The following is a 72,089-nucleotide window of genomic DNA, read 5'->3' as shown; positions in this document are numbered from 1 at the left end:
TCAACTGAAGTGTTGCTTTACATAAAGCCTGTCCTGAACCTATCAACTGCTAGAACTCTCCCTTTCTCTCTACCCCCAAATATCCAATATTTGTTCTATATCTTTCATATATTCTTATAGGCGTACATGATTTCTCCCCTCAACAGAATGTAAATTCCTCGATTGAAGAGACAGGCACTTTTTTTTTTGTCTTAGGGTCCCTAACACCTAGAGCAGTGCTTAGCACATAATAATCATTTAATAAATGCTTGTTGGTGGACTGATTGATTACACTAATCTTTGCATAACCTAGTGAGGACTTGAGCAAATAATTTCCTGTTCCTGAGTTTCAATTTGTTCATCATAAATTAGAGAAAGACAGACACAGGCTGACAAATGAGGTGATTGAAAGGAAGAGGTTTGAAATGAGCACCAGAAGAAAAGTGCCATTTTTAAGAACAGCTCGAGGCTGAAGGCTGATTTTAACAGATTGTGTGTGTGTGTGTGTGTGTGTGTGTGTGTGTGTGTGTGTGTTTGAAGTGATCAGGATTCTCTATGGAGATGACAAGGAAAGTTCACTCTACATGGTTCTATGAGGATTGTGGAACCAGTGATACCTATTTTCTCTGGAAGCCAAGGAAGCAGAAAACAAATAAATTAGTGAACAAGTATTTAAGTGACTACTTCAAACCTTGTGCTAGGTCCTGGCCATAATAAAAGAGTTTCCACAAGTACAAAGAATGAATTTGAGGGAAACTTGGTTTAGATCAGTGATAATAGAAGCAAGTCATGATTACAAAGAATAAAAAGGTTTAAAGGGAGCTGATTGGGCTAATTAAATAAAAGTTATCTCTGGAATAACCCTAAAGAGAAGCTAATTGATTTGCTCAAACTCACACAGGAAGTGAATGGCAGCTCTGAGATTTGTACATAGTGCTAATTTCTCTCCCATTAGATTGTGGACTCTTTGAGAGCAGGGACTGATTTTTTCCTTTCTTTGTATCCTGAGCACTTAGCACAGTGTCTGGCACATAGTAGGTATTTAATAACATAGTGTCTGACACACAGTAGGTGCTTAAAATGATTATTGACTGAGATAAAACTTGGAAGTGGGACATGATAAATTGTCTTCAAATATCCGGAGGACTGTCATATAGAAAATGGATTAGAAATTATGGTGCTTGACCCCAGCTTGAACCAGTGGGTAGATGGTAGAGGGAAACAAAGTTCAGATCAATATAACAAAGAATGTCTAGCTTCCTTCAAGGCTCAGCTCAAGAATCAACTTCTATGTGACATCTTTCCTGATTCCTCTAGGTGTTAGTCCCCCCCCTCAATATTTTGTATATAGCCATTGAGGATCATTTGAGCCCCCCAAAGAGGGCCAAAAACCTGGGCTAAACAGTTAGAAGAAGTATCCTGGTTGGCGTAACAGACATGCCTTATGTGCTCTCTGAATGAACCCAAAGCTCTCCTGCTGGATTTAACTGACTGGGAACATTCTTCTGACAAGGACCAGGTGCCACTGGACATTTCCCTTATCTTATTATTTTATGACTCTCTCTTGTTAAAGACGTTATCTTGAATAATGGTATTTCTCCTATGGACACTGTTATGTTATATATGGTATTCATGTTTTATGACATATTTGTTTATGGTAGAAAATCCAGACATCCTGGGCACCCTCTTGGAACTATAATATCAATTGACAAAGGATTCTATCACACTTCTTTTATCTTATTGCTTTATGGACCCTATCCAATTATGGCATTCCTATTTTAAGTCATTTCTGTGTTTATGGTTGACACATATGGAGACTATAATTTTGGCTGACACAGGCATCCTGAGTCAGGAGAGGCAGGGAGGAGGGAAAGGGGGAGGGAGTTGTTCCGAAGGTATTAAAGTCCCCTTTAAATGTACCATCTTTGAGCTCAGAATTATTCCTGACTCCCATACTTATGTTTCTCTAGCTTAAAGAGAATAAACAGCACATATACAACCTAATTCCATTTGTTTCTTCATAGACCAAACTTCTTTTTAAGGTCAACACTATCTAGGGATGGATGGATGTCTTTTGATAGATTGTAAGCTCCCCAACAGGACAGCTAGGCAGAGTGCTGAGCCTGGAGTCAAGAAGACACTTAGTACCTGTGTGATCCTACTGGCCTCAGTTCCTCATCTGTCAAATGAGCTGGAGAAGGAAATGGCCAACCGCTCTAGTATCTTTGCCAAGAAAACCCCAAATAGGGCCAAGAAGAGTCAGACATGACTGAAATAACTGAACAACAAAAGCTCCTCGATGACAGGGACTATTTCACTTAGTATTCTTGATGCCCAGCACAATGCCTAGAATATATTGGGGACTTAACAAATGCTTGTTCATTAATTGATTATAATGACTGGCATGAAATTATGCAGGGAGAAGAAATCAGAATCCAAAGTAGAGTATATAATGGCAATAATGATTTAAATATGCAAAGGCAAAAAGATGCTAAACAAATACAATGCCAATGAGGAAAGAGGAAGAGCTATGCTTAGAAATGCAAACAATGTAAAAGCAAAAGAAATCAATTTTAAAAAAAGGAAAAAACAGAAACACAAATGTAATAGTCAATATTAAAACACTAGAAAAGTTGAAGGGAAACTGCCTTACTTTCCGTTAATGATTGATAAAAAGAAGTGTTTATAGAAACTATATTTTATAAGGGGGGTGACTTTTAGCTGTAGATTAAACAATAATTGTTGTTTATTCATTTTAGTCATGTCTGACTCTTTGTGACCCCATTTGCGGTTTTCTTGGCTAAGATATAGGAGTGGTTTGCCATTTCCTTCTCCATCATTTTACAGATGAGGAAACTGAAGCAAACAGAGTTAAGTGACTTGCCCAGTTTCATACAGCTAATAAGTGCCTTAGGCCAGATTTGAACTCAGGTCCTCCTAACTCCAGGACTGGTGCTCTATCCACTGGGCCATTTAGCTGATCCCCTTCTCCAGCTCATTTTGCAGATGAGGAAACTGAGGCAAACAGGGTTAAGAGATTTGCCCAGGCTCACATAAATGTCTGAGGCCAGATTTGAAGTCAGAAAGATGAGTCTTCCTGACTCCAGGCCCAAAACCGCTACTGCACCATTTAACTGCCCTGATATTTGATTAAAAAAATCTGAACCCCACTATATTTGATAACAAAATAGTATCTGGTAACAAAATAGTTTCAATAAACTTAAAGTAAAATAAAATAGCTTACTAAGTAAATAGAAATTAGTAACACTTTTAACACAATTCAAGGATTTGCTCTCCTGGGCATATCAAAATCCTTTTCTTAATTGATCACCCTCACATGGCACAATGTAGTTTGTCTATAAAGATAAACCAAAGGTCAGTCAGGTGCCTAGACTCTTCTAATCCTGCCATTCAGACCAGCTTCAGTCTCTGGAGGACTACTCTCTAATAATTCCCTCATGGCATCTATTTGAACTTACCCAGATTCTCTCTTTTTCTGCCTCTCTCATAGGTTCGTAGAGCTAGATGGAATTTCAGAGGAAATCTAGTTCAACCCCCTTTACTTAAAAAATAAGAAAACTAAGGGCAACTAGGTGACAGAGTAGATAGAGCACCAGCCCTAGAGTCAGGAGGACCTGAGTTCAAATCTGACCTCAAACACTTAACAGCTATGTGATCCTGGGCAAATCATTTAACCCCAATTGCCTCCAAGAAAGAAAGAAAGAAAACTGAGGCCAACCGAGATTAAGTGACTTGCCCAAATTCAGACAGTAAATATCAGAGTCAGGATTTGAATTCAAAGTCCTGTGATTCTTGAGTCTGTGTTCTTTCTAATGTAATAAACTCCCTCCTAAATATACCCCTATAAACAATATTCTCCTAGTAAGTATTTGAATATAATATACATTTATTATAAGATGTTAGCAAAAGAATAAGACCATCTTCCTTTCCCTGCCCAATTCTCCGCAAGGAAATTCACAACAGCAATAGTGGGTGTCCCAGAAACATGGACAGAGTCAGCTTTTGGATGCCGTCTGCATTTGTTTCCAGTCTACTCCTGTGTGAAATGGGCACCATAGGGCTCAAAGTAATGAAAACAGTAATTGATAATAATAGCTAACATTTATATAATGCTTACTATGAGCCAGGATGGCCAAAGATCATAGCTTCCACACTCTTGGCTTAGCAACAATTTGGCAATTATCCTACAGCCCGGCTGCTGAACTCTGGACTGCTGTCCAAGCTCCTGGATCTCTCACACTAAATTCCTAATTCAAATAATGCAAGGACTGTGGTAGCCTCCCCAAACCACTAATGAAGAAGATCCATGAAAGCTCCAAAAGACCCTGACAGGAAAGCTGAGTCACCCTATCAGAATAAGATTGGTAGTAATGACCCAAAGCCCCTTCTCCTGATCTTAGGGAGTTTGAATACCAATTAGCCTCCAATCCCCCAGAAGTGTCCCCTCCATCACCCTCCAATCCCTGCCCCCAACTAGTATGAATTAGCACCGGTCTCCAGAGCCAACCTCTTCCATTCCTTCCCTCAATGCCTGGTCCTGCTAGACCCTGATAAGGAAGGACCCCATTTCCTCCAGGGTCCCAGTGGGGGGTCCAATTCCATCAAGAATCCCAAAGAATCTATTTGTATAATTCTCCCTGACTATCCTTCATTTTGTGAGTATCTTCCCTCAACAAACCTTGCTTACTTAGCTGTCTTCTTGTGAGTTCCACATTTCCTTGCAATGGACTATTGGTATTCTGTACCTCCCCACATCTGGGCTGATAGACATTCCTTCTATAACACCGGCACCTTAAGTTCTCTCGATCCACCCCTGTGATGGATAGTCCGGTGTTTCTTTGGTACTCTAAGTCAGCACAGTCCTTTACCCTCTTAGAAGTCTCTTTACAAGGGCAGAAATTATCACGCAGAGGCTGCAGGTCCCTTACCCCTGGGCCCTAGACTTCCCTGCTATGCTCTTTTTGTAAAGCTCCAAAAGTGTGAAGCCTAACCCAAACTCCTTTTCTCTCTAGGACTGGGGTTCATATTCTGGAGTCCACAGATCCCTAAAGAGTCTATGGATAGATTTCAAAGGATCCGTGAACTTAGATGGGCGGGGGGGGGGGACGTGGAGAGGTGGAAATTAGATCTTTATACCAACACAGTTGGTTTCCTTTTTAATTCTATGTGCTTTTGTGAGTTAGTGAAATCTAATTTACCTGAATCGGCCCCAGGCCCCAGGATGTATATATTTTTGTTGAGTAGTCATTTCAGTTGTGTCTAATTCTTTGTGACCCGTTTGGGGTTTTCTTGTCAGAGATATTAGAGTGGTTTGCCATTTCCTTCTCCAGCTCATTTTATAGGTGAGGAAACTGAGGCAAACAGGTCTTAAGTGATTTGCCCAGGGTCACACAGATAGTAAATGTCTGAGGCTGGATTTGAACTAAGAAAAATGAGTTTTCCTGACTCCAGCTTGGCACTCTATCCACTGTGCCACCTAGCTTGCCCAGATACATGTATGCTAAGACTTAGCTGACCCAGAAATTTGGCATCTCCCCACCCCAGCCCCCTTTTTTTTTTTTTACTGTAGCACAGTTGGAGTTAAGTTTCTTGGCTCCCAGACTTTCATTCCTCATTCCTTATTAGGCAATTTAGAGAATACCCTCATTTCAGTGGTCCAGACTACGTCACTGCCCTATCTCATTAGTCTTGTAGATCAGTCTTTTTATTAGCACTACATCAGTTCTTTGTTTAAAAATTTTATGTTAGATTGAGCCTTGAGTAGCTTTGGACCTGAGATCAGAGTGAACATCCTGCTGCTGTTTGAGCCACCAGCCTGCACACAGAGCTAGGGACAATGGGGCTACACACCCCTGATGTTCACTATAGGCATCTCTTCTCCCATAACTGCCTTCCCTGAGTGGCAATGCTGCTCTTTGGAAACAACTCCCTTCTCTTTTGCCCTGCAACTTCATCTTAAGCATTTAAAAACATTCCTCTGAGAAGGGGTCCACTGTCTTCACTAGGCTGCCCAAGGGGTTCATGACAGAAAAACAGTAAAGGAGACCTGCTCCAGGAGGAGTGACTCAGCATGAAAGTCCCATCCCCCACCCCCACCCCCACCCCCACCCCCACCCTAGAATACTTTGGCCAATCCTATGTATTTCATATACTCCACAGTCACTGATGATTACTCACTATAATTGTCTCTCCAACCTTAGAAAAAAGCTAAAGAGCTTCTCTCCCTGCTCTTGAGAGATAGTTAAGAACTTTATATAGCTATTGGTGTCACAGAATTATCTATTTATTCAAAATGTATAGACTGTCTAAGGGAGGCTTCTCTAGGAATCAACTGGTAGTTAACATTTGTATAGCATTTGAAGCATTTTACATAGTATCTCATTAGATCCTTACAACAACCCTACCAGAGAGATGCTATTGTTATGCTCCATTTTTATGTACGAGAAAAGTGAGGTTGAGAGGCTTTAAGTGGCTTGCCCAGGATCACATAGCCAGTAAATGTCTGAGTCAGGATTTGAATTCAGGTCTTCTTGATTCTAAATCCAGCACTATGGTTGCTATACTATCTAATCTGTCTCTGTCTTCTACCACTACTGTATCACATTTGTGGCACATTCCAGCCAAAGTATAGAGACATATAGATACAACCCCCTGAAAGTGAGCATTAATTGTCCAGAGTAGGTATTCTCTGGCTGTACTGCTTCATTGCTGATAGCCTATTCCATGGGCCAAGCCCATGCCAGATACTAGCTGAAAAGGATGGTATCTCATTCTTCAGCAGTCAGCTTGCATATTCTGCAGTCCATCCTGCCTTCTTTACAATGGACTTCATGAATCTGTGATTTCTAGTCAAAAGTAAAAGGTTTCATAAGTAATTTCCAAGTACCACCTCTCCTCTTTCCAGGTATCTCTAGGGTGACTTGGTAAGGCTCCAGGGTTTCAAGCAGAACCCAAAAATCATCAATTTCATTCTTCTTTCCAAAAACGTTCTCTAGGGCTTTGCATTCCTAAAAGAGTCCCCAGAATTGTGATAAGTTCTTTCAATAGTGCCTTCATCACAGTACATAGGGACTTCTAAAATCAATAGCCCTTAGTGAGACTCCATACCCATCATAGTACATTAATTAGACTCCTAATAATTAGGAAGCCATGGGAGCCATTTACTTCGACATCTCTCTATGATCACGCCTGTCTAGTTTAAAAGGGGAGAGATAGAATTATAAATTAAGAGCTAGAAGGGAGCTTAGAGGCCACCTAGTCCAATATTCTCAATTTATAGATGACAAAATTAAGTCTCAGAGAAGCTATGTGAATCGTTCATAGTTACATAGCTAGTAAGTATCAGAGGCAGGATTTGAATTCAGGTCTTCCTGACGTCAAATCCAGCACTCAATCCACTATCCCACGCTGACTCCCTCAAAAGGCATTCTCTGACTAGAATGCTACTACATACTAGTGCTTCTATGCAGTCTACTCCCCAGAAGAAGAAAGACAAACTAAAGAAGAAAAACAAACTAAAAAATGTAGCCTAGACCCCAATCCCCATTCCCTTGAAATTAGTATATTCTGGACCCCCCCAAAAAAATCCTAAATCCAGTCCTAGATAAAGCACTTCCTACAACTGAGAGAACATCGTTGATGGAGGGCTGCAGCCATTGGCACAGAGCCTACGCACCCTTCAAACTCCTTTAAAAATACCGGAGAACCTTGGAGGAGGGGTGAAATGTCACATATTTGGCCTTCAGGCAGTGGGGGCAAAGGTAATCAGTATTACACAATATAATTGTTTTCCTTTGTAATACTATTTTATGCATTTAAAAAAGGCTGAATCAGTCAGTCAACGAGCATTTGTTAAGTGCCTACTTAGGAATAGAAAAAAAAAAAACAGTCCCCAATTTCAAGGAGCTCACAGTCTAATTGATGAGGAAAAGACATGCGGGTCATAGTGTCCAGAAAGAATTGACTTGGACAGTCTCCAAGTTTAAAAAAAAAGGCATTTATTGGGATGACACACCCAAGAGGACCTGCTCCCCGTGAGAGAAATAGAGCAATTAGTCAGGTTAGGGGGTCTTGATTTAAAAACAGTTTGGGAGGATAGAGAATACCTGGAAAAATCATGTAATACAGATAAGCAACAGAAGAGGAGGAATACTCCAGGATGTCACATTGTCCATACAGATAAGCCAAAAGAATAGGAAAGAGGAGGGGGGAGAGTTGTCAGGTTAATTGATGGTGCTTTGTGAAATCACACAGATGAGTTCAAGGTGGGGGACCATCAATGCATAGCCTTCTCGGATCGCTTTTCTGGCTGGTCACATTCTGCATCTTATCTCATATCCTGCATCCTGCTTGCTCCATCTGCCTAAAACACTCCTGTCTGCCTCACCTTATCATAATGAAGGAAGTGACATGCAAAAAACTATGTACAAACAAGCTTTAGATGGGATAAATTGGAAATAATCAGCAAAGAGAAGGCACTAGAATTAAGAGAAATTGAGTAAGTCTTTCTTTCGTTGGGACTTGAAGGAAGCAGGCAAGTGAGGAAGCAGAGATGAGAAGGGAGAGTATTCCAAACATGGGGGACAGCCAGAGAAGGAATGCATATGCTTCACCAGACTGCCCAAGTACCATCACCCGAAAAAAGGTTAAGAATATCTGCTCTTAACCATAAAAAAATTATTCCATAAATAGCAAATATAGTAACCTGAGACTACACAGATCCCTCTTGAATTCTGATGTTTCTAATCCTACCCACCGAGATCTCAGGTAAAAATCCTACAGAAACATTCCCTTCTCTATTTCTAATAACTAGGATATTTTATATCAAGAGGTTGTAATTTGGCTGCTCCCCAAGATCTGTAACTCTGAATCACAGCACAAGTTGTCCTGTTAGTTTTGTTTTTTTTTTGTTTTTTTTTTTTTTTTGTAACGTAGTCTTGCTCCCAGGTATACAAAAGCTAAGAGTTCTTGGATGGGCTGAGAGATGGCAAATGAGAGAAAATGCCATAGAAGTGAGACCAGTCAATCAACCAGTCAATTATTATTTGTTAAACACCTATATACCCCATATATTGTGCTAAGTGCTGGACACACAAAGAAAGGCAAGAGACAGTTCCTGCTCTCAAGGTGCTCATGGTCCAGAGTAAATGAGTGTGAAGGTCTCCATAGGGAATTAGGCAAACAATGAGATGCCAATACTGACTTTTAACAAGCTGATCAACTACATTCATACTGCCAGGACTTCTTTTGGTGATATAAGCTTTGGCCTTTTTTTATGAGGACAGCAAATGATCTTAGGTGATCGTAGAGGAGAGGAAGAAGAAGGAACCTTTCTGAAGATGGGTTTTAACTATTGCTGAGCTAGCAGTATCAGCAGCGAGGTGGTACAGTGGATAGAGCACTGGACTGGGAGTCAGGAAGAACTGAGTTCAAATCTAGTCTCAGATACTAGCTGTTTGACCTTAGGTTAGTTACTCAACCACTGTCTGCCTCAGTTTCCTCACCTGTAAACTGGAATAATTGTACTCACCTCACTGAGTTGTGGGGAGGATCAAATCAATTAACATGTATATTGCTTTGCAGAAGTTAAAGTAAATATAAATACTAATGGCAGCAGAGGGTAGTCAATAGATCAACAAACTTGGAGGCGAGAAAAGTCAAGTCTGAATCTCTCCTCAAGCAATTTACTAGCTCTGTGACTCTGGGCAAATCACTTAACCCCCAACTTTAATTCCCTCATCTATAAAATGGAGGTAATAACAGATCCTTCTTCACAGGGTTTTTGTGTGTATCAAATGAGATAAAATGTTTAAAGAACTTTGTAAACTTCAAAGTGCCACAAAATTAATTTTTTAATTTATTATTTATTTTTTTACATTCTTTTCTTTTTAAATTTTGAGCTCAAAATTCTCTCCCTCTTTTGTCTTCTTCCTTCACTCACTGAGAAGGCAAGCAATATGACATATTATACATGTAAATCATGCAAAACATTTTCATTTTAGTAATTTTTTTTAAAAAACAAGAAAAATAAAGTGAAAAAATTATACTTCAGTTTGCACTCAGAGTTCATCAGTTATCTCTCTGGAGCTGGGTAGCATTTTTTCATCATGAGTCTTTGGAATTGTCTTGAATTGTTGCATTGATCAGAGTAGCCAAGTCTTTTACAGTTGGTCATCATTACAATACTGATTTTACCGTGCATAATAACCTCCCAGTTCTTCTCACCTCACTTTGTATAAGTTCATATAGATCTTGTCATGTTTTTCTGAAACCACAACCCTCATCATTTCTTACATTACAATAGTATTCTATCACAATCATGTTCTACAACTTGTTCAGCCATTCCCCAATTGATAGGCATCCCCCCAATTTCCAATTCTTTTCCACCACAAGAAGTGCTGCTACAAATATTTTTGGACGGATAGGTCTTTTTCCCTTCTGATTTCTTTGGGATACAAACATAGTTGTGGTATTTCTGGGTCAAAGGGTATGCAAGTTTTATAGCCCTTTGGTCATTCCAAAATGTTCTCCAGAATGTTGGACCATTTTGCTATTGCACCAGTAGTTCATTAGTAAACCTATTTTTTCCTTATTCTCTCCAGCATTTGTCATTTCTGATAGGTATGAGGTGGTACCTCAGAGTTGTTTTCATTTGCATTTCTCTAATCAATAGTGAAGGGCAGCTAGGTGACTTAATGGATAGAGTATCATGCCTGGAGTCAGGAAGGCCTGAGTTCAAATCCAGCCTCAGATACTTACTAACTGTGTGACCCTGGGCAAGTCACTACATTCTGTTTGCCTCAGTTTCCTCATCTGTAAAATGAGTTGGAGAAAGAGATGGCACATCACTCTAATATTTTTGCCAAGAAAACTTCAAATGGAGTCAGAAAGAGTTGGACACAACTGAACACAATAGAATCAATAGTGGTTTAGAGTATTTTTCATATGACTATAGATAGTTTTGATTTCCTCTTCTAAAAACTGCCTGTTTATATCCTTTGACTATTTATAAATTGGATAATAGCTCTTGTTTTTAGAAATTTAATTCAGTTCTACACTCAGCATATATTAGAGAAATGAGGCCTTTATCAGATAAACTTGCTTTAAATTTTTCATATATTGCTTCATTGTCTATGGTACCTTTTAGCAAGATGTAGTTTCCTTGATTATCACTTTTAATTAGGTCTATTTTTGCTTTTGCTTTGTCTGACATCATGATTGCTACCCCTGACTTTTTTTTTTAGTTTAGCTAAAGGATATTAGATTCTGCTCTAACCCTTTATATTAACTCTGTGTGTGTCTTTCTGTTTCAAGTGTGCCTTTTGTAAACAATATATTGTAGGATTCTGGTTTCTAATCCATTATGCTATTCACTTCCCTCTTATGGGTTATGGGTGCTGTTGATTGAACTTAGTGAATGTGAACTCAGTTTCATTTCTAAGTTCCAGTTTCTATTTAGCAAGCTGTCCAATATTTAACAAGGGAAAGAAGGTAGAGTCTGCATATTATATGTCAGTTAGCTTGTTGACATACATCCCTAATAAAATTCTAGGACGGATTTTTAATTGTAATGGGGATAATTGTATATTTAATTGTATTAGATATGGGCAGGGATTATAATTATGCTTTCATTAATATAGGGATCTCCCAGATGAGGAAACTTCCTCTACCAGTACAGGCCAGCATCTTCTCCAGAACTTACAATATTAAAGCATTGCCTAGAGGGTTAAGTGACTTACCAAGGGTCATACAACCAGTACTTGTCAGAGGAAAGAATGAAACCCGAATCTTCTTGGATCCAAGACTATCTACTATACTATGTTGCATATAGTAAGTCAAGAAATGATCACTACAGGGGCAGCTAGATGCTGCAGTGAATTGAGCACCAGCCTTGGAGTCAGGAGGACCTGAGTTCAAATCTAGCCTTAGACCAAACACATGACACATACTAGCTGTGTGACCCTGGGCATGTCACTTAAGGCCAATTGCCTAAAAAAAATGATCACTACAAGCCAGCAAAAGTTCAATAAGAAGATGTCATGGCAGACTAATTTTATTTCCTTTCTTGACAGAAAAAAATGTCTAGAAGATCAGAGTATTCAATGAACTTAGTCCATATAGATATCAGCAAGGCATTTGATAAAATCATGAGGTCCTTGTGGACAAGATAGAGAGATATAGACCCAATAGTTATGAGTTTGTAACTGATTGACCAATAAGACATAAAGAATTTTGACTAGTAGATCAATCAATGTTAATGTGAGAGGAGATTTCTAGTGAAATACTCCAGCTAGGGCTTTGTCCTGGGGCTAATTCTGTTCAAATTTATTATCAATGACTTAAATCAGGAATGGAATTAGCATCATATACGTGAATGACATAAGTCTGGGAAGGATGACTGATATATTATAAATGAAAAGATCAGCTGTCTAGAAAAAAAAAGCAAGTCTAATAAGATGAAATTTAAGAGACAAATGTAAACTTGGGCTCAAAATTCAGCTAAACAAGCATAGCATAAAGGACTATCTTGATAGCAGCTCATATGAAAAACCATGAGAGCTTCAGTGGAAGATGGAGTCAATATATCAATAGTGTGATATGGATGCCAAAGTATATAAAGTGTTTTAGCCTACATTAATTGAAATATGATAACCAGAGTGAAATATTTTATTCAGAACATTAACAAAATGGAACATGTTCGGAAGAGGGTGAAGGGATGGTGAGGGAAATTGAAAATATTATATAAGGATCCATTCATAAATTTAAAGTCAGGAGGGAGCTTAGAGTTCACCTATGTACATGGATCATAGATTTACAGATCAAGAGGTAGAAGGACCTGAAAAGCCATCTAGCCTAAACCTCTCATTTTACAGATGAGGAAATTGAGGCCCAAGGAAATTAAGTGATTTTCTCCAAGTTTACACAGGTAATAATAAGAAGAATGAGAGCTGAACCCAGATCCTCCGACTCCAGATTCCAGAATGTTGAGACCAGCAACAAAAAGACTTGGGGACAGGGGAGATGGAGGATATGATCACTGTCTTCAAATATCAGAGGGACTTTCATGGAAAATCGATGAGAAATTATCCAACTTGTCCCCAAAGAATTGAACTCTGACTAGGAGATGGAAGTTATATAGGGAAACAAAATTAAGCTTAGTATAATGAAGAACTTTCTAATTGAAGGTGTCAAAAATTGCAATGGGTTGCCTCAATAGGCCAGATGACCAGCAATCAAAGATTTTGTCTAAGGGATTCATGCTTCAGGTAGTACTTGGAGTTTGTTATCTCTGAGGTCTCTTATGACATTATGATTCTATAAGTTTGCACTTCTGTAGGATGGATTTTCTTAAAACAAGACTCACTTGTAAAGGTATAGACAAATCAACATAAATCAACAAAAATATCTTAGAAAGCTTCTAGTCCAATCCACTCATTTTCATATGTGAGGAAACTAAGGCCAAGACATGTCAAATGATTTAACTGAAGTTATATAGATGATAAATAAAAGAACAGAGATTTGAACCTGGATCACCTGACTCGAAATCCAATGATCTCTTTACTGACTCTGGCACAATGGAGTTACTTTCCACATCTTTTAAGCAATTAGAATAATCTCTGCCCAGTCCACTTCATAGGGCTGGTGGCAAGGTTCAATGTTATAAAGAATGTGAAAATGCTTTGAAAAGTGAAATTTCTGTACAAACCTAAGTGATCATCATTGTTACCCTCCCAGTCAGAACTGCTACCTCATCCACTTGCTTTCTCCCTTCTTTATTTTTTCACCACTTCTCTGATTCTTACTGTGTGCTCCTGTCCCCACTTCCCCACCCCTATATACCAACTTCATTGAACAGGATGAGGTGAAGACCATGAAAGTCAGATAGGCAAAGTCAGGATAAACTTAAAGCAACGTAAGGGCAACTTAAAGCATAACAAGAAAATAAATCATAAATGTATGCCTAATAACAAACATGAGGAAGCTGGTAGAGATAGAAAATTTGTCTGGAACTTTCTCCCAGTTCTTAGAAAAGGATAATCACTTTTTAGGGTGATTTTTAAATTTTTATTATTTATTTTTTATTAAGATTCTTTTTTTAAATTTTGAATTCCAAATTGTTGCCCTTCTTTCAGCCCTTCCTCTACCCACTGAGTAGGCAAGCAATATGATATCAACTATGCATGAAGGATAGTCACTTTCCAGTAACAGACAGCCAGGGTTTCATTTTTCTTCTAAAGCCCCATAGCTGAGGCTTTTCTCTCACTACAGCTCAACTCCCTTGGTTCAGTCCCTCCAGTTCCATTGAAAAGCTTCCTGTGGCCAATATAACCCTGCCCAGACCAGTCCAAATTGCGCAATGCCTGACTAAGAGGAATGCTTTGTAAGCTAACATGCAAATACCTCTCCCTTCACATGCTAAAGAGTCAACCAACTCTTTCTGAAGATGGACTTATGAATACATGTAGAGTGATTTCAAGGGTTGTAAGAGTACTATATTGATAACTCATGCAGTAAGTTAGGGAGGCAATGAAGAAAGAGTAATAATGGCTTTGGAGCCAAAGGATGTGAGTTCAAATCCTCTCTCTTATACATCTCACCTGGGAGACCTTGGACCAATCACTTAATCTCTCAGGGCCGTAATCTCAAATATAAAATGAGGCACTTGGATCTGCCCTGAGGTCCTTTCTAGTTTTAGGTCCTATGATCTGATAGCTTCTTTGACCTAAAAGGAAACCAGAGGGAAAGAAGAGGAAAAACATGCAGGGAAATCAGGCTGAATTGTCAGACTAAATTATGCTGTTCTACCTCATCTGCATCCTATCCTTGTAATGGACTATTTTTTAAACTAGAATTTCTTTGATTTTTTTGTACTTTGGCACTCCTTTTTATTTAATAGTTAACTAACAATACATGAGCCAATTCTCCTATCCCTTCCTCCACTTTTTCTTCCCCAAATAAAAGTTCTATTTGCCAGGTATTTCCACAGAATCCTGCCGGATGATAACCCGTCACAGTCCCATCTACCCCTAGGGTTTCCGTGCTCTCCTGGGTTTGCTAGGAACCTCCTGGAATCTTCTGAGGTATTCTCCACTACTGACCAAAGGTACTTTTTTTTCTTTAGGGTCTTTGCAAGTGAGACAGCCAGGTGGGCAGTATCAGCAATTTGGGAGCAAAGGAGCAACCTAACACCAATATTTCCATTTCTTGTCCTACTATCAAGAAAGACCATTAAGCAGGGTTAACTCTTGCACAGGTTGAATGGGGAATAAATGAGATTGTTATAAGAAAGGGCATTTGAATTAACCAAAGTTTTTGATTTGTATGCTGAAACAGATTTGCTCCTGTTTGTGGGACTACTAATAGATTGAGAGAGATCTTAGAGAACATCTAATCCAACCCTCCCCCTCCAATGTTACATCTGAAGAAACTGAGGCCCAGGATCACACAGCCAATAAGTGTCAGCAGCAGAATTTGAACCAGGACTTCCTGACTCCAGGTTCAAGAGTCAAGCCACTATGCCAGACTGCCTCCTCTAAATCATTTCCTCTTTGCTATAGCCTTCTCTAACTATTTCTTTATGCAGAAACCTGGTATGGATATCAGATGGGAAAGGAATAGTAGGAAATGGGAAACAAGGATCACTAATGTCTGGGACATTCATTCATATGTACATGTAGTAGGGTTTTGGGCCATACTTCTGTTACCCTGAGTAAGGCCAATTCAACTCAACAAACATTGAGCACCTGCTAAATACAACACACTATGTAGCCTTGGGAGTATAAAACAAAAATTTAATAGTCCCTGACCTCAAGGACCTTCCATTCCACAAGAAGGATACAGCATGTACAAATAAGTATAGAAAAAGGAAACTTTATGAGGAGAGTGCACCAAGAGTAGAGGGAGAAGGACACACCTAAGCCGAGCTTTGCAAGGAAGATAAGGATTCAGAAGGGCAAAGATGAGCACAGGGGTAGGGACCAGGCTTCTGCAAATGCCTAAAGGAGAGAGATGAAGTGTTGGATTGAAGACAGCTAATAGTACAGGTTAGCTAGAATGTAGAGTAAGAGACAGAGTAGAAAATAATACTGGGAAAGTAGGTGGGAATTAGATGGGGGTGGGCTTTAAATGCAAAGTTCATTAATTTATATTTCATCTTATCATTAATGAGGGCCCTGTGCATCTATTACATACATCTATAGATGAAAATATTGACAGAATCTGGAATTCTATCTGGCAAATTAAGACTTACCTGAGAAAAACCCAATACATTTTCTCTTTGTAAGAGGCACAGATGTCTGGAATGGAGGCAAAAGACTCATTTCATGCAAATGATTGAAGTTGACAACAGATGTATGAATTACACTGTCAAAATTTTGAAATCTTCAGCAGAAGATGATACTGTCTTTACGCGTAGGAAGTTAGCAGAATATTAACTAGTAGTATCATTGTAATTTTATAAACTGAGGACTCCTAGGTTGGACATGGGGATAAAGTGATCATAATTATACGTAAGAAGCAATGGGGTGTAGAAGATAGGAAGTTGCCCTCAAGATTCAGAAAAAACAAAGTTCAGGTCCTGCATGTGGCACACGCTGGCCATTTGACTAAAACCAAACAAATAAGTAGAAGTATATGCACTGTGTTCTTCTCTGGTGTCATAGTCGAACCATTATTTTTATTAAATGGTAATTCCCAGAAAGTCATTCTATGTGGCCTAAACTAACAAATGATTATAATTCACAACAGAAACCATAAATACGATGCTCGTTCAGTGGGGGTATTTAGACCAAGATCAATGAAATGTAGGAAGGGCACAGTCTACATGATACCTAGAGCCTTTGGGGATTCCTCCAGCAATCTGAGATTCTGTCTGCCATCCCAAAAAACAAAAGCACTGTTAACAATGTCCCATGCTGTTTTCTAGACTCAAACTCTCCCAATCTACCTTAGACAAAATTGGGAAGCTAGTGAAATTTGTAATGTGTCGCTGATGACTTAACCTTGAACTGTTACATATAGGTTAAGGTCAGTCAGAAGGAAAGAACATCTTGCTACTAGGATGGGTTTCTAAAGGAACTTACTGGACTTCTTCTAGAGGGCTTGAAAAGATGGACAACCATTATTGGTTTGCCTAAGATAGATGAAGAATAGAGTAGGTCTGTTCAAATGTCAAGAGACAGTATAAATCAGTTCTCTCCAAAGTAGGGACCCAGCTTTGGACCTGGAAGAGGGGGTAAGGGGATGCCAGGACCTGATCTGAGGAGACGTGTGATCAACCAATTGGAAGGTGGGAAGATTGGTCACATCACACTCCCTCTAAGTCAATTATGGAACTTGTTTCCAACACAACCACACATCCCTATTTCCCAACATTCCCTTACTCCTGTTTGTAAAATCCTAGGATCCCCCAGCCCCTTTCAGCCCAGTGTCAGCCTCTCATCTTCAGCAATTGTGCAGGTGCCATTGAGAAAATTCCCCTTCCTAGTAGGCAATGAGTGTACCAGGTCATGCTATGGCCCTGGCCCCAGCCCTTCATAGAGCTAGTGATTCTGGGCAGTGACCAGTGAAAAGCCCCACCTCCCTCCTTTTGGTTTTAAGTGGGATAATGAAAGACACAGGATGAACAGGCATAAGTGAGCTTCAAGAGACTATTACATCTCATTACATTATCTTTCCCCTCAAACACAACCCTCTTCTGAATTTCTCTTGTTTCTGTCAAGGGCAACACACCCTCCTTCTTCTGCTCACCAATGTTTGCAATCTCAGTGTTATCCTCAATTTCTCATTCTGACTCAAACCATGTATCTAATGTTCAAACCACATATCCAATGAGTTGTTCAATCTCATCTTACCTCAGCAACATACTTCACAACCGTGCCCTTCTCTCCTCTCACACAGACACCACCCAAATTCAAACCCTCATCCCTCTCTTCTGTATCATTGCAGTGGATTCCTAATTGGTCGCACTGCCTCAACCCCACCCCTACATCCAACCCATCCTCCAAACAACTGCCAAAATGATTTTCCAAAAGTGTAAGTCACTCCATGTCACTCCCCTATTCCATGAACTCCCATGGTTCCAAATTGATTCTAGGATCAAACATTATTTCATTTTTATCTCATCTTTTTTAATTTCTCTTTTGGGTATTATAAATACCCATATTTATGCACATAAATGCACATAAATAATTTATAGAAGATAAACTTGAGGGGCAGCTAGGTGGCAGTGGATTGAGCACCAGCCCTGAAGTGAGGAGGACCTGAGTTCAAATCTGGCCTCAGAACAAATACTTGACACTTAGTAGCTGTGTGACCCTGGGCAAGTCACTTAACCCAAATTGCCTAAAAAAAAAAAAAGAAAGAAAGAAACTTGGACCTATGATTACATTGATAGAAAAATTCCCAGATGAGGAAATTCCCTCTACCAACACATGTCAGCATAGTTCCCTACAACTTGTAGTGAGAGAGTTACTGAGTCACACAGCCAGTATGTGTCAAAGATGAGACTTGAGCCCAGGTGTTGTTCATTCCAAGGTGAGCTCTCCATCCACTACATCATGCTACTTCATTATAATTTGTAAATAAGTAATGTACATAAATTGGAGGCTCATTTAAAATTTTTAAAAATTATTTTTACTGATTAAGGTGTGTGATCACAAGTTTGGAGACCACTGATCTAAACAACCTATTCTAGAGCTAGGGCCTTAAAATTCAATGAAAGTAATATATAATAATACCCTTGTAGAGGCTCCCCATTTGGAATAAGCAGAGTCAACTTTCCTGACAGGTGTCATAAGTCAAGGACTTGTGTTTTATGAGTAACTCAGATTCACTCTTGCTTGAACCAGTACTTTTGTGTTTCTAAGAAATAATTAACCTGATGGCTGTTTCCTTCTTTGGCAGATAAAGTGGACCTACCTCAAAGAGTGAGCACTTCCTTTGACTCTTTATCTCTGGAACCCTCCTGGTCATGCAGTTGCTAATGAGATCCCAGGTGCTCCGAGGCCTTTGGGTTTCCTGGCCAATCTATGGTTCCCTTCACCCTCATCCTAGGCATCTCCTTGCCCGGCCTTTCTCAAGGACAGAGACACCACAATGGGGAGACTATGAAATCCCCAAAGAATTTAATTTTGCCAGTGATGTGATGGATCACTGGGCACGTATGGAGAAGGTGATGGGGAACTTCTCTGGGGGGGGTGAAGGGAAGGAATTTGAGCTAAAGGGAAATCAGACTGAGCCTAGTCCTTACCATCCACCTATAGTGTACCTATATATCTTCATATACCCTAGCTTCTGGCCTAGGAAGACTATGTCCAGTTTGGTGGTAAATGGCATAAGAAATGGCTATGTGCCTGAAATGCTCTGCCTACAGCCCTGTGTCCTAAGACTAATATAGGGATGCTAAGCCTATCCACAGATAGGTGGGTTGAACAAGAAAGGTCTCTAGAGATGCAGTTGGTACCAAAGTTTTCACATTCCCACTATGTTCTGGAATGGTGAGTCTGATTGGCATTCATTGTATGACTTTTTCCATCCATTCCATTAAGCATCTACTAGATACTGATTGTAGCATTGGATGCAACTGAACAACTAAACAACAACAGGTACTGATTATATTGAACAAATAGAACAGGCATGGTAGCAGCCCACCACGGACCACCAGTCTAATGCAAAAAATGCAGAGGACGAAAGTAGACAATTTTTCACAGATGGAAAGCCAATGTGATAACATTTTTCCTGGTCTACAAAATATTTTATTATTAAAGGTCCTTACTTTTTAAAGCCAATGAACTTAATAAATTGATTGTTCTTTCAATCAATCAAAAATCATTTGTTAAACATTTACTATGTGCTTAGCATTAGTGGCATAGTGATTAGGGAGCCGGGCCTAAAGTCAGGAAGACTCATCTCCCTGAGTTCAGAACTGGCCTTAGCTGTGTGACCCTGTTAGCCTCAGTTTTCTCATCTACTAAAATGAGCTGGAGAAGGAAATGGCACACTACTCCAGTATCTCTGCCAAGAAAACCGCAAATGGGGTCACAAAGAGTCAGACACTACTGAAGTGACTGAACAACAAAGCATTGTATCCAAGACTGGTAACACAGAGAAAAAGGTAAAAACAGTTTCTGCTTTCAAAGAACTCATATTCTCAAGTCAACAACAAGGAACATTTAAGAAATATAAAGAGTAGATAACAACAACAATTATATGATGATAGTAATAATAACTAGCATTTATATAGTGCCCACTATATGCCAGGCACTGTGCTAATCACTTTCCAATTATTATCTCATTTAATCCTCACAACAATCCTGAGATGCTATTACGATTCCTATTTTACAGACAAGGAAACTGGGGCAGACAGAGGTTAAACCCAGGGTCACACAGCTAGTGTCTGAGGCCAGATTTTAACTCAGGCCTTCCTGACTCGAGGCCCAGTGTTCTATCCACTGTGCTACCTAGTTGAATTTACCGGGGCATTCTATAAAACTTTTAAAGAACAATTAATAACAATATTATGCAAATTATTCATAAGATTAAGAAATAAATCACTCTAGCAAAATCCATTTGTGAGAGAAATAGAGTCCTAATATCTAAACCGGGATGGCTAAACCAAAGAAAGAGAGCTAAAAACCAATATAATTAATGACTATTGATTCAAAAATTCTAAATAAAATTCTGACAGAGTAGATGGGAAGTCATCTTGGAGGAGAAGGCACAAACAGCTGCAAGAGAAAAAGTCTCCTACAAAAGGTGAACTTGAAGCAGGGACTTAGAAGGAAGCCAAGGAAACTAAGAGGCAGAGGTGAGGAGAAAGAGAGGGCATTCTAAGCATGGGGTACTACCAAAACAAAAGCACAGAGATGGGAAATGAGGTGTCATGTATCAAGAACATCATAGCTGAATTGTAGAGTGAATAAAGAGGAATAATGAATAAGAAGACTGGAAAGGTAGGAAGGAGTCAGGTTATGAAGTGCTTTAACTACAAAAAGACCTAATATTTTATCCTGAAAGTAATCGGGAGACACTGGCATTTTTAAGCAAAGGAATAACATGGTTGGACCTATATTTGCTTTAGGAGAATCACTTTGGCAATTGAGTAGAGGCTGGATTGAAGGCAGGGAAACCAAATGCAAGGCTATTGCAATAGACTAGATGAGAGGCAATGGGCATCTGGGTCTGTAAACACCTGTTTTAACCATGTGGTTTTGACCACAGGAGGGCAAAAGAGACCCACTCCCTGCCCTGTGGTGGGTGAATGACAAAGGGGATGAAGTGAAATGGAACTTCCAGGAACTGGGTGACTTGACCCGACAGGCAGCCAACGTTTTAACGGAGACCTGCGGCCTGCAGAGGGGAGACCGAGTAGTGGTAATCCTGCCCCGGATTCCTGACTTGTGGCTGGTGACAGTGGGCTGTATGCGGGCAGGTCAGTGATCAAGTTTTCCCCAGGAAACAAATCTCATCAGTTATAGGCAAGGGTTTCATGATGCTCTTTGTCACAAGCACCCTCAGCCCCAGCTCATCCAACAATGTATTTCCAATCACTGTAGGAAAATAATTTTTTTTTTTGGCTAGGCAGTGGGGTTAAATGACTTGCCCAGGGTCACACAGCTAATAAGGGTTATGTGTCTGAGACCAGATTTGAACTCAGGTACTCCTGAATCCAGGGCCAGTGCTCTACCCACTGTGCCACCTAGCTGCCCCCTGGAAAAGCATTTTTAAAAATATAAACTTTAACCAAATGAAGGGAAATAATATATGAAATTGAGTAGTTCCTAAAATATGATGAGAGAAAAGTAAAAGAACCTCAAGTCATTGAAAATCTTGACTTAGTAATACTCCAGAAATTATACCTAATAAAGAGATCATCAAAAATGCACTGAAGTCTCAAATGATTTTTTTAAACGGATATGCTAACCTCAGAATAATGAAGAAAAAGAGACCTCTTTTAGAGTTTGACAACATGAATCCAACCAGTAAACCAATACTCTATACCAAAGGAAAGGAATTTAAAAATTTTTTTCAGTCGACAAAAATCTGTCTTTTCTCCCTTTCACCTCCCCACCAGAGTGAAAGAAAAACAAAAGCCATGTTACAAACAAATGTTGTTGATCAAGAAAAACAAATTTCATATTGCCCATGTCCAAAATGAAAGAGAGAGAAAGAAAGACAGAGATAAGATCATTATATACTCTGACTCTTTTACCTCAAGGAGACTAATTTTTAAAAGCTAGTATCAGTTATAGCCATCATGAGTGAATGCATTGTGCCTTAGTATTTGACAGAAAGTGTGAAAACATTTCAAGACCAGAATACAACAATATGTATTATCACAGTAAAAGCCATTGGACGAGAGGGGAAGCCACTAAATGCAGGCATCAAACCCCATCATGGCAGAAGATCATTGACTTGAGAAGATCATTGACACCCAATTAAAAACTCGAACACCATTTTGCCCAATTAAAGTAATTTGAAAAGTAACATGAAGAAAAGTATCTAGAGAGTAAAGGCATTTTAGAAATTCTAGCTTCCCTTAATCAGCAACTGGAAATAAAAGTCAAGAGGTTAAAGCCATGTAAGGAGTCAAAGCAGAGGAGGCTAGAATTATACATCAGAAGTTCCCTCTCTTTCATAGACTCAGAGGTGACAAAGCCCTGTACAAGTTGTTGTTGCTGCTGTTCAGTCGTGTCTGACTCTTCATGACCCTATTTGGGGTTTTGGTTTTTTTTTTTGGCAAAGATACCAGGGTGATTTGCCATTTTCTTCTCCAGATCATTTTTGTAGATGAAGAAACTGAGGCAAACGGTTAAATGACTTGATCAGGGTCACACAGCTAATAAGTATCAGGTGCAATTTGAACTCAGTTCTTCCTGACTCTAGGCCTGGCACTCTATCAACTACATCATCTAACTGTCTGTACTAGCACAGACTTCAAAATAACTTGGAGAATTCAATCAATAAACTATATTGGAACCAGATCATTATCTCAATGTGAACTCTTGCCTATAATCACTGAGATATAACAATGATATACAGAAATTTAAGTGCTACATTTTGATAGATTATCACCATTCCAAATACTCATAATCAAGCTACATGGAGCGAAAAGATTTTAAAGTATGGAGGTCTAAGAAGATCAAAACATTTGGGAATAGGGTGAGATATATATCATCCCCATCATCTATCTGCTGCCAGAGTTATATCAAGGATGTTTTCAGTGTGCCTACAGAGGGGAAACTAGCGTCCTAATGCTTTTATTCAACTGCAAAAGGCAGTTATTTTCCCACCTGTGCAATAGTCTGTAGAATATTAAATATAAGGGAATAAGAGCCAGATAGCAATTGTCAGAGACTTACTAGCTGTGGAACCTGGGGCAAGTCACTTAACCCTTTTTGCCACTCCAGTATCTTTGACCCCAAATGGGGGTATGAAGAGATAGACACAACTGAACAAGTTCACATAGGGCAGCTAGGTGGCACAGTGGATAGAGTGCCAGGCCTGGAGTCAGGAATACTTCTCTTCCTAAGTTCAAATCCATATAACTATATAATAACTAGCATTTATATAACACTTACTATGTATCAGGCAATGGTGTTAAACAACAATCCAGGGAGGTAGGTGTTTTTATTATTTTCACTTTACAGAAACTATGGCAAAAAGGCATTAAGTGACTTGCCCAGCGTCACACAGTTAAGTGTCTGAGGCCATATTTGAACTCAGGTCTTCCTGACTCCAGGCATGCACTCTATCCACTGTACCACCATCATCTATAAAATAGGAAGAGTGATACTTGGCATAGGATTGTTATAAGGATCAAATAAGGTATTAATTGGAAAGTGCTTAACACCATCACCTGGCACATTCTAAGTGTTATATAAAAGTTAGCTACTATTAATTGGGCATCTAGGTAACGCAGTGGCTAGAATGGTTGGCCTGGAATCAGGAAGGCTCATCGTCCTGAGCTCAAATCCAGCCTCAGACACTTACTAGCTGTGTGACCCTGGGCAAATCATTTAACCCTGTTTGCCTCAGTTTCCTCATCTGTAAAATGAACTGGAGAAGGATATGGTAAACCACTCTAGTATCTTTGCCAAGAAAACACCAAATGGGGCCGTGAAGTGTCATATACAACTGAATAACAGCAAATTATTAATTATGAAGAGCCTGGAGCAGAGGGCAGTGAAATGATTTGACCAAGTTCACATAGTCTGTGAACAATCAGGATTTTAACCAGGCCTCTGACTCCACATCCAATACTCTTCACCGTACCACAAACTCTTTAGCCTAGTATTCAATGCTCTTCATGATTTATCTCAATCTACCTTTCCAAATTTATCTCTTACTAATCTCCTGCATGACCTTTTTCTCCAAACAAATTGGGCTCCTCATAATCTCAAACATATCCAGTTCATTCCCTCTTCTGCCTATCAGAATCCTATTCACGTTTCAACACCCAACTCATGGTTACCTCCTCTGAGAAGTACTTCTTGACTGCTCCAAATCACTGTGGTTTCTCTCTCTCTCTTCTGAACCTTATAGTCCTTCTTGTCTATAGCATTCATTAGATATTTTGGATCATTGAATCTTAGGATTAAAGGCTGGAAGGAACTGTTTAATTAAACCCCCTCCTTAAAAAGATGAGAAAACTGAGATCTAGGGATGTGAGGTGACTTGTTCAAGGTCACACAGGAAGTAAGGGGTGTAGCCAAGATTTGAAACCAGGTCTTTGGACTCCAAATCCAGTATTCTTTTCATTATGCCTCCCTTTGAGTTTGGTTTTCAAAATGTTCCTGTTTTATAAAACAAGGCACAATTCAATCAACAAACATTTTACTAAGGACATACTGTATGCCAAGCGCTGTTCTGCATGCTCTGAATAGGAAGACAAAAACAAATCCAGAAGATCCCAGAAGCCTGAGAAACTTGCTAGCAAGCAAGCAAGCTTGCGTTTATCTGGTGTCTATGACTATTATCAATGAGCTTTTAACCAGGAAGCATGGCCTGAGGGAAGTGGGATATGAAAAACTTAAGGGAAAGTGTGCTGGGCTAGGTTGGATAGATTTGGATTAATAATACCTGACATTTGTATGGTACTTTACATGCATTATCTCATTGGAAGCTCACAAAGAATCTTGTGAGGTAGATACTATGAGCATTATTATCCCCATTTTGCAGATGAGAAAATTAAGGCTTAGAGAGGTTAAGAGGTCACATATTTTCACAAGTGTCAGAGATGATCAAACCCTGATCTTCCTGAAACCAAGTTCAGTATTTTATCCACTATATTCTAAACTTTCCTCTGTCACAAACTCATTGGGTTGATCATTTCCCTCCTCTGGGTCTACTGGAAAATGAGAGTGTTAGTTAAGTTCTCTTACAGATCTAAAAATCCTATGATGTTTATTTTGCTCAGGTCTTGTCTTCCTACCTGGAACGATCCAGTTGACAGCCAGAGACATCCTCTACCGGCTGCAGTCATCAAAAGCCGAATGCGTTGTGACCAATGAAACCTTGGCCCCGGCCGTGGATTCTGTGGCATCTGACTGCCCCCGGCTGAAAATCAAGCTTCTAGTATCCGAGAATAACCACGATGGGTGGCTGGACTTTAAGACACTGCTTAAGTGAGTCTATGATCCTCCTATCATGATTGTGGGAGCTCTGGGAAACTTGAAGGTCTCTTCCCAAGTGCTAAGAAGCAGTATGGTGTCATTGAAAAAATCCTGGACTAAGTGTCAAAAGGCTTAAATTAAAGTACCAAATTTTCTATGACTAACTGTATGACACTAGGCACACCACTTCCTCTCTGTTTCCTCATGAGGGGTCTATATTCTACTCCAAGGTCCCTTTAAACTCTAAATTTCCTAATTCTTTAAACCTGCAGTGTCTAACAATGTAGAGTTGTATCTAGGGCAGGTAACTGGGGCTTTGCCTCTGGGCATGAAAATTTAAAGGGTGCTGACAACATTTACAATCCTACAATTAGCAAGAATACTTATTTAACATGCAAAGCTACTAGACATCATGTTTTCCACCAGGCCTCCAACTGGTGCAAGGAAGGGGAGTCCTCCCTGGATTGACCCCACCCTTCCCTCTCTCCCTGCAGAAGGCCCCTCAGTAGCAGCCTAGGTTCCAAGGGTTCTATCTCCCTATCAGAAGGCAGTGGGCCAGGGTCTCTCCCTCCAGGGTCCCTTTCAAAGATCTGATGTTATTCTCCTTAGTCTCTCTTCCCCTACCAACCGACTTTGTCTTAAAAAATTTATTTGGGGGCCTTTTTATGCTCCTTGCCCAGGGTACCCTAGAATTGCTAGTTACTGCATTGAACATTTTGGAGATTCTTAGCAAAAGAAGAAAAAAATGTTTAACTTGATTCACTAGTACACATCAACTTGTAAGCTACTAGGGCATGACCCCTAACCTGCTAATATTTGTACACTGTGTGAGTGATTGTTACCAGGTGTCATCCTAGGAGGTTTTTATTAATTAGTCATTATAATTGAAGGTAAATGTAATGAGGTGGTATAATGGATAGAGTGCCTGGCCCGGGGTCAGGAAGACTCATCTTCCTGAGTTCAAATGTGGTCTCAGACATTTAGTCTCTGTGTGACCCTGGGCAAGTCATTTAATCCTATTTGCCTCAGTTTCCTCATCTATAAAACAAGCTGCAGTAGGAAATGTCAAACCACTCCAGTTTCATTGCCAAGAAAACCCCAAATGGGATCACAAAGTTGTACATGACTAAAACAACTAAACAACAGCAAAAAATGTAATAAATAACCCATATGATTAAATTCACAGAGCCTGCATGCCTATGAATTTCTATTCATGTGCTTATCTTGGAAAAATGTGGGTATCTATCCTCTAAATCATAGGATCATAGAATCAGAACTGAAAAGTAGGTAGCAAAGCCAAGACTTGAAATCAGGTCCTCTGACTGCAAATCCAGCCTTCTTTCCACAATACCACATTTCCCCTCAATCTTTTGGGATTTTTCAGTTTACCCATTTGTTCAAGTACAGGACTCCCTGGCACAAGAGCCAGTGGACATTTTTTAAAAAAAAACTTTTTGATAAGTATTTAATTATAATTGGGCTCCTCTGTGATCCTATGTATTTTATTCTATGTATTTAAAACCATTATTTTTGAGAATTCTATTCAATAAACACTTATTAAGCAACTACTGTGTTTCAGGAATTATGTTAAGCACACTGGGGATTTTGTTGTTGTTCAGTCTTTTTCCATCATGTCTGGCTCTTTGGGACCCCATTTGGGGTTTTCTTGACAAAGATACTGGAGTGGTTTGACATTTCCTTCTCCAGATCTTTTTACAGATGAAGACACTGAGGCAAACAAGGTTAACTGACTTGCCCAGGGTCACATAGCTAGTAAGTGTCAGAGGTTAGATTTGAACTCAGGAAGATGAATCTTCCTGACTCCAGGCCTGGCATTCTATCCACTGCACAATCTAGCTGCCCATATCCATGCTCTAGTACCCATTTTATTCCTCTCAAGATGATGCAGAACAATGAAGCTAATGACTGTCATTTCATCTCAAATGCCTTACAGAGCCGCATCTGTGGACCACGCTTGTGTAAAGACAAAAATGCAAGAGCCTATGACTATCTTCTTCTCCAGTGGAACCACAGGCCCTCCCAAGATGGTCATGCATACCCCTGAGCTTGCACTGAGATCATGCCTCCCATCCACGTAAGGGAAAGTTAGGGGGCAGTGAAGGGGACAGCAAGGAGACCCTCTTAGAGCCCAGGCCATGGACCCTAGGCTTAAACCAAGGCAGGCCTAATGAAAATCATATCTAAAACAATATGAATTAATTATGCTTCTCCCCTGGTTCCCTTCAGCTGCATTTTTCCTAGTGTTTTTGTGCCTAGAAGTGAATGTTTAATCTTTGCTGAAGCTAGAACCTATAAGAGCTTGGAGCCCAAGGTTGGAGGAAAAGTCTGGGAAGAGAAAGTTGAGATGTAGCAACATGGGTGAGGTTGGAATGAATTTTACAAGCCAGGTACAGTGTTTTCAAACTGGATAATATTGATTAAAACAGTCTATAAAACTTCACCTGTTCCCTGATTAAAGGCCATTCCCTGGTATTTTGATGAGTTTATTTTCCAGTGATTGAACCAAAGCCTCAAAAAAAGTATCAGACCTGAATTTCCATTTCATTCATGTCCCTGTCCCACCTTCAGCAGGCATTCCACCATTCCTCATTGTTTCACGGAAGGAACCAAAGAAAGACATTTGACTATACCTCACAACTCCTTCTTTATTCCCTATTATTGGGGCAAAAGCCTTATCTTCATGAGTCAAAGACAACCCATTAGTATAAAGCAAGACCCTCAGAAAAGGTTTGATGATGGTACCAGCAAGTTAGAGAGAAGGTAAAACTCATTCTGGTTCTTCAACACCACCACCCCTATCTCCCCCAGTGATGTCTCTGTGCTCCTTGTCACTATTTGGACAAAGGCAATACAGAGCACCATTCCCCCTGTCACCCAGGATCAAAAGTTCTGTGTTATCTTTGACTTTTGTCTCTACCTACCATCCCCATGACCAAACAGTCACCGTGTCCTCGTTGAGTTAGCCACCATAGTATCTCTCACATCTATCACTTCCTCTGCATTCCCACTGCCATTAATACAGCATGGTACTAATTTCCTCTTCCTTGGACTACTGAAATAGGCTCCTAAACAGCCTTCCTCAAACACTAACATTTGTATTTTGGAGTTAGCAGGCAAGTCAAGAAACTTACAAGTTCTGATGTCTCATGGTGCGTGTCAGACCCTGGCTGGATTCTTTCACTTCTGGAATCAGCACTAGAACCTTGGAACATAGGAGCCTGCAGCTTCATCCATCACATGCCCCAGTTCAACCCTGAGACCATTTTAAAGGTAAGAAGAATAAAACTTCACCCTAACTGACCCACTACCACCCCATGTAGTTCAGTGAACTAACACATCCCTTGGAGCCAGAGATAGTTGTTCTATCATTTTTCAGTTGTGTCTGACTCTACATGACCCCTTTTGGGGTTTTCTTGGCAAAGATACTGGAGTGGTTTGCCCTTTATTTCTCCAGCTCTTTTTACATATGGGGAAACTGAGGCAAACAGGGTAAAGTGACTTGCCCAGGGTCACACAGCTAGTAAGTGTCTGAGGCCAGATTTGAACTCATGAAGATGTGTCTTCCTGACTCCAAATCGAGTGTTTTATCCACCATGCCACCTAGCTGTGCTGGAAGCCAGAGGACATGGGTTCAAATCCCAGTTCTGCCACTGGGTCTCACTTCCTCATCTAGAAAATGAAGACAATAGACTAGATGGCCTCTAAGTTCCTTTCTAGCTTTTCATCTACTACCCTGTTATCTTACCATTAGCATACAGGGACTTGAATTTGAATCTTTGCTGCCCTTACGACATTAAGCAAGTCATTTCACTTATGTGTAATTCAGTAACCAGGATGAATGGGTGTTCAGAGAAGACTAGCACCTCTGGTGTGAGGGCCTTTTTCAAGGACGCTTTCCACCTTTGGTGTTCCTCTGATTTACTCAACTCCTACAGTGTGACTCTAAGACGCTCTAGCATGTGCAGTGGCCACACCCCACTAAACCATTTCAGCAGATGGGCTAAACTAGGTTGAGGGTAATCAAGGGGTCTCAAACCCATCAGTGAATTAGGAGGGTGTCTATCCCAAGTACTGAAGACTTTCCCTGGAAGAACGGTTGATAAGAACAATTTGTTCCTGTGGCCTTGAAGGAGGCTGAAACAGGCACTGTGGCCAAGCTTAAGTCTGGTCAGACACGAAAGACCCCCAAGCTCATCCACTGCATCCCAAGGCCATCACCAGTCATCTTGACTATTGTCTTGCCACTGGACTACAACGACTCTGGGAGAGAGTGAGGTCAATGACTTCACATAACTGCCTCATCTAAATATAATTTATGCATGAGTCAAAAGACATCAGCCATACCATTTAACCATTTTTACCTACCTCAAAGTCCTATGGCAACAGGCAAATGATGAAGCAGTGGTACAAATACACTGGGAGCTGTATTCATAAAACTGCACACAGGCAGCTTAGGCCATAGGGTCATCTTCTCACTGGACTGAAACAGCAGTGGAATTCAGCAGCCCCCTGGGTATCTAAGCAGCCTTTTTTAAGGCCCACACTGCTTGCCTCCTGACATAAGAAAGGGGCTAGAAAAGGTGCCCTAAAAACTGTCTGTTTCACTCAACCCTAGCCTGCTTACCATGGCAAGCAGGAATCCCACCCTGCAGTCAAGATTCAAAAATACATACAAAATCTTTTGTGAAAATGATTCCACTCACCATCATTACATGGAATGTGCACACACTTATGGACAACATGCAATATAGTAGACCTGAAAGACAAACAGTTCTTGTGAAAACTCAATAGGTATTGCATCTAAATAGCAGCCCTGAGTGAAACAAGGTTAGTAAATGAAGGCCAGCTTACTAAAGTTGGAGATGGATACATGTTCTTTTGGAGTGACTGCAGTGATGGGGAGCACCGTAAAGCTGGTGTAGGTTTTGCAATCAAAACTAATCAGAAAGTTTGTATGCCTCCTAAAAGGAGTGAATTAACAGGCTCATGACAATGAGCTTACCATGTGCAAGAAAGTGCCATGCCACCATCATCAGCTCCCACCATGATGAGCCCAGATGAGGTCAAAGAAAAAGTTTATGAAGACCTGGAGACCCTCATCATCAATGCTCCAAAAGAGGACAAGCTTGTAATTCTGGGTGACTTTAACACCAGAGTAGGCATAGACTATCAAACATGGCAGGGAGTCCTTGGGAGGAATAGAGTTTGAAACAGCAACAGCAACATTCACTTACTGCTGAAGACTTGTGTCTCATGCTCTGTTCTTCACAAACACTGTCTTCTGTTTATCTAAATACAATAAAACTTCATGAATGAACCCTCGCAGCAAACTGGCATTTAATAAACTATGTCATTATAAGAAGAAGAGACAGACAGGATAGGAGAATGATGAAGGCAATGTGTGACAGAGTGCTGGACTGATCAAAGACTTATCCTTTCCAAGCTAAACATTCTCATTCAACAAAAGCAGTGGCTCCAAGGCAAGATGACTACCAGCAGATTTAATGTCAACAGATTAGAGCATTTCTCTGAGCACAAACAGTTCATTCCTAACTTGGAGGGAAAGCTGAGCCAACATAAAATTGGAAATAGTACAGCAGAAAAGGAGTGGACAGCTTTCAGAGATTTGATGTACAGAATTATATTTACTCATCTGTGCCAGAACATTCACAAAAATCAAGATTGGTTTGATGAAGATGATGGGGAAATTCAAAAGATGCTAAATGAAAAACAGAACTCCACAGGATTTACCAGCAGGATAGTTCATTCATCTCTAAGAAGGCAGTGTTTAACTCCATCAAAAGTAAAGTGCAAGCAAAGCTTAGAGAGACGCAGGATTCTTGGCTCAATAAGAAGGCAGATGAAATTCAGTTTTTTGTAGATAGTAACAATTCAAAGCACTTTTATGATGCCTTGAAGCCTGTTTATGGGCCAAAGACCTATGGTACATCTCAACTACTCAGTGCTGATGGAGCCACATTGCTAATGACAAGGACATGATACTGAAGAGATTGGCTTCCACAGTATTCTCAACAGACCATCATTAATCAGTGCTGAAGCCACTGACCTCAGGTTGAAGTCAGTCCCTCTCTAGTCAAACTTCTAGATGAAGAAGAAGTTTTGAATGCCACTAGGCTCCTCTCATGAGGCAAAGCATCTGGTGCTTATTCTATGCCAGCTAAGATTTACAAGGTAGGGGGTCTGCCATTCATACAAAAGTTGACTGAAATTTTCTGGGTTATGTGGCAAGAGGTGGTTTTCCCTTAGGAGTTCAAGGATGGCTCCATTGTCTATCTCCATAAAGGTAAAGTAAATAGGTTGTCCTGTGACAATCACAAGAAAGTTTCTCTCTTAGTCATTGCTGCCAAGATTCTTGCCAGAGTCTTCCTTATTAGGCTGATCCTTCACCTGGAAGATGGTCACCTACCTGAAAGCCACTGTGGCTTCAGAAAGGGCTGAAGAATGGTTGATATGGTGTTTGCTTCCCAACAACTCCGGGAAAAATGCCAGGACAAGAACAAAGGTCTGTATACAACATTCATTGATAAGGCCTTTGATACTGTCAGTCATAAAAATCATGGCAAAATTTGGTTGTCTAAAGAAGTTCATCAGTATCGTATGTCAGTTTCATAATGTCATGCATGCTTTTGATTATGGATGATGTTCTCACACTTTCCCAATCACCAATGGAATGAAGTAGGGCTATGTGTTTGCTCCCATGCTTTATATCATGCTGTTTCAGCCATGTTGTCAGACACCTTCAAAGGAGACGAAAACGACATCAAGGTCAACTACCACACTGATGGTAAATTATTTAACTTGAAAAGCCAAGACTAAAGTATAGGAAGAGTTGGTCTGTGACTTTTTGTTTGCAAATGATTGTGCACTCAATGAAATCTCTGAAAAAATGATTATCCAGTCTTTACTTGGAGACCTCCAAGGAAGGGGAAACCATCAGTTCTTGAGGCAGCCTATTCTACTTTGGGACAGCTTTAATTGTGAGTAAATTTTTTTTCTGAAATCAAGTCTATTTTTGTCTCATTGTGTCTTTTACCTACTGTTCCCGGTTCTGCCTTCAGGGGCCAAACGAAACAAGTCTGCTTCTCTTTCCACCTAACAGTTCTTCAAACACTTGATCACGGGTATTATATGTCCCCTGAGTATTTTCTTCTTTTTTCTAAAAACCTCTAGTTTCCAGGGGCAGCTAGGTGGTGCAGTGGATAGAGCACTGGCCCTGGATTCAGGAGGACCTGAGTTCAAATTCGACCTCAGACACAAAACACGTACTAGCTGTGTGACCCTGGGCAAGTCACTTAACCCCATTGCCTAGCCAAAAAAAGTTATTAATAATAATAATAACAATAATTATAAACCTCTAGTTTCTTCAACTGATTCTCATATGACCTAGACTCAAGGCCCTTTATCACTTTGCTTGCTTCCTCTGGACACACTCCAGCTATGGTTCCATGTATGGATGATGTGGTGGTGGCTGGTGGAAAACCTCTGTTTTTTGGTGATAATTGTTAGGCCAAAACTGGCATAAGCAGCAGATGATTGATCCATACTTTGCTGCATCTCAGCCTCAGAGACTTCATTGTTTCCCCTTCACAGCAACAATAGCAGTGGGTTTTTTTTAGTTTTCTGTTTTCAATTTTAAGAAGCTTATCTTATGCCATAATCTAGAGTCAGGATCCTTAATTTTTTTTTGGTATCTTGAGAAGTCTGATATGGACCCCTTCTCAGAAAAATGTTTTTAAATGCATAAGATAAAATACAAAGAGTTACAAAGGAAATCAAGTATATTGAAATATAGGTATCAAAATATATATATATACAGTGCACATACACATTGTTATTATATATAATATAAAAATACAGAAATTATATTGTATTATAGTGTGTGTAATATCATCATATAATAATATATAATGTGATATAATATGTAAAAAGCAATATAGTATAATACAATATAGTACGGTATATTATTTTATAATTATTTATTAATGTAATATTTTGGTAATATAATACATTATAATATTATGTGAATAAAAATATATCTGATAAATATATTCTATATAATTTTTAAAGTGTATGTTTTTATGTGTGTGTGTATGTATTCACAGATGTCTAATTTAAGAACCCTTGTATAAAAGAATCAATAACAACACCTTTAGCTGGTTGGCCAGTTTTCAAGATCTTCCTGAGTTAGACACTAGCCTTCTTTTCAAACTTTAACCAGTAAAATCAGAATACTCACCATTCTTCAGATATTCCTTGTGCTTTTCCTCCTCAGCGTCTTTGCTTATGCCAGGGGCCTATACAATTCCTACCCATCCTTCAAGGTCCAGCTTTAATACTGCTGCCTCTATAAAGCCTTCCTACCATAAGAAATCTCTCCCTCCTATGAACTCCCATAAGCATTTTGTTTGCACCTTTCCTACAGATTCTTCATATTCTATTTGGTAATTTCTTTTTATAAACACCAGCTCCTGGCACACTGTAAATGTCACTCCGTAAATATTATATCTGTAAATGAGCTGTACTAAAATGTAAGCTTCATGAGAGTAAGGACTGTTTGTTTTAGTTTTATACTCCTAGTATCTTGAGCTTAATAGGTTCTTTTTTTTTTTTACATAGCTTTTTTGGATATCTAATGTTCTTTGTTTTTTTTATCAACAGTTTCCCCTAATATCTCTTCCTCTTCTCCTCTGAGGGGATCATTTCATATAACAAATAACATTTTTTAAGGATAAAAAAGGTAAAATTGATCAATACATCAAAAAAGTCTGAAAATTTGTTCAATGTGCAACACTTTTGGACCTCCCATCTCAAAAAAAAAGGGCAGGGTAAAAGTGTCTTCTCCTATCTCTCCTTTTGAGCCATGCTTATTCTTTATAATTTTGCAACATTCACTTTTGATTTCTCTGTGTGGTTTTTTTTTCATTTACATTATCATAGTCATTGTGTGTATTGTTTTATTAGCTACTTACTTTTCTCTGCATCAGTTCATGTAGATCTTCCCATACTTATCTGTATTCATCATTTCTTAGAACATAGTACTATTCTTTTACACTCATGTGTCACAATTTGTTTAGCCATTCCCCAATCAATGGGCATCTACTTTGTAATTCTTTGCTATCACAAAAAAAAAATGCTGCTACATGTATACTGGTATATACAGGAGTTTTTTTCTTATCAATTGCCTTCTTGGGGTATGCCTGAGTTAAAGACTATGAACATCTTAGTTATTTTATTTGCTTAATTTCAAATTGGTTTCTAAAATGATTATATGATTTACAATCCCACCAACAATACACCAATATGCCTATGTTCCCATTATCCCTCCAACACTGACTATTCTCATATTTTATCATCTTTGCCAATTTGCAGGGTGTGAGGTGAAACCTGAGAGCTAATTTTAATTTTCCTTATTAGTGATTAACTTTTTAGGTTATTAATAAGTATTTAAGTTAAGATGAATGAATGAATTGATTGATTAATGAAGAATGAATAAATCTCATGGGAAAGAAATTGGGACTCTGGTAATTGAACAGTGTTCCTGCTTTTGGGGAAAAAAAGTAATTTTCTTTTTTCATTTGCCAGACTCTTTCCAGATACCCCATCACTTGCATGATAGCTGCCCCATCAGTATATCGAATGCTTCTACAGTTCGATGTTTCCAGGTATAATTGGAGGACCCAGTAGCCACACTCATCCAGTTGACTCTGATCTTTTTTCCCTTGGCACTTGGAGTAGTTTTTAACTCTAGAGCAACATCTAAAAAAGGGCAAGTTACCTGCTGTCTGATGTGAATATTCAGTAAACTGAAGATTTTTTATTCAATCGCTGTTTCAAAAATCAGAACTAAAGTGACAACATAGTAAAATATGTATCTGATTATCCCTCTTTACAAAAGCACTCTGAACTTGTTCCTAAGTTCAATCGACCTTTGTTATGATTTGATCCTTATAACTTCTTTTAAACATCATCCTTCCTCTTTGCTATGTAAATATTGCAATGGTCTTTACCATTTTAAAGCAACAAAATTCTGGCCTTTCCTAAAATATTGGTTCTCTGTGGTTATGGATGATAGGAACATAATTAGTCAAAATCCACGGAAACATTGCCCCCACCCAACCTCACAATAGCCAATAGCTCCTTCTCCAATAAGTCTTTGTTCAAAGCAGCTCACAAGAAGCATAATAAGCATGTCCAGTCTCCTTATTTTTATAGGGGAGGGTTAGAGATGGTAAATAACTTATCAAAGTCTACAGCAGGCCTCTGATTTCTCATCCTTGTGCTTTTGCCCCAAATACCAAAAAGTGACAAGGGTTGATGGACCTTTCACTTTTGCTCCCTGGCCCTGGACCTTATTCAAATAACCAGTGAGAAGTGAAGTGCCCAGATGATAAGCAAATCGCATAGTGTAGTAAAAAGAATATTGGAATCAGACAACCTGTATTTGAATCCCAGCTGTGCTACCCATGTCACAACCTTTCTGGGCTTCACTTATTCATTTATAAAATGAGAAATTTGTACTGAATGATCTCTGAAGTTTTTTCCAAGATCCTCTCCAACAGATCAAAAGGATAGGAGAAAAAAAATATTGATAAGTAGCCTGTTTACTGGCCCTTAGCAATCAAAATTCAACCATTAAACAAACTAAGTTCAAGTAACAAAGACAAACTCTGAACGGTTGCAATGGTCAATTTTGACCCCAGAGAACAAATGATGAAACATACCTTCCTCCTACTGCAAAGAGAGATGGGGGACTGTGAGTATCAAATGTTGCACACATTGTAAAACACAGTTGCTACATCACTTACTCTGGCTTAACAGTTTTTCTTTGCAAAAGAAAAAGAGAGGTAAGTGAGGGAGGGAATGAAGAAAGAAAAAGTGAGAGGGAAAGAGAGAAAGAAAGAGAGAGAAGAGAGAGAAAGAAGGTGAGAGAAACAGAGATATAAAGACAGAGAGGGACAGAGATAGAAAGAGACAGATAGACAGACAGAGACAAAGAGAGAGACAGAGAGAGAACGTGGAGGAGAAAGACAGAGAGACAGAGAAATGAAAGTTTATTTGTAAGGCTAATTCCAAATTCTTCAAAATGAGATTTCAGAAGTATATTTATTATGCTCATCTTGTTTTATGTTTATTTTTTTCCTCTGTATAAGTTACAAATTCCCAACCTTGAAGCATACTGTGTCTGGTGGTGAGACACTGTTACCTGAAGAGTTTGAGAAGTGGAAAAAAGCAACAGGCCTGGCTATCCATGAAGTGTATGGACAGTCAGAAACGGTAGGTGGGAAAATCCCTCCTCAGGCCAATGAAGGAATCACCAGCACTATCCATCAATCCATTTAATCATTCCTCTTATCATCCTTCTATTTTTATATTCATTTAGATATTGAGAGCCTAAGATAACATCCCTGACCATGGGAAGCTTGCAACCTAGGTTTTGTAACTCTGGAAAGCTGAGATATGGGTCAAATCCCATATGTACTTATAAAGAACTTTAAACTTTTCAAGTTTTCACTTCTGTTAGCTCACCTGAATCTCAACAACCAGTAGACGTAACAGTGCTTAGTAATAGTTTTGAAGTTCAACACACAAAAGATGCTCAGTAACTACTTGTTGAATAAATGAATGAGTGAAACACCAAGAGATCCAAAATCTTGCCCAATTTCACACAAATAATAAGTGACAGAATGACTGAAACCAAGTCTTCAGGTCCAGGTCTTTCTAATATACCACCACCCTGATAATTAAAACTATGCGGGTCTGACCTAGTAGGGATTTTAAAACAAAATTGCCTTCTGTGTCATTGTTATTGCTCTGCTAAAAAATAACTAGAATATTAGAAATAAGCATGAATTAAGCTCCTAATATGTGTTCAGCATTCAGAGATAACCTTGTGAATAATACAGTACTTCTTTTCTCTATGCTCTCCCACTTAGTAATCTCATCAGTTCCCATTGGTTCATTTACCATTTCTATGCAGATGACTCTCATATCTATAGATTCGACCTACGTCTCTCCTGAGCATCATCAATCCTTCATCACCAACTCCACTTCTCCATTGTAAGGCAAACCTCTCTACATGTGAAAGGAATCTCATTCCATCTCATCTCCAATAGATTTCCCTCTCTATCGTCTCCACTCTCTCTCACTTACTTTCAATCTCTCACTGTCTACTTGATGTATCTTTAATGCCCACAAACATGCCCATGTCTCCTCTACCCTCAAAACCCCTCACTTGATCTGTCCATCCCCATTAGCTATCATCACACATCTCTTTTCCCTGTCATGGCTAAATTCACTGAGAAGGCCATCTATATTCAGTGCCTCCATTTCCTTTCCTCTAATTCTCTTCTTACCTCCTGCAGTCTGTCTTCCAACTGCATCATTCATCTGAAACTGCTCTATTCAGAGCTACCAATGATCTCTTAAATATCAAATCTAATGGTCTTTTCTCAATCCTCATCCTTTACTTTTCTGCAGCCTTTGACACTGTTAGTCACTCTCTTCTTGATAACACTCTTCTCTCTAGGTTTCTGTGACACTGCTCTCTCCTAGTTTTCCTCATACCTGTCTGATTGCTCCTTCTCAGTCTCCTTTGCTGGATCTTCATCCATATCACATGTGTTAACCTGAGTGTCCTCTATATCTCTGTCCTGGGTTCTCTTTTCCCTCTACATTATTCCACTTGATGATTTCATCATCTCTCATGGATTCAATTATTATCTCTTTGCAGATTATTCTCAGATCTGTTTGTCTAGTCTTATCCTCTCTCCTGCCCTCCACTCATCTCCAACTGCATATTGAACATTTCTAACTGGATGTCTCATGAACATCTTAAATTCAACATGTCCAAAATGAAATGCATTATCTTTCCCCTAAAATCCTCCTTTCTTCCTAAATTCACGATGTCTGTTAAGGGCACCATCCTTATGCAGTTACGCAGGCTCACAACCTAGGTGTCATCCTTAATTGCGCTCTCTCTCTCTCTCTCACTTTCTCTCTCTCTTTCTCTCTCTCCCCCCATATCCAGTATATGTGAGACATACAGTTTGAGATGCTCAATGTAAGCTCCTTGAATGCAGGAATTATTGCATTTTTATCTCCAGCCTGGCACAGGGCCTGACACAGTGATGTGCAATAAATGTTTAATCTCCATGATATGATCTGATTGAAGAATACTAAGAAACTCACTATCCCCCCTCCCCCCCAAAAAAATTTTCTTCATCAACCTGTAATGATATGTTTTATATGATTTCAAGCAGCTAGATAACACAACAGAGTGTTGCACTTTGAACCAGGAAATCCTTAGACACTTATTAGCTTTGTCACCCTGGGCAAGTTGTTTAACTTCTCTCAGTCTGTTTCCTCAGCACCTACCTCCAAGGAATGTTGTAATGATTAAATGAGAGAATAATATGTAAAGTGCTTTGCAAATCTTAAACCACTGTCTCAATTCTAGTTATTAGAAGCCAAAGGGAATCTTAGAGATAAGATTATTACATACCTTAACCGCAGATTTATAGATTAGGAAGCAGGGGAAGATTCTAACATTAGAGATTAATTCTTTTGGGTTTGGTTGGTCTCAAAAGAGAATGCAAATAACCTGGGGAGAGTTCTGTTATTAATACCTGAGGGTTATTTAGCTTATCTGATCCCTCCTAAGAAGAATCAACAATTAGATAAAAGCCAAGGCTAATGGAAAGGGAGGGCAGCTAGATGATGCAGTGGATAGAGTACTGGGCCTGGAGTCAGAAAGTCTCATCTTCTTCAAAATCTGGGCTCAGATACCAGCTGTGTGAGCCTGGGCAAATCACCTAACCTTCCTTGCATTCATTTCCTCATCTGTAAAATAAGCTGTAGAAGGAAATGTCAAACCATTCCAGTATCTTTGTCAAGAAAATCCCAAATGGGGTTGTGAAGTCAGACACCACTGAAAAAAACAACTGAATAAGTTAGGAGCCTGGGGGAAAAGGAGGAGAAGCATCTCATAAAGAAAAAAAATTGAAGGGCACCAAAAATAAAAATGACCTATGAGAGATATTGATACATTTTGGAATGACATATGTCATAGGATTTAGTGGTGGAAAGGATCTTTCAAAAACATCTTTTCTGGTGCACTGATTTTTCAATGGAGGGAACTAACCATTTAGTAGATAGTAGATCTTCAGCAGATACATCTGGACTCTTTCCATTAAGTGTATTTATTTTGTTTGTTTATGGTCAACAGGGACTAACTTGTGCGGTGCCCAGGGGAATGAAGATCAAGAAAGGCTCTATAGGGATAAGTATTCCGCCCTTTGACATGCAGGTTTGTCTCTCCATTTCACTCAATGAACATTTGTTAAGTGCCTACTATGTGTGAAGTTCTATTATCAGACACTGGTAACAAAAATATACATCCATCCTCTAAAGAGTCTACATTCTTCTACACTCTTCTTCTTATCCTTACCTCAGGAACTTTTTTTAAAAACTATATTTCAATATAATTGGTTTCCTTTATAATCCTATGTACTTTATTTTATACATTTAAAACCATTCTTCTAGGATGGTTTCATAAGATTGAAGGGAGTTTGGGGGGGGGAGCAACTAAGCTTTGAAAGATTCAGAAATGGAAATGAGAAAAGAATACATTTCATTAAGAAATGAGGAGGAAGGAAGTATGATTCAGAGAAGAGAGTGTTGGATTTTGAATCAGAGGACCTGGGTTCAAATCCCACATCTGCCATCAATTATTTGGACGATGTTAGACAAATTTTACAGAACCCTCCCATTTTATAGAACATAGATCTTCTCCCACTCCCTAAAATTATTTCTATTAACTTTCTATATATTTCATATTTATTCATATGAGACCATGCTTTCCCCTCACAATAGAATGTGAGTTTCTTGAGAGCAGGAACTCTTCTTATTCTTGTATCCCCAGCACCTACTACAATGCTTGAAACATAGTAGGAGCATAATAAACGCTTGTTGAATATCAAATTCTGAATAAAGAGTTTGTGTCCACAAGTGAGTTTATCATCTTCCTCGCAAATGATTTATACCTCCCACATTCCCCATTTCCATCCACAGCTATTGTTCTAATTACCCAGCCTTAGAAACTTGGAGTCATCTTGGAATTATCCTCCCCTAAATTCCATCAGTCACCAAGTTATGTCAGTTCTTCCTTAGTAATTTTTCAATCCTATCTCTGCCACTAGCTCTGTGACCCCTAAGCAAGCCACCTGAATGAATGGAAAGTAAAAGCATTTATTTATTTATTAGACAGTCATCTAAGGTTTGGGAACACAAATACAAAAACAAGACAATCTTTATTCTTCAAGAATATTCAGGGGCAGCTCGGTGGCGCAGTGGATAGAGCACTGGCCCTAAAGTCAGGAGGACCTGAGTTCAAATCCAGCCTCAAACCAAACACTTAACACTTACTAGCTCTGCGATCCTAGGGAAGTCACTTAACCCCAATTGCCTAAAAAAAAAAAAAATCAATTCATGTTCAAATTAGGGCAAACAACACATGTAGAGGAGTGGTGGCCAAGGAAAAGTGTTTTGGTCTGGGAAATGATAGGAAATGGGAAATCTGGCAAGTGAAAATCAATGATTAACACACCCTTCCCAGAAACAATAGTAGTGTTGCTTTTATTTCAATTTTCAGACCAAGAGGAAAAGGGGGGAATGGGGTATGTGTGGGGCATAAGATGGCCAGGTTGAAGAAATATGGTCTGAGGGAGTGACAAGCTGAGTGCGTTGGCTCCTCCAGGACATGTTCTTTGGAGGTCCAGTTTGGAGAGTAGATCAGCAGCAGGTGCAAAGCAAGAGATGGCAATATGTAAAGAGTGGTCCTAAGGAATTCAGAGCTGAATTCTGACTTAACTTCATGTTTCTCAGTCCCTAGGACTTCTATCTCATATGGATCATTGATGGAGTTTTGACAATGAGAGTTCCAGACTCTAACAAACTTACATTTTCTTCACAAAATGTCCCCAATAACCACCAGTACAGTGTACATTCACCAATTCACATTTGAACTATTATTAATAGACTCCCTCCCCCTCCAGTCTCTTATCTGTCCTACCTATCATTTAGATAGATTACTCCCTTGCTCAAGAAGATATAACATAATGTATCAGACCAGATTCTAGCTCAACCTATCCTACCTTGTATTGTCAATCATATCTCTGATATTCTCCAACATGACCACTCTTTGGACCTTCTCTGGTCAGGAAGGTCTCCCCAAAGTAAATGCTTTGAATTGGCTATTCCTGCCTCTATTTTTTTCTGTGCTATTTATCCCAACATGGAATCCCTTTCCCACCTTCCATTTACTGATTTAAATCCTAACCCATCTTTCAAGACCCAGATCCAGTCTTACTTCCTCCAGATTATTCTGAATTCATTGATCTCTCCTTTCTCTGATTTTCATAAATTTTGGCAAGTGATTATAGCATTACTGCTATAAAAGAAAAATACTTTTATTGTATTTTCCTTGTTTTGTACTTCTGTTTTGTCTTCCTAGAAAATTGTAAGATTTCTGGAAGTAAAATCCATGTCTTATCTTCCTTATCAATATTCCCACAGTGTCTAGGTATATGGTGGTAGAAGATCAATAAATACTTTCTGAGTTGAATTGAATTGAAAAAGATGACCTTTAGTTACTGGACAATGCAGGCTTATTTGAAGTGAGATATGAAATAGAAAAATAAATACCTGCTTAGAGGAAGGACACATGATAACATGTAAAGAAACCTAACTTTGGATTCAGAGAACCTGGGTTCAAGTTCTTTCTCTGATACTTACCACCTGAATAACTTTGGGAAAGTCACTTTTCCTCTCCAGGTCTCAGTTTCCTCATCTGTAAAATTATGGAGGAAGTTGGGAGGTTGAACTACAAGACCCCCAATGTTCCTTTTTGCTCTAAACCCTATGATTTCTTGACATCTTTGAAACCAGCAATGGGAAAGTATAGTTAACCTATCTGTGAATCTAGTTGACCTAATTTTGAGATAAATTACAAAAGTCTTGCAAGGAAAGGATCATAGGATCATAGATTTAGATCTGAAAAGGAACTTAGAGGCCATCAAGTTTAGCCCCTTCATTTTACAAATGAGGAAATAAGACAGTCAGTGAGTGTCCTCAGGTGAAATCTAAACCTAAGACTTCCTTTTTTCCATGTCCAGTGCCCTAAGCACTATGCTATGAAACCAATTCAAAGTATATGTATATGATACTCACTATTCTAATTAAAACTAAGGAAATGGGCTTTAAAAGGTCTGAATGGGAAAATTTCCAAACACATTTTCTGATCCAGTCAGTTACTTACCTGTCCAAATTTTAATTTGGGGAGTAAGGCGGGGGGAAAATCAAGAAATCAATTGTAGTAGCAGAGTCCTATCAGTTCCTGTAATCATCACAACAGACATATGGAGTAGATTTTGCAGAAGTTATTATCCCCATTTTGAAAATGAGAAAACTAAGTCTCAGACAAGGAAGTATAATTGACAAATGACAAAGCTGGAATTGAAAACCTGATCTTCTGATGCCAAGTCCAGTGTTATTTCCGTAATAACTCAAGCAGCTAGGTGACATAGCACATGACTTGGAGTCATGTGAGTCAGAAAGTCAGGAAGATGTGAGTTCAAATCTAGCTTCAGGCACTGACTAGATTTGTGACCCTAACAAAACCATTTAACTCCTCTCTACCTCAGTTTCCTCAGCTGTAAAATGGGGATAATAAATAATGGGACCTACCTCACAGGTTTATGTGGATCATGCTAGTTATTATTATTGTTATTATTATTATTATCCCATTGCCTCTCTAATAATAGCAAGTAGGGCTAAGGCAGTATAATAATCATTTAGTTTGTCATGATAGGCATATGCACAGAGGAAATCAACCCCAGTATAGCAAAAATGTAAAGAGCAGGGTGCAAAAAGGTAGCACCATTCCAAGATGGCCCTACCTCCAGCATTTAAAAATCTCTCCTGGTTTTTAAATGATTACTGTATCTGAGCAACCAATATAACAAGACAGGGCCTCTAGTTCAGAAACAGCAACTCAGATACAGATTTGGCTCACACTGGTACTGATGCAATCTTCTTGCATATCTCTCTTAACAGTTTCTGGTTTGAATTTAACTTTGTCAGATATTATCAGCAACACTCCTGTTTTACTTGAATTAACTGTAGTATGATAAATCTTGGTACAACCTTTTAATTTCAACTCTCTGTCTTTCTGCATTAAATGTTTCCTATAAACAGAATATTGTTGAATTCTAGATGGTCTAGATTTTGGATGAGGAGGTGGGAGTCACTTCAGGGGTTGGCTTTGTGAGAAGGAAGTACATTAAAGATGACTTTGAAGTATCTATTTTTTTCTCTGAATTCTCCAAAGTATTTTTTAAATTTTAATTCAATTTTATTTTATTTTCAGTTCCAGATTCTCTCCTTCCCTCCACCCCTCTCTCACCCATTAAAAAGTTAAAGTTATTTTCTTTACTAAATAATCATCTCTTGCCACTTTCTGTTCTTCCAGATCATAGATGAGAAAGGCAATATCCTTCCCCCAGGGATAGAAGGGGACATGGCCATCAGGATCAAACCTACTAGACCCACTGGCATGTTCTCTGGCTATGTGGTAAGATCATCCCCCTTCAGTGGGAGAATTACCTACAGGTACTTTAAAGACTGTCATATGGAAGAAGAATTAGATTTGTTGCATTTGGTCCTAGAGGGCAGAATTGGGGGCAATGGGTAGAAATTGTAGAAAGGTAGAATTCAGGACAATATAAAGAACCACTTTATAATTAGTTCTGCCCAAAAGTAGAATAGGCTTCCTCAAGAGGTAGTGAGTAACCCTTAACTGGACATTTCCAAGCAGAAGTGGTTCACTCACTTGTGGGGGATATTTTAGGGAGACTGTTATTCAGGTATAGATCTGGTGTCATGACATCTACAATAGATAAATCTTCCTTCTGCTTTCATCTAAAGGTGTCATTAGTAAAAATACTGAGCAGAATAGAGCTCAGGACAGAGATATGGAAAACTCCACTGGAGGCCTTTTGCCAGGTTCAAATTAATCCATTTATCACTACTCTCACCCTTTGGGTTCATCCAATCAATCAACCAACGCCAAGTCTACCCAAATATAAGTTTATCCAGACCACATCTTTCCATTTTGTCTACAAGAAGATAGTGACACATATTGTTAAATGTCTTTGCTAAAAACTTACATCTACTGAAAAAAAAGGAAATGAAATTAGTCTCACATGAACCCATTCTGGCTCATTCCTTGATCATATTCCAACAATGGAGCTGACTGGGGAAAGTTTCTATGATCTTTTCTTTTATATTTCTCTTTGAAACACTATGAACTTTTTGTTCATAAACCTCATTGCAAGATTACTAAATGCATAGATACTTCACACTGACATGTTGTCACTTTGAATAATACCTTGGAATATAATATAATCTCCTTGCATAGCTTTCTTAATAGTTTCTGGTTTGAACTTGACTTTGTCTGATACCTTCAGTGATGTTCCTGTTTAGCTTGAGTTAAAATTAGTATGATAAATCTCAGTACAACCTTTCATTACACTCTCTGAGTCTTTCTGCATTAAACAAACACATAGGAACAACATCTTGTTCGATTCTGCTCTTCCTCTATTTTGTAACATGAGTCAGCAAGCTAGTGCAATGGATAGAGAGCTTGATCTACAATCAGTAAGACTTGTGTTCAAATCCAGTCTCAGACATTTATTACCTATGTGACCTCAAGCAAATCATTTAAGCTCTATGCCTCAGTTTCCTCAACCTTAAAATGGAGAAAATTGCTGCATCTACCTTACAGGGTTGTTATGAGGATCAAATTAGAAATATTTGTAAAGAACTTAGCACAATACCTGGAACATAGTAGGTACTGGATATATACTTATTTCCTTCCCTTATAACCCCTTTTTCTACTTATTGGTGGATTTAGTCCATTTGCATTTATCATTGCTAAACTTATCTTTTATTCTACCATTCTTTGATATTTGTCATAAAGTAACATAAACTTTCTTATTTCACTATTATTAAACAAAAATTGACAAAGTAATGCTATATTCTAATATCTTATACTATTAATTAGGTAAATCCCTTGACCTCTGGATTCCCCCTTTATCAAAGAAAAGAACAGTTTCAGATCACCTCATCCCCTCCCCTTCTATCCTTTTTTCCTTTTGTAAATCTAAGCATGTTTATAGGCTGTTGGAAAAGAGCTAATAGAGCAAATAATTAAAGATGAAAGAAAGTGATCGGGGCCGGAGGAGACAAATGGAAGGGATAGAATGGAGGACATAAGTAGCAGCCTTGGTCTTGACAAAGAAAAGTACTACCACCCTACTCAGAGATAGAAGTGAAGGAGAAGAGGGCTAGTAAAAATGTAGGGTAAGTAGTAGGGTTTGAGAGTCTGAATAGAGAGATGAGGGAGCGCATGATGGATGACCTCAATTTTATCAATAAGGTAGGAGGTGAGGATATATACTGAGAGGACAGAATCAGAGGTGAGTCTTGGAAGCTTGAGAAGAGTTGATTTAAACAACCACTGAAGGGAGTGGAATAGAGAGTCAATCAAGAGTTTTGACTTTACAGTGCTGATGGCCCAGTTGTGTAGGAAGGGACAGGAGATAGTTTAATCATAGAAGTAGATTTCAAAATTCAGCATCATGGTGATCGCACTGCTTTGCTCATTTTTTTTGAAGTACAGTCTCATTTTCTTACATGAATTTTTAGTGATTTTACTTCTGTCCAGTGAGCCATTTATGAATTGAATGTGAAGAGCCTCACTCTCTTTTAACCTCCCACACTACAGTTTTCTGCAAGCCTGAAGTAAATCCTTTAATAAGAGATTTTAGGATTTTACAAGAATGCAAGTCAAACTCAATAGACTTTAAAGAATTTACCTTCTTCTCCTTTTTTTGTAAATCAAATCATTTTCCCTTCTCCAATCCTATAGTAAGTCTCATATTCAGGTTTTCAAACCTCGGTATCGGTGACTCACATCTGCCAGTTCTTAAATCTGGAATGCCCTTAATTTGGGCCTAGGGATTTGGTAAACATTGAGACCTGGCAGGTCAAAGATTTAGAGCTACCTCAAAGGCCATCAACTCAAACTCCTCGGTTTTTACAAATAAGGGAAATGAGACCTAAAGAGGTTCAGTGACTCACTCAGGATCACCCAGCTAGTAAGTTGAATTTGAACACAGGTCTTCCTGACAACAAATTCTGGGTCCAATTCACTATACTATATTGCCTCTTCTTAAATGTCTCCACATTTATTTGTGGTTTCAATTTCCTGTTAACCATTTTGATTCTAAATTCCCAGTCTGAAGTTTGGACTCCTCAGTAAACAAATCAGAAGCAAAGTGAATCTGCCTTGTCTTTTTCATCCTTTATCATTTTTTACTGGGAGCATAATAGGATTCCTCTCTTTTATCTGATAACCCTATTCCCTCCAACGTACATTTTTATAATTCCTTTTTACATAAAAGGAACATAAATATATGTAACAAAAACCTTAATAAACCCCATAAGTTCTAAGGATCATTATCCCATCTCCCCTATTTGCAGACAAATCTGGTGCCTGAGCAAGGCAATATTTCCCTCTTAGAAGTCAGGAGGATTCTTCCTTAATACGCTTACCTTGATTCCCCATACCAATATGTTCTATTCAATGTTAACCACTAGTGATTAGTGCCCCAGTACCCTTTAACCAAAGAATATCAGTTAGCTTTTACTGTAAAAACATAGCAAGAATAAAAATTACAAAGCATTTCTCCCTAACATCTGGGGATATACTCTCCCCATACCACCTCTGCCTCTGGGGAATGTGGACTCAAACTAAAGGCAGCTTCTTTATAGTATTTTCCCCCAGCAAGTTCCCTTTCTAATTTGATATAAGCAATGGATGAATTACTGTTGATCCCTCTGGGCTGTCTTCCATCTACACTGACTCAAATAAGTTGCTTGAGACTTCACCCCTCCTTCTCTGGCTTCCGGCAAATTCCATCATGGATTTCATCTCCCCAGCCTCTAGTGTTGCTTTTCTGGCTTTCCAAAGCTCAAGAGTCATCTCCAATGCAAACAGAGACCAAGAAGAGAGGCTTCTCTTCATAGGTCACAGGTAGGTCTCAGGCAGGGAAAGAGGAGGCCCAAAGCCTCTCCCCATCCAGAGGTTTACACACAGCATGTGCCTCCCTCAAATCCAACAAGTCAAGAAAAATTCTTTGGTCAGTTATTGTCTTTTGAATGCACCCCCAGTTCTGGCTCAGCAGCCAATCTGAAGTTTATCCCTTCACCACATGATAGATGACTGGAATCAGTTATAAAATGTGTGCACATGTGCCAAATAGGGGAGCAGTATCCTCTCTTTACACATCATGACTTTCTAGAACAAGATCGCCCCTTCCAAGCAGACTGGCTACATGCTCTAAGGATGGACCCCCACTTTACATTCTCATTCTGAGCTAGAGATAGAGATAAAAGTGTCCTCAGAGGCCATCTAACCCAACTCCATTATTTTACAAATAAGGAAACTGAGGCCCAAGGACATTTTAATGACTTGACCAAGATCTCAGAAGTAGTAAGTACCAGAGACAAGACTGGAACCTATGACCTTGATCACCTGGGGCTATGCTCATTTCCACTCTATCTCACTGCACTGCAAGTCTCACATCCATTTAGGACTTTGGTGATCCTAATATTATTGTCATTTGAATCCTTATTTACCTGCCCCTATTTCAGCTGTCTATACATATCTTTTTAAATTATGAAGTCATCAATGATTTTCCTAAGGATCAAATGAAATCCTCACAACAGCCCTTTCAGATATGCAAGGCAGGGTTTATTATCCCCATTGTATAGATGAGAAAATTGTCCAAAACTATTAAGCATCTAAGGCAAAAATTAAACATAGACTTATGACTCTCCAGGGCCAGACTACCTCTCTAATGATAGGGGCTGATACAAAAGTCATTTTAGTGGATGGACCCAGGAAAGTATGATTTTTTTTTGGTTTGTTTTTGCTAGGCAATGGGGTTAAGTGACTTGCCCAAGGTCACACAGCTAATAAGGGTCAAGAGTCTGGTTTGAGACCGGATTTGAACTCAGGTCCTCCTGAACTCCAAGGCTGGCACTCTATCTACTGTGCTACCTAGCTACCCCTTTATTGTTGTTATTGGAGGGGACTCTTTTTTTTTTTTATCCTCTACTTTTTTTTGTTTTGTTTTGTTTTGGGGTTAGGCAATGGGGTTAAGTGACTTGCCCAGGGTCACACAGCTAGTAAGTGTTATGTGTCTGAGGCCGGATTTGAACTCAGGTCCTCCTGACTCCAGGGTTGGTGCTCTATCCACTGCACCACCTAGCTGCCCTGAAAGTATGATCTTTTAATCTTCAGCTCAAGACTCCCAAATGGAGAACAGGCAGCATGACTTAATCTAATCATTTTTGTACCCTAAGTACTTAGTATAGTGTTTATAAAGTAATAGGTGCCCAAAAAATAATTGTTATTGATGATGAAACACCAAGGCATTCCAGGCAATGATTAAAAGAAGCCCTAACTTTAATAATCAATCCAGGGTGAGAGTTAAACCATTGTCCTAGAATAATGCTGTCAAACTTGAAAAGAAATGGATCCCTGAAGGTCACATATCAACTTAGAAAATTAAAAATTGACATTATCTATGCTGTATCATATTTGTATCTATTTTGTCAAACATTTCACAATTCCATTTCAATCTGGTTCAGGCAGCAGAACTCCCTCCTGCGTATGGCCTCCAGGGTTTACAATTTAGCACCTGTGCATCAAGATTAATACCTGTTTTCGACTCTTCACCAAAAGCATTACAGAACTCGGGTGGAGAAAAAGTTGTCCAACCAGTTCATATTAGGATGGGTACTCCTTTTCCAATGCCAAATTAGTGATGAGAGAAGAGTAATATTCTGAAAAGTCAGTTGGCTAGAGCATGGTGCCAACGAGAACCAGGGTTTAGAACTGGATGGTATTTCAGAGGCCATTGAGTCCAACCCTCTCGTTTTACAAATGAAGAAACTTACGAGAGGTTGAGTAACCTTCCCAAGATCACACAAGTAGTGAGTGTCTAAATCAGGAAAGTAACTAAGTTGACCACAGTTCTTGTGCCCCATCCATTATGCCCTGCTGTTTCTCAAAAGGGATGGACTCTAGCTCCAAACAGCTAAGTAGACTAACTGTTGGAAAATTTTGATCCACAGTCAGACTACATCTCAGACATGTCAGCCTTCCTGAAAGTGTATCCTGTTGATCATTCAAAGGACTGCCTCAGTTCCACCCATCCCCATTACTGAAAAAAACCCCATGAGCCTCTGACAAACTACCAGCAAAGTGGTAGCATCTTCTTTCTATGCAAAGGACAGATTCCTTTGTGATTTAATTAGTGGAATTAGATTTAATTAAAATTATATTAATTTAATTAATATAAATTATATTTAATTAAATAAATTTAAATTAAATAATATAAATTAATTAGGCAATTATATAAATATAAAATTAAATTAATTTAAATTAGATGGCAAAAACATATAATGGAATGGGAAGTGCACTTAAGACACCCAGTCTTAAGTATTAAAGGATCTTACAGTCTAATACTATAGGGAGAGCAGGACCACTGAGGAGCTATCCACCAAATGAACATTTTAAGCTTTAAAACTACACTAAGACTCCTGGGATATGTTGTATAATGCCCAAGCAGAAGTAATGTATACAGAGAGTTGACCTTGGAGTCAGGAAGGCCTGGATTCAAGTCCTACCTCAGATATCTCTTGCCTGTGTGACCCCAGGTAAATCATTTAACCTTTTAGTGCTCCTCGAACAACTCTTTAAAATTATAGGTTGCAAAAAAATAAAATAAAATGAAATGAAATGAAATTATAGGTTGCAGAGAAACTGACAATCTAAATCAGAGAAGGACATTTCCTTGCCAGGAGTTTCCTACCCAAATGAAGTCATGGGTCCAATTTTTTTTTTTAATGTCCAAGGTACTTATAGGAGAAAGGAGTGACTCAGGGAATTAGCAAACTGTCTGCAGAATGGATGAGTATCTTTACAACGAATCAATCCTCTCCCAATGTTAAATCACTTTCCAAAAAATGTTTTTTTCCACTCAGGACAATCCAGAGAAGACTTTGTCATCAGAACGCGGTGACTTTTACATCACAGGTGACAGAGGCAGTGTAGATGAAGACGGCTATTTATGGTTCCTTGGTCGAACTGATGACATCATTAATGCTTCAGGGTAGGCTGTTTGCTGGGGGCTTTCATGTTTCACAGTTACAGCCTTACCAGTTCCTAAGCATATGTGCTAGAGTCAAGGTCATATCTATATGGTGTGAGACTTGGATTTACCCTTAAATGCTAAGGGGCACGGACCAAAGGCTATTTCAGGAGGATTGTGGGGATGCAGGGCTGTTTCTAGAGAACTACAAAGCATGGTACATATTATACCATATGGATTCCCCTGCAAAGTTTTTTTTATCACAATAAAACCAGATTAAAATGGACATCACTTGCCCTTTTGAAGAGGAAAAAAAAGTCACATAATGAACACATAAGGAAAGGTAGTCCTTCTTATTAGGGGCTTACTAATGTGATTTTATCTGTATAAATCTTTATTTGTATAAATGTATTTGTATAAAGGTTTTGCTTTTTTAGCAATAACTGGTCCAAGCCATCCCTTTCCCCTCCCTGCCCCTACTAGATGCCTCCCTGAAACACTGCCCAACCACTAAAACATAGGACTTCACAAAGTGCAGAGCTCAAGACAATCTATCCCATCAGTCCCTTGTCCAAGGGAGTAGAGAGGTCCAGCACCATGGAGGGAGTCAGTCATTGTCTTAGGGTAGAAATGCTTCTCCAAAGTCACATAGAGGGGAGATTTAAAGGAAGAAGGGAATTTGAAGGGCAGCAAAGGGAAGGTTATCAGACTAGAGCTGATATATGATCCCACTATGCAGGTACACACAATATTGTCCAGTGGGACAGTTGTTGGGATGCTGCGTTTTCTGACATGGTTGTAGGGACAAAAGCCTTAGAGTCTCTGAAAGCCCATTTCCTCCTTCAGGTACCGGATTGGTCCCTCTGAAGTTGAAAATGCTCTGGCAGAACACCCAGCTGTGGCAGAATCAGCAGTCATTGGCAGCCAAGACCCACTCCGAGGAGAGGTGAGGAAAAAGCCAAGACATAGTGAGTCCATAGAAGGCTATAATGTATGTCTTAAAAATTATTAACTTGGAAGTCAGGATTTCCAAGCCAAATCAGCCTTGGTAAATCCAAGAGTGATGGGGGAAAAATGGCTATGAGTAGGTTCCCCCATGTGGCCAGAAGGCAATACTGCATTTTAAATGATTTTTTTTTTTTCTCCTCTAGTCTAGTGCATCTATGGGTACTTAGTGAACATTTGCTATGTAACTAACACTGGGCTAGGAGTTATAGAGGAGACATAATATGTATAAGACACAGCTTCCGCCTTTGCAGAACTTGCAACCTAGATAGATTTAACCTACCTATGACTATCTGAGAACAACAAAGTACTAGAAGGAAAAGGAGTTTAGAGAATAATTGTATTAATAATGGTTATAATAATTCACATTTATATAACACCTTCAGGTTTGTTAACTTCTTCTTCTTCCAAACAAGGTCAAGGTCACACAAATGATAATTGGAAATTCATTTAACACTTTCTCAAACCATTCAGCCAGTAAAAGCTAGAGCCAAGAGAGATCATAGAATTTCAAAGCTGGAAAGGACCTCCCAGAGCATTGTGGGCTGAAACAGTCCAGGAGGGACTCAAGGAGGAGACAGAACTTTTGCTAAACTTGAGGGTAGGCATAATTTAACAATAGCTAACATTTGCAAAGTGCTTTCATATTTGCAAAGCTCTTTTACATGTATTATCTCATATGATCCTCAAAACAACCTTGTTTTAGTTTAGACAATGGTGTCTATTTAAATTTTTATAGTTACAAAGTACATATATTATTCATTTGATTCTCGCAACCCTATGAGGTAGGCAGTACAAGCATTATAATTCCCATTTTACAGGTGAGGAAACTGAGGCACAGAGAGATGAAATGAATTGCCCAACATTGAATTACTAGTAACTGGTGGAGCTAGAACTCAGATCAAGATCTCCTGAAACCCAGTCCAATACTGTTTCCATACCCAGTGTGTTTCAAGAATGAATGAATTGATTAATTAACTAACTTTAATATCTGCCTAAGTAAAATATAATGAAGATAAGTGCAATTCATTCTAAAGCTAAAAGGAAATATTTTGTAGGTTTGCCCTCACCACAGCACTCCCATCTGTTAGCGTGGTTACCAGATTTGCATCCAGCACATTCGTCCCACACAGGTGCTCAGAAAATCTTAAAGTTGGATGGACTTTAACAGACACTTCCTGTAGCTCCCCACCCTGGTAGAAATATATATAACACTCTCTATAACACCTTTGGCAAATTGTTATCCAGCCTCCCCTCAAAGAAGGGAGGTAGCAGGACTTATATTGAAATCCCAGCTCCTTCTGCCCCAGCTTATTACTTTGTGAGCAAATTACTTCATCTCTCTGGGCCTTGGTGACCTCATATTTAGAAATAAGAAATAAGACTTGATTAAATGATCTATAATGTCCCTCCCAGTTCTTAATCTATGATCTTATAAACTCAGACAAAGTTCTATTTTTGGTACTGGCCTATGTCAAGCACGGGATCTGAGGACCATCACAGCCACAATGCTCCTAAGTACAGCCCAAGCCAAATTAAAATGTAATCAAGAAATATCTCACAACATAAATAAAAATACAATAGAGCATAGATAATGTTAGTACGTGGTTTTCTGAGTCAATGTGCAGATGTAGGCATCCTTATGTACAGTTTAGTGGCCCTACTTCTATTTGAGTTTGATACCACTGATCTAGGGAACCCCTTTCATGGAAATTCTTTTCAAGGATGTAAATTGACAACTGGTCTGCAACAGAGTCTTTGAGAATTACCTTGGTTATAGAGAGATTAAGTGACTTATCCATGGTGCCACAGCTAGGGTGTGTGAGAGGGAGAATTTGACCCCTGTCCTTCCTGACTAACACCATCATTCTGTTGTTAAAGAGTTTTAATTATTCACAAGTTATTTGTTATGTTGAGCCATTTTCTCTGCCTCCCTATACCATCCTCCCATTGGGCCCAGTTTTGCTCTCTGAAGTCACATGGAATAAGTCCAATCTTTCTTCCACATGACTGCTCTCTAAATATTTGAAGGCAGTGAAGATGTCCTTCCAAGTCTTCTCTCTTTCAGGCTATCCCAAGTTCCTTCAACTATTTTCTTATGACCTAGTTTCCAGGCCCTGCAGCATCCCAGTCACCCTCTCCAGAACACATTCCATTAGAGTAATGCCCTTCTTAAAATGTGTCATCCAGAACTGGACTCAAGGTAAATTCTAGATGTGGTCCCAGAACAGAAGGTAATGTGACCATTGTCTCCGTTGATTGGCACACTGTGCTTGTATTCATTTGGCCTAAGATTTTATTAATATTTTTGACAACTGAATTATACTGTTGGCTCATTTTCAGCAAATGAATTAGTGATTTGACTGCAGCCAGAGCTAAAAATGGACTATATTAACCATACTTGACTATACAACTCCCAGGGGTGATCTAACAGTTGTCCATCTCAACTCTTGTCTGTGCCTATAATCATACTTATTGTCTCCACACTTTTAAGAAATACAAAAAGATTTAGGGGCACAATGATGGGTTGTATAATAATAATCCCTTACATTTTTTATTTGAGGTAATCAGGGTTAAGTGACTTACCCAGGGTCATACCGCTAGTAAATGTCGGAGGCCGGATTATGAACTCAGGTCTATCCTGACTTCAGAGCTGGAGCTCTATTCACTGAGCTACCCTAATCTGTTACATTTGTATGGCACTGTATAGTTTAAGTTTTCTAAGAGGCAATGTGGAAGAGTAGATAGAGATCTACCCTTTGTCAGGAAGACCTGGATTCATAACCCATGGACAAGTCTCAGTGCCTCAGGAATTTCTGTAAGATTATAATTTCAAATGACTTGTCAGTCTGCATTGGTAGAGGGAGTTTCCATATCAGAAGTTAACCTCCATTCCCCCTTTCATGGAAAAAAAAATGCTTTCATATCTATCATATAATTCAGGTGAATCTCACAAAAGCCTTGTGAACTAAACAAAGCACAGATCACCCCCATTTTTCAGGTAATATGGAATCAGAGGACAAGGGTTCAAATCCCGCCTTTGATGTTTGCTACCTATGGGACCTTGGGCAAGTCATTTGACCATGGTCTCTGAGGTTTTTTCTGCCTCTAAATCTGTGATCCTGTGACATAGCAGGATTCAATTGAGAAATCACTTTACCCCCATTCCCCTATGAAAAAGATGATGCAGTTATTACTGTCTTTTGAGGTTCAGAAAAATGGCATGTTCTGCTAAGGTCACAAAAATAGTTAGCTAAGACTAGGAACCAGATCTTCTGATTCCTGGTGTCTCTTCATTAGATTGTGAGCTTCTTGAAGGCAGATACTGGCTTTTTATATCCTCAGCCATTAACACAGTATCTGACACATAATAAGAGTTTAATAAATGTTTATTGACTGACCAACTGACCTCTTTAGCAACTCTATAGTTCTCTGCACACAGATCTTCCTTATTCTGGCCCCTAACTGAGATGCATGGCCTATGTTACACTTTTCCCATCTGTCCACAAGTCACCCCTGATCTGCTCCAATCCTTTAGGTGGTGAAAGCATTTGTGGTCCTGACCCCGGAGTTTAGGTCCCATGACCCTGATCAGCTGACTCGGGAGCTGCAGCAGCACGTTAAGAATATTACTGCCCCCTACAAGTACCCCAGGAAGGTAAGGTCAGGATGGGAGTGGGGGTGGAGGAGGGTATAACCCTTTCTCACCATCCAGTCTGTCTGAAGTCCAATTTAGTGACCCTCTGAGGAAATTTGGACTGCTACCTGTACTGGCCTTCCGTTTTTGTCAAAACTGTGTGGCCAAGGGAGGGAGCATGGGGGGAGTTCATTTATCAGAGAGAAGTTTTCATTAATGTAATTCTCCAGCACATCAGAATCCCATATTGGGCAATTCTACAAAGATACTTAGATGTAGCAAAACTGGGCTTAGAATCTCAGAATGTGAGAGTCAAAAAGGACCTTAGAGAGCATTTAATCCAAACCCCTCATTTTGTACATGGGGAAACTGAAGACAAGAATGGTTATATGATTTGTCCAAGATCACACAGCGAGTTCATGGTGGAGCCTGAAGTAGTTTACATTTACTAGTGTGTGACCCTGGGCAAGTCACTTCACCCTGTTCGCCTGAGTTCTTCATCTGTAAAAATGAGCTGGAGAAGGAAACGGCAAACCACTCTAGAATCTTTGCCTGGAAAATGCCAAATGGGGTCACGAAGGGTCAGACACAGCTGAACAACAACGTGGCAATTCAGTCAATATGGCTTAAATGCTATAGAAAGGTTGCCTTCAAACAAGCAATGATATTCCATCATTACCTTGTTTTCCTCTGACTCACTTAGTAGAAGGACAGACATTCTCAGCTAATTCTCTGTTAGGTCTAGGATCGAAGTCACACTTGAAAGCTTGGGAAGTGATAGAGAGTTTGAGGTGTGGGGGACTAGAGAAGAGTTGAGAGAGAGAAAAAAAGATCTAAAATTTGTTATCTTCCTTGTGTTCTCTTAACTTCTTGGTAGAGGAGAAGAGGGAAGGAAGAAAGGAAGGGAGAAAAAGGAAGAAGGAAGAGAGGGCCTAGGGATGCTGTTCGAGAGTACTGTACTTAGAAACTAACATTCAAATCCTCTCTGACCCTAGCTGGGTGACCCTGGCAACTCACATCACTCTGTAAGCCTCATGGTTTGCAGTTTAGTTTCATAGACAGAACTGGAAGGGACCTTAGAAGCTTAACTGTACCTCTAACCTAACCCTGACATTTGATAGATGAGGACACTAGCTACTCATAAGGCTGTTGTGAGGAAAGTGTTTTGTAAACCTCAAAGTGCTATGTCAATGTGAGATGGTGATATTTGCTATTATGCACATTCTTCATCAACTTTGTCAGTTCAATTTACTGAAGGAGATTTGGTGGGAAATCCAGATACTTAATCTGGAAGGATTTTGTCTTTTCCTGATCAGGTGGAGTTTGTCCCAGCCCTGCCCAAAACCATCACAGGGAAGATCAAGAGGAGCGAACTCCAGAAAAATGAAAAGAGGCGAAATCTGTGATCTACTTCTGGGCTCCATCTCAATCCGTTGGAACCTGTGTCTCTCTTAAGTGAAGTCTTTGTCAGTTACATGCAAGCATTTAAGCAATATTAGGCTGGAATAAAAGAGATCAGGGCAATTGTTCTCTTCCCGGCTTTACAATTGACCATAAAAATTCATTTCCAGTTGTGATTGTGAGTATGCCACAGAATGAAACTCCCAAAGTTATCTTTAGTTGATCATAATAGCAGTTAGGCAGCAAAGCGGATAGAGTGCTGATCCTGGAGTCAGGAAGACTCATCTTCCTGAGTTCAAATCTGTCCTCAGACACTTACTAGCTGTGTGACCCTGAGTAAGTCACTTAACCTTATTTGCCTCAATTTCCTCATCTGTAAAATGAGAAGGAAATGGCAAATCTCTCCAGTTTCTTTGCCAAGAAAACCCCAAATGAGGTCTTGAAGAGTCGGACACGACTAAATAAGAACAACAGAACCAGTTTAAAAAAACATTATTTGGATCTTTGAAAGGGATTTCATTATTAGGTCACAATTTAACCACATCAACAGAACCTAACTCTCTATTCCTGCCTAACTGACCAATTAGCCATTCCTCAAACTCAGTATTGCATCTCCTGCCTTTATGTTTTTGTCCAGCCTATTGTCCCCATGCTTTGGATGCATACCCTCCTCTCCTCTTTGCCTTAGAATCCTTAGCTCCTTTAGAGTTCAGCTCAAGCACCACCTCCTACTTAAAGCCTTTCTTGATCTCCTGAGTCCTCTATCCCTCCTCAAATAATCTTGCATTTGCTAAAGTGTTTTCATGTTGTATCCCTTAGAGCCCTGTAAGATCTTTGGGGCAAAGACCTTTTGGTTTTTGTAGACCCAGTGCCCGGTACTTAATAAATGTTGAATTGAATTAGGGTTTGGGCACCTGGTGGGGGTGTCCAGTGTAATGATAACACTGGATGTGTTGGTATTCATAAGATTATGGATACAGAGCTGGAAGAGACCCCAGATGCCATCTGGTTCAACCCCCTATTTTTGCAGATGAGGAAACAGGCCCAGAGAAGCTAAGCAATTTGTCCTAAGTCACAAAAGGAGTGCTAGAGGCAGAATTTGAATTCAGAACATCTGATTCCGGAGTCAATGAGCTTTCTACTATGCCACACTGCCTCTTAGTTGCTGAATTATCAGGCCACAGTTCTCCCAAGTTTCCTAGTGTAAATTTCTATTGACTGGCATCTGATTTTCCACATGAAGTCAAAGTTCATCACTCTCTTGCCTTAGTGCCTAATTCCTGACTTCGAGCTGGTTGGACCCTTTTCTCTATAATACTCAAGAGCCTCCATTCCATTCCTTACTTGTGATAATGTTTGATGTACAATTCGGAAAAAAAATCATCCCAGAAAGAGACTTTGCTCCTTTTGTCCCTTTAGCTCCATCAACATATTTGCTAGATTTAGATCATTCCCTTGACTCAGCCAAGCAGGGTCAAGGGTCTTGACAAATAATTTTGTTAAGTCAATATTTTATTGGTGCATTTTAATATATTTACCTCACTTGGAATCATACATTTTGAGCTGAAAGATACCTAAGAAGGTATCTAGTCCAACACACCCATTTATAATGAGAAAACTGAGGCCCAAAGAGGTTAAAGACTTGACGTAATATCACAAAGGCGGTAAACAGAAGAGAGAAAGTGGGAACTTGCCAAATGCACACATACTGCACAACCACCTCCACCACCAGAAGCCCCCTTTGTAACAAAGAATTGCATTTAAGAACTAATCAGCACACTTGCCATTCCTGACAATGTATTCCTCAGTCTACACCTGTAGTCCTCCAATTCTCTGCCAAAAGGAGGGAGATATGCTTCACCATCAATCCTTTGAAGGCATGACTGGTCGCCATATGGATCAAAATTCTAATGTCTTTCAGTGTTGTTTTTCTTTATGTTATTGAAGGAATCGTATGCAAGGCTATTTACATTATTAAGGTAATTGTATATACTGTTTTCCTGGTTCTAAGTATGTCATTTCATGTCTTCCCAAGTTTCTCTGAATTCTTAAATTATTAATACATTAACATAACATAACACAGTTATTTGCATGTCACCTCCCCCATTAGATTACCCTCAGGGGTAGGTACCATCTTTTACCTTTCTTTGTATACCCAGTACTTAGCATAGTGCTTGGCATATAGTAGGTGCTTAATAAATGCTTGTTGACTAACAACTAGATTTTAAAGTCCAAGTTAAATGTCATCTCCTTCTTGAATCTGCCTGAGTCAGAAGTCATCTTTCTCTTCTACCTCTGGTTATTCTTTTTACCTCTTTTAGAATGCTATATAAATGTTAATTCACATGATGGTCATTGTTTTGTTGACCTTTTCAGAGAAAGAGTACATTTATGTCTTAGGTCTAAACAATGCCATTCTTATAGTATAGTAAGCCATTAAGACTTCGGATAATCTCTCCAAAAACCTTCAGTTGCTCTAAGTGGAATTGTGCTAAAAAGAGGTGAATCAAACCCAATTTCTAGTAAACAGACCTGAAACCAGCAGGATCTTGGCCCTGGATTTTTGGAGCCACAAATAAGTATAGAGCCAGGTTCCAGTAGGTCACTGGGCACAGTGTGGGCACTGTGTGCCCACAAACAGTGTGTGTACATGTTAGGGCCCTCAAAGAAGCCACAAACCAGCATTCCTTTTGAAACCAAATCCAGAGACAGGGCTGGCTCCTGATGGGTGCCAACTTATCTGTGGGGGGAGGGGGTGAATTGGCCCTAACACAAAGTTGCTATCTGGGAATAGAGAATAAAGACATACAATGAAGAAAGCTTTGAATACAGTGACAAAATATTCTAGGTTAAGAAAAGTTCAAAGACATCAGAAAAGATCAGAGTAACTATACAAAAGGTACAAATAGGGCTTCCAAAAGAGAGAGAGAAAGAGAGAGACAGAGAGAGAGAGAGAGAGAGAGGCTTGGCCATAAGAACTAAAGCTGAAAAGTGAAAGTAAAGCTTTTGAGGGAAAAAAAGTGGAAGGAGAAGAAATGGCTTTGAACAAAAAATAGAAAATCTTGCCCAAATACCATACTCCCTGAAAAATTGAATAAAACAAATAAAATTCAATAATTCCACAAAAGAATAAAAAACATTAGGACAAAGTCAGAAAACTGGAATTTTGGTTATATATGTGTCATGGCCGCTACAGTGGTGAACGTGAGACCAGCTCAATGCTCAGTGACCTGGAGACGCATGGACGAGGCGGGAAACAACAAGATGGCAGAAGCTCCTGTTTATTGTTAGCTGGGTGTGACCTTTATAGCCCTCAAGGCACTTTGGAATCGAGTGATCAGAGCCCGACAGCCAGTCAGTAGATCCTATCATAGCATGCAGGCCTCGTGTCAGGGACATGCACAGGATGTGCACGGGAACGCTTAGCCATTCAGAGGAGAGCCGAACCAGCCATGATTGCTGCGTGTCCACAGAGGAGAGGTCAGTTAAGACTTCCTTGCTTTCACACAACAGACTGTGACCCTCAACTTCCTGCTAAGAAGCCAGGACTCCGATAGGCAGGGCGCAGCCCCGTGACAGTTCCTGTGACATATATGTACAGTATATTTCATTTTTTAAAAAATGACCATGAAACAGGTTAAAAAGATATCACTTAGAATTCATCAGACTCTGTGAAAACAATAATCCAACCAAAAAAATGGATACTACATTTTAAGAAATCTTAAAAGAATCTTGCCCAGATCTATCTAGAGGCAAAGTAAAAATAGAAAGAAATCATTGGTCACATCCTGAAAGAAACCCCAAGATGAGAACTCCCAGAAATGCCATAGCCAAAATCTTCAAATTAAAGACAAAATGCTGCAAGCATACAGAAAGAAATTAAGTATCAAGCAACTCCAATCAGAATCACAAAAACCTATGCTGCAACTAATATAGAAATCCTGGAAACCAATATTGTCAAAGGCAAAAGAAAAAAGACTTACAACCAAAATAACCTATTCATAAAACTGGGTATTATAGAATAAAATGATGAATTAGCCAATTTCTCTGGATCTTTTAAGTTTTCAATCCTCAAAAAAAAAAGGGGGTTGATGGGAATTAAGCAAATGTAGAATAAAATAACTAAATTAAGATAACTACTTGGTGTGGTGGATAGAACACTGGGCCTGAAGTCAGGAAGATCTGAGTTCAAATCCAGCCTCAGATACTTACTAGTATTGTAACCCTGGCTACAATACAATTATAGGCTTCAAAGCCTTCAAAGGTTTCCTTCCAACAAACTATTCTACATTTGTTACATGAAAATGGTCTTATCTTCTTAGCTACATTCCAGGCTCCTTCAAGACATTAACTATATCATCCACTTCTCTCACCTTCCAACATCCAACACAGTGCTGAGCACCTAGGAGAAAAATGAATACTTACTGATCTGATGCAACTTGACTACAGCTGAGAAGTTCTCTGTGTGGAAGACAAACATAAACCTATAATTGGTTACAATTGTAACCTAACATCTATCTTCTTCACTTTTCTGAACTGTAAAATGGAGATAATAACAGCACCTAATAGAGCTGTTGTGAGGGTCAAATGAGATAATATTTGAAAAGTTCTTAACACAGTACTTTTAAAATGTTTGTTGATTTCCCCTCTCCCCAAATCCAGAGAACTAAGAAGACACAATCTAGATAAGGTAAAAACTCTTATTAACTAGCACTGGAGAACTCTAATTCTTAAAGGGTTCACTCAGCACTCCTACCCCAACCAGCTTCTTACATGCTCATAACAGGAACACAAACTACCCTCAAGGCTTGTGCCTAGGACTTATTTTGGGCTCCCCTCTCCCACCTCCACTGCAGATACTCTACCAAAACCCATCCCCACCCCACCCTGATCAGCCACATGCAACTGAGGAGGAAGAGAGCATTGTAATGGTTTGACCTTCTTACTGTCTAACCTTAGGATAGGGATCCACAAGGCTGTACAGACTATGCCCTCATACCCTCCCCACCTTCCCTCCATTTGGTAAAAAAAAAAAAAAAAGTATCAGATGTTGATTCAAATCAAGTCAAAAGAAAGAGAGGAGAACAAAGAAGAATAAACTAACATAAAGTGGGGAGTAAAGGAATTGGCCATCTTAAGAGTCTCATTTTTAACAGAGCCAGGTGAGAGACAGACACATAAACACACAGACATAGACACACAGACAAAGATGGAGAGAAACAGAGACAGAGACAAAGAAAGACAGAGATAGAAAGAGAAATAGGGAGAGAGAATTTGGTGTAAGAATACATTAAATTCAACAGAGAAATAGGCAGGGACAAGGAAAAGAATGGGGCTTAAGAGAAAGAAAGTAGAGTTGGGCAGGAAATAGTCACAAGAAAAACAAACTTCAACTCCAGAAGGCAGATCATAAAGGAGAGACTAAAAGGGGAGGGGGGGAATAAAATGTAAGAATCAGTGATCAGGTTCTGGTTTGAATAGAGAAGAGGGGCAAGAAGTAAAAACAGACTGTCTCAATTATAATTTACTAGGGACAATCTCACTTTTCCTTTCGCCTTCTACCTTGTAAAAAAGAAAATGGGGAAAAGAATGGAAAAATTATAAGAGGTTATGATGGAGAAAAAACACAATAACCATGACCATGAATGTGAATGGGATGAATTCACCCATAAAATACCCCCAAAATACCTTGCACAAAAGGATATATAAGGCAGTGATAAAATCCCCAGTGAGGGCCACCAGGGTTCTACAAATACTTCCCCTCTTGGCCTCATTTTGAGGGATAAAAGTCCTTCACCTCCAAGAAAGACAGATCATTTAGTTCTGGGTCATTGTCCTAAATAATGTTAGGCCATTCCCATTAGGTAATTCCTACTGTGTACCCCAGTTATTCTGAGGTCTTAAGAGACTGTGTTGATGATGTGGCAAATGTCTGACTTGTGTGTTCTTGAAGCACATCTCACCTAAAATTTCAATGTAAATGATCACTTAACTACACCTCTAGACGAGATATGGACCCTAACTGACTGGATTGGCTTTGATAAAGAAACTGAAGGCAAAATGCTCTCTGTAGGCACAGGAACAAGCTACTTAGAAGCAAGGAAGGAAGGATGTAGGATGGAAGGAAGGAAGGAATGAGGGAGGGAGGGAGGGAGGGAGGTCCATCTCTTGTTATACAGTCCCTTTTCTCCACTCACACAGCCAACACTCTATTGTAGGCCCTCATCACCTCACACCTGGACTACTGCTATAGACTTCTGGTTGACTTCAGACTCAAGTCTTTCCCCACTCCAGTCCATCCTCCACCTAGCTGCCAAAGTAATCTTTCTAATGCTCAAGTCTGAACACATCACCCCACCCACTACTCAATAAACTCCAGGGACTGCTCTTGTTTGGCTTTTAAAGCCCTTCCTACCTTTCCAGAATTATTTCACTTTACTACTTTCTCAGTACTCTAGGATCTAGCAACACCAGTCTTCTTGCTGTTCCTTGCATAGAATGGAAAGGAAAGGAAAAAGAAAAGAGCATTTGATTTAGTAGAGCAAGCTGTCACCTTCAAAGGTTTCCTTCCAACAAACTATTCTACATTTGTTACATGAAAATGGTCTTATCTTCTTAGCTACATTCCAGGCTCCTTCAAGACATTAACTATATCATCCACTTCTCTCACCTTCCAACATCCAACACAGTGCTGAGCACCTAGGAGAAAAATGAATACTTACTGATCTGATGCAATTTGACTACAGCTGAGAAGTTCTCTGTGTGGAAGACAAACATAAGCCTATGTGACTAAGGGGCTAGAAGAGGGCAGGTTTGCCCTATAGTCAGTCATTCAGTCAATCAATCAATGAGCATTTATTTACCTCCAAGGCACTGTGCTAAGCACTAGGGATACAAAGAAAGGTGAAAAGATAGTCTTTGTCCTCAGGGAGCTCATGGTCTAATGAGGGAGACAACATGCAAACATTTATATGCAAACAAGTTATAGACAGGATAAATTGGAGATAATTAGAGGAGGGAAGGTATTAGAATTAAAAGGGATAGTGAAAAGCTTCCTGTAGAAGATGAGATTTTACTGGGACTTCAAGGAAGTCAAATGGCAGAGCTGAGGGTGGAGAGCATTCCATACATGGGGGACAGGCAGTGAAAATGTCCAGAGCCAAGAGATGAAGTGTCATGTTCAAGGCACAGCAAAGAGGCTGTATAATCTAGCAATACTGATCAAGTGCAATGGAAGGGTGCATGGAGTTAAGATGCAAGAAGACTGGATTGGGGCTAGGTTATGAAGGGCTTTGAATGTCAAACAGAGGATTTTCTAATCAGTCCTGGAGGTGATAGGGAGCCACTGGAATTTATTGAGTAGTGGGGTAACATGTTGGACAAGTACTTGGCAAAGTACACAGTGAATTAGTATAATATAATAAAAAGAGTGAATGAAATGAAGAGAAATCAATATTTGAATATCACTACTGACACTCCATAAGATCATAGATTTAAAATTAGAGTCTCCAACCCCTTCCAACCAACTGCTAAGGGGAAAAAAAAACCTGAGGGGAAGAAAGTCTCAAAGACCAAGGAATCCAGGAGAACTAGGTGTTCTCTGAAGGGTCAGTGCTCTGAAGGCACAGGAACAAACTACTCATTAGGAAGGAAAGAAGAAAGGAAGGAAGGGAGGGAGGGAGGGAGGGAGAGAACTCAGCCACAGAAAGGTTAAATAACTTGTCCAGAGTCACACAGCTAGAAGCAGGATTTCAATCCATGTCTTCCTGACTCCAAGTCCAATGCTCTGTCTGCTTCTCCATGCTATCTCCCAATTGTGGCTATGTGATCATTGAAAAGCCCCTTAACTTCTCTGACCCTCAGTTTCCTTACCTGTAAAATAGGACTAGAAATGCCTGCCATGTCACAGAATCACAGAATTTTAGAGTTGGAAGGAATTCAACAACTATTTTGTCCAACTTTTAAATACGAAAAGGATCTCCACTACAATGTACTCAACAAATGGCCATCCATTCTGTTAAAGACCTATATAATTAGAGGTAACCCTCTACCTCCAGAGGCAGCACATTCCACTTTTCAATAGCTCTAATTATTAAGAAGCTTTTTCCTGATATCAAGTCTAAACTTTCCTCTTCCATCCATTGCTCTAGTTCTGCTCTTTGGGATCAAACACAAGTCCATACCTCTCTTCTACATAACAGCCCTTGAACCTACCTGTTCCCTACCTCCAGTCTTCTCTTCTACAAGTTAAACATCCTCAATTCCTTTCACCAACCCTCAAGTCTTGAGATTCTGGATTCATTCTTCCAGAGCAAAGCTTTGGCTCTATTTAATCGATTAACATCAGTTAGTTTTACAAAGGAATATTTACTGGGAAGATAAAGCAAAGATAAAAATATAAACATTTTCTTCCAGTAAGGTGATGGGGGAGGGGAGCCTCGACATTCTTCCTTATACTGCTTTAATCACTGGGAAGAGTGGATGCCAATTTAAAGAAGTTTCTACTCAACATTGGTCCCACCAAGTTCACTTTCAAATGTAGCATGGCGACTTGATGAGTCCTTATCCCAGCTACCACTGGGTTGTTCCCTCCGATCATTCTTCACTTCTGGGCTGAGTCTTGAAAGTCGTTTCTCAAGGCCTCACTGATGGGTTGGTTGGCTGCAAAAACTGCCAGGGACTCTAGTTCCTGGACTTCTGGTGGCTTACTGTTCTGATATTTCAGAGCTCACAAGGTCCTGTCTGCCTTAAAGCAGAAGAATAGATACAATAGAGACAGAAACAACAGCCAGATCATGTACTCATGAGTGTCCTTTCATGGCCCTGGTGGGGAAAGATAAAGGACCAAGGCCTCTCTCCCTACTCAAAAATTTATAACATTCCTTTCTTCCAGTCTCAGGAAAGCATCAGACCAAGAGATTCATTTTGGCTAGTTAGTACCTTTTGAGAGTATCCCATTTCTGCCTCCACAGTCTACCAATAATTCATCTCTTTACCTTGTGGTTGAGCAGGGTGCTTCCATTAATTAACCCATTATCATGCCTTTCTCAAGCAGGCTCACCAGCCTCTTCCACATGGGGATTTCATCAGCCCAGCATATTGTGCCTGCTCCCAAGCCCCCCTCCTCCTTTACACCGTATGACATGAACTCAAGACCCTTCGACCTCTTGGTAGCCCAAAATATCGTTATGCCAAGCTCAGGGCACAACTTGCGTGCTGGACCTTAGCTCTGGAAAACAGGGTGTCTCCTAATATCTTGACATAACCATTCTAGTCTCCTCCTTCACCTTTGGCATATTGGCTCTCTCCCTTAGCAATATAATCCCCAGGACCTAGTACAGCTCCTACAAACGTTGCCTCATACTCAACAACTGGCTTTTAACCACTTTCCTCTTCACCCTAGAAGCTCACCCTACCCCTGAACTACTTCTTACATGGGAATGCCCCCGCAGCCTCTCCTTCTAATTGGCTGGTTGCTCTCAGAACCTCCATTTTAATGAGGACACCCAAACATGTCTTCGTTCTTCTCCTGGATGCACTCTTGACTCTACCATGACACTGTGCCAGATATCTTCATTTCCACACCCTCATACACACACCTTTTTTAACTTCCTTTTATGTGTTGTCTTCCCTCACTAGAATATAAGCCCCTTGAGAGCAGAGATTGTCTTTTTTTTTCTGTTTATACTTTCTCTCTCTCTCTCTCTCCCTCTTTCTCTCTCTCCCCCCTGACCCCCATTCCCCACCCCCACTTTGTCTGTATGTATATACATATATATGTGTGTGTATGTATATATGTGTATGTATATATGTGTATATATACATATACACATAATGTTTATATTATATATATATTATGTTTAAGCTTTTTTTGTATTTACAACTTTATTTATTTTTAAGTCAAATAAATTGGAAGCAGCTTGGTATAGCAGAAATTACAGAACTTGGAGTCACAGGACTTGAGTTCAAATCCCAGCTCTGCCAGTATGATCTTGGACAAGTGACTTAATTTCCCTAGGACTCAGTTTCCTCATCTATAAAATGATAGATTAAATGACCTCTGAAGTCTCTTCAAGATCCAGAGCCATGATTCTAAGAAAAGCATTTTAAAAATGGAGCTTCTTTTTTTTTTTTGGTGAGGCAATCAGGGTTAAATGACTTGCCCAGGGTCACACAGCTAGTAAGTGTCAAGTGTCTGAGGCCGAATTTGAACTTAATTCCTCTTGACTCCAAGGCCAGAGCCCTATCCACTGTGCCACCTATCTGCTCCAAAAATGGAACTTCTTTTTTTTATGTCTTTTTAAAATTATTTTATTTATTTATTTACTTTTAGTTGTAGTTTTCAACATTCACTTAAACAATATTTTGAGTTCCAATTTTTCTCCCCATCTTGCTTCTCCCCCCACCCCAAAATGGCATGCATTCTGAATACCCCTTCTCCTAATCTGCCCTCCCTTCTATCTCTGCCCCTCCTTCTCTTATCCCTTTCCCCTTCAGTTTTCCTGTAGAGCAGGATAGATTTATATACTCCATTGACTGTATATCTTATTTCCCAGTTGCATGCGAAAACAATTTATTTTATTTTATTTTTAGGCAATTGGGGTTAAGTGACTTGCCCAGGGTCACACAGCTGAAAACAATTTTTTTTAACATTGTTTTTAAAACTTTGGGTTCCAAATTTTCTCCCTTTATCCCTCCCCACCTACCCTCATTTTGAAGGCAAACAATTCAATACAGGTTATACATGTGTAGTCATGTAAAACACTTCCATACTAGTCATGCTGTGGAAAACTAAGTATATTTCCCTTCATCCTATCCCGCATCCATTTATTCTATTCCCTCTTTTGACCCTGTCCCTCCTTAGAAGTGTTCGCTTCTGATTTACCTCCTCCCCCAATCTGCCTTGCTCTCTTGTACCCTTCCCCCCCCATTTTCCTGTAGGGTAAGATAGATTTCCATACCCAATTGAGTATGTATGTTATTCCCTCCTTAAGCCAAATTCAATGAGAATAAGATTCACTCATTCCCTCTCACCTTCCCCCACTTCCCCTCCATTGTAAAAGCCATTTCTTGCCTGTTTTATGTGAAATAATTTACCCCATTCTACCTCTCCCTTTTTCCTTCTCCCAGTATAATCCTTTTTCATCCCTTAATTTTATTCTCCAGATATTACCCATTCATCTTCAACTCACCCTGTGCCCTCTATTTATCTATCCATATATACACATACATATAATTTTTCCCCTCCAACTACCCTAATACTGACAAAGGTCTCATGAGATACAAATATAATCTTTCCATGCAGGAATGTAAACAGCTCAACCTTAATAAGTTCCTTATAATTTCTCTTTCCTGTTTACCTCTTCATGTTTCTCTTGAGTCTTGTATTTGAAAGTCAAATTTTCTATTCAGCTCTGGTCTTTTCATCAAGAATGCTTGAAAGTCCTCTATTTCACTGAATGTCCATTTTTCCCCCTGAAGGATTATACTCAGCTTTGCTGGGTAGGTGTTTCTTGGCTGTAAAACTATCTCCTTTGCCCTCCAGAATATTATATTCCAAGCCCTGCGGTCCTTTAATGTAGAAGCTGCTAAATCCTGTGTTATCCTGATTGTGTTTCCACAATATTTGAATTGTTTCTTTCTGGTTGCTTGCAATGTTTTCTCCTTGACTTGGGAACTCTGGAATTTGGCTATAATATTCCTAGGAATTTTCCTTTGAGGATCTCTTTCAGTAGGTGATCAGTGGATTCTTTCAATTTCTATTTTGCCCTCTGGTTCTAGAATATCAGGGCAATTTTCCTTAATAAACTCTTGAAAGATGATGTCTAGGCTATTTTTTTGATCATAGCTTTCAGACAGTCCAATAATTTTTAAGTTATCTCTCCTGGATCTATTATCCAGGTCAGTTGTTTTTCCAATGAGATATTTCACATTGTCATCTATTTTTTTTCATTCTTTTGGTTTTGTTTTACAATGTCTTGATTTCACATAAAGTCACTAGCTTCCAATTTCTCCATTCTAATTTTTAAGGAAATATTTTCTTCAGTGAGCTTTTGGACTTCCTTTACCATTTGGTCAATTTTGGTTTTTAAGGCATTCTTCTCATTGGCTTTTTGGACCTCTTTTGCCATTTGAGTTAGGCTAATTTTTTTTTCTTTTTGGTGAGGCAATTGGGGTTAAGTGACTTGCCCAGGGTCACACAGCTAGTAAGTATATGTGTCTGAGACTAGATTTGAACTCAGGTCCTCCTGACTCCAAGGCAGAGCTCTATCCACTGAGTCACCTAGCTGACTCTTAGGCTATTTTTTAAGGTGTTATTTTCTTCAGTATTTTGGGGGGTCTCCTTTAGCAAGCTGTTTCCTAGTTTTTCATGATTTTCTTGCATCACTCTTATTTCTCTTCCCAGTTTTTCCTCTACTTCTCTTACTTGCTTCTCAAAATCCTTTTTGAGTTCTTCCATGGCCTGAGACTGATTCATATTTTTCTTGGAGGCTTTGAATGTAGGAGCTTTGACTTTGTTGTCTTCTTCTGGTTGTATGTTTTGATCTTCTTTGTTACCAAAGAAAGATTTTATGGTCTGACTTTTTTTGTGCCTTTGTTTGCTCATGATCCCAGCCAATTACTTGAGTTATAAATCCTTTGTTAAGGTAGGGGTCTGCTTCCAGTGTGGAGAATGTACTGTTTCAAGCTTCAGGGGTTTTGTGCAGCTGTTTTCAGAGATACTTCTAAGGACCTGTAAGTTTTCAGTTCTTCCAAGGTGGTATGATCAAGGGCAAGGTGTTTTCTCCTTTCCTGGCCTTTGCTCTGGTCTGTGAGTGACTACAAGCACCCTTTTCTGCCTTGGAACTGGGAGGAGGATTCCCTCCCCACTGCCACTATAAGCTCCACCACGTCAGCACTCCTTCTCACCCCAGCACTGCCACCCAGAACTGTGACCCAGATCCAAGCACAGGCAACGAAGAGAATTTTGCACCAGCAAAGAGATCCCTGCAATCCCCATCTTATCAGGCACTCAATTCCCCCTCAGTCTATGGGCTAGAAGCTCAGGAAGTAGCCCCAGGACTGCAGTCAGGGCTGGGTTTGGGACCAAGCTTTTCTCTCACTGAGGTCACAGACTTTTCCTACTGATCTTCTAAGTTGTCTTTGGTGTTTATGGGTTGAGAAATCTGGAAACCACCACAGCTGCCCATGATTCAGTCCTCTGAGGCCTGCTCCAGGTTCACTGTTTTGCCTGAGCATCCACTGAACTGCATTCTTGTCCCAGGCGGGAGCAATAGACCTTTCTAATCACCCATTCAGGTTGTCTTGGGCTGGAAATTTGTTTCCCTCTGTCTTTTTGTGGGTTCTGCTGCTCTAGAATTTGTTTAGAGCCATTTTTAACAGGTATTTGGAGGGGTTTGGGGGAGAGCTCAAGTAAACCACTGCTTTCACTCCACCATCTTGCCTCTGACCCCCAAAATGGAGCTTCTTGAGATGTTACTTTTAATCTCTCTCTCTTTCCTGTGTATATATGTTAGTTATGTAACACCACCACCACCACCACTACCACCTCCACCTCTAGGGACCTGAAGAAACTGTATGTTGCCCCAAAGCCACCTCCCTAGCTGCAACCTATCCTAGAAGATCTTGAGAATCTACAAGAGCCCTCAGGCATCCCTTCAAGACCAGGACAACTGATCCACAGTAAGCAAACCCTCACCCTAACCCTAACCCTACCCAGATTTGTCCTTTTAAGTATCTGCTGTGCTCTACCCAAATAGACACTGCCATAATAGCTCACTTACCTTGTAGAGGTGTGCTATCTCACTGCTGCTGCAGCATTACCATACCAGTTTTCAGCTTTCTTACCTCATTACATTGAAACCATATATGCCTTTCTCTCCTTTCTAACCCGAACTAATTTATAACATGTCCTTAACAGCCCAGGAGTGTAAAATAATACAAAGAGTACTGGCTAGGAAGTCAGAGGTACTAGGTTCAAATTCTACCTTTGATGCTTGCTACCTGTGTAATCTTAGGCAATTTCCCCTCATAATAATAGCTAATATCTAACTTTTACATAGCATTTACTATGTGCCAGGTACTGTGCTAAGCTCCTTACAATTATTCTCATTTAATCCTCACAACAATCCTGGGAGACGGGTACTATTATTATCCCTGTTTTACAGATGAGGAAACTGAGGCAGGGGTTAAATGACTTGCTTAGGGTCACATAGCTAGTAAGTGTCAGAGGTTGGATTTTAACTCATCTTCCTGACTCCAGACCTAGCTCTCTACCCATTGAGTCAGCTGAACTTCATTGGGTCTTGGATTCCTCACCTATAAAATAAAGGGGTTGGATTGGATTGTGTCTTAAATCCACTCCATGTCTAAAGCTATGTTCCTATGATCCATGTTTGCAAAGGCCTCTGATGTATCTGGCCCTGGAATGTACTTATGTCTACCTATGTTACTCTAAGGCTGGCACTGATCAACTTTTGTTGAAGGCGATGGGTTTTAGTAGAATGAGCATTAGCCTGAGAGTTAGGCAACCTGGGTTCAAGTTCTAGTTCTACCACTAAATAAACTCTGTGACCTTGTTCATTCACCTCTCTGGGCCTTGGTTTCCTCATCTGTAAAATGGAGCAGTTGTACCATAAGACCACTAAGATCCTTTCTAATTCAAGTACTCTGTTGATTCCAGGACTTCAATAAAGTCACCTGCCCCACAGTCACCCAGCTCTAGCTTCATTCAAACTTAAGCTCTGCTTTCTTTCTCTGAGCTAGCAAAAAGAGTACAAAACCTACAGAACTACCCAAAACCTGTCAGCTTGCAAATTTCTAACAGCCTGTTTCAAACACTCTATTATCTTCAAGATGAAAGTGGCCAGAATTTGGGTTTTGCAAATTAATAAAATATAGCATTTCAGAGACCTATGGCTTTCAGAAGAAAATCAGAACTGATACACTGAGCTCTTAGTCACTAGGACCAAACCCCCTCCTCTTGACCCATTAGTTACCCAAACAAGTGAAGTGCACCTCCAAAGTTTTGACCTACTTTGGGACTCAGTTTCCTCATTCAATTCAATAAACATCTATTAGGCACTTAGTATAAACAAGACAATATTTTCA

The 72,089-nt window shown here is 39.5% G+C and overlaps 1 protein-coding gene across 3 annotated transcripts; it reads left to right on the top strand.

The window, feature by feature from the left end:
- The first annotated feature begins 14,999 nt into the window (after positions 1-14,999).
- LOC114051901 (acyl-coenzyme A synthetase ACSM1, mitochondrial-like) lies at positions 15,000-57,121 on the top strand. 3 transcript variants are annotated; one of them, XM_027874289.1, is made up of 14 exons: positions 15,000-15,103; positions 18,904-19,171; positions 21,220-21,430; positions 25,418-25,625; positions 27,568-27,708; positions 28,745-28,904; positions 35,238-35,317; positions 36,806-36,929; positions 39,880-39,960; positions 44,182-44,283; positions 50,829-50,956; positions 51,782-51,881; positions 55,479-55,598; positions 56,894-57,121. In XM_027874289.1, exons 2-14 carry the CDS (start codon positions 18,971-18,973, stop codon positions 56,981-56,983), a joined length of 1,746 nt encoding a protein of 581 aa, XP_027730090.1. In that variant the 5' UTR covers positions 15,000-15,103; positions 18,904-18,970; the 3' UTR covers positions 56,984-57,121. The 3 variants fall into 3 exon arrangements, with proteins under 3 accessions (XP_027730090.1, XP_027730092.1, XP_027730091.1); XM_027874290.1 differs by having other exon boundaries at positions 15,009-15,080; XM_027874291.1 differs by lacking the exon at positions 44,182-44,283.
- Positions 57,122-72,089: the final 14,968 nt, after the last annotated feature.

Source organism: Vombatus ursinus, unplaced genomic scaffold, assembly GCF_900497805.2.
Source record: "Vombatus ursinus unplaced genomic scaffold, bare-nosed wombat genome assembly UNPS02014807.1, whole genome shotgun sequence".
Classification (NCBI taxonomy): domain Eukaryota; kingdom Metazoa; phylum Chordata; class Mammalia; order Diprotodontia; family Vombatidae; genus Vombatus; species Vombatus ursinus.
Note: the sequence above shows the minus strand (reverse complement) of the source record. Positions and strands in the feature narration are given on the sequence as shown.

Coding starts and splice junctions, on each gene's coding strand:
- LOC114051901 (XM_027874289.1), top strand. CDS start 18,971: ATGCAGTTGCTAATGAGATCCCAGGTGCTCCGAGGCCTTTGGGTTTCC. Junction 35,318..36,805: donor CTACAGTTCGATGTTTCCAG/GTATAATTGGAG, acceptor CCTCTGTATAAG/TTACAAATTCCCAACCTTGA. Junction 50,957..51,781: donor GACATCATTAATGCTTCAGG/GTAGGCTGTTTG, acceptor TTCCTCCTTCAG/GTACCGGATTGGTCCCTCTG.